General features: G+C 48.5%; 1 long non-coding RNA gene across 3 annotated transcripts; it reads left to right on the top strand.

Moving 5' to 3' along the window:
- The first annotated feature begins 25,941 nt into the window (after window positions 1-25,941).
- Window positions 25,942-42,881, top strand: LOC144246461 (uncharacterized). 3 transcript variants are annotated; one of them, XR_013340124.1, is made up of 5 exons: window positions 25,942-26,764; window positions 30,465-30,560; window positions 41,768-41,862; window positions 42,210-42,322; window positions 42,574-42,881. It is a non-coding gene; the product is annotated as an uncharacterized LOC144246461 (long non-coding RNA). The 3 variants fall into 3 exon arrangements; XR_013340123.1 differs by having other exon boundaries at window positions 42,210-42,881; XR_013340125.1 differs by lacking the exon at window positions 30,465-30,560 and having other exon boundaries at window positions 42,210-42,881.
- Window positions 42,882-71,199: the final 28,318 nt, after the last annotated feature.

Genomic DNA, 71,199 nt, shown 5'->3' with positions numbered 1-71,199 from the left:
AGCATATCTAGCATGGAAGACAGACTTCTTATTTTTTAAGGCATCAGTGACTCTTATTTGAGTGCACAGCCTTGTTTCAGCTGAAAATGCATGCAAGGGAAGCATTAGAAGAAAACAGTAAATGAAAAGGAATCTGCAAAATCATGAATGATCTGAAGAGCTGAGGTTCTCATTGTTGAAAAATAGATTGAGATAATGAGGAATTATTATGAGATTATTATAGGCCATTTTCCCCACTTGGTCTTTTCCATTAAATGCACTTACATGAGCACACCCAGCACCACAGACCCACACGGGTGAGAGACCAGCTGTCAGGCAACACAAAACCTCACAGAGGCGTTCCAGTTCCTCTCTGATGAAGTCAGCAAGAAAAAGAATATGACATCAGTGGGTTTTGAAGTTTCTTTTACATTTCTTTTTTACTAGCACCTGCAAGTGAAGCAAGATAAGAAAAATGGGGACAGAATTTTTCAACGCTGGAAGGAGAAGATTGAAGTAAAACTCTCTGCATGAAGAAATAAAGAGAAGACCAGAAAGTGCTGGATTGGAGGACAAAAATTAAACAAGCAGTAGTTGTACTTGAGAGGTGGCAGAAATGACCACGCACATGGTATGCTGTCTTCACACGGAGGTCAGCATTCCACCAAAAAAAATAAGATCTATTAATGCAGAAACCAAATTTAGGAACATGTTACTTAGAAGCAATTGCACATCCCTACAGAAAAACACTCCCATGCAAACTGGTGAGTAACAGTAGCAGGGACTGGCAGTGATTTTACTTTGCACGTCTCAACCCATTAACTTCCCTGTTTTGTTCTAGATTTTTCAGTATGAAGGTGCTGGTCGTATGATTGCTCTGTAGTGCAATGACTGCTCTATGTGTGAAGTCCAGCTTCACATAATGTGATGGTCAAAGCCACTGTGGTTGTCCAGCAGCAACTACCATAGGCTGCTCCTTTGCAATCATGAGTAAATTACTCCCCACTCAGGTGGACTTCAAACCCTGTTTCCGCCTCAACATTTTCACTCCACCTTGTTCCCCCATTTTTTCCATGTGAAGAAGCCAGTTGTGACCAGTTCCCTGGGGCAGATATGGTCTCAGTCAGAGCTGACAGGCTGATGTCTGAGCAATCTGCTGAGAGGGACAGTGGGAGCTGCCTCCTGTCGGCATGGGTGCCCAGCAGCCCTGCAGCATTTTGCTCATGTACTGAGAACCCAAGGCGTACCAAAAAACAGGAGACATTTATCAAGAAACAACAGAAGTAGGCTAGAAGCAGAGCAAAGAACCTGACTCAGTTCTTCAAGTCAGTGATAACCACACCAAAGATCAGGCAAACTCGACAGGCAGAGCGCACAAACTGGAAAGCCCAAAGTCCTGTAGTGCACCGCATGGCCGGACACTCCTTTGCTGTCAGATCATGTCAGAGCAGAGGCAAACTCCCCCTGACGACTATGAAAATGCTCCTCTTCTTTTCCCAGTCTATTTCTTGAAAGGTGGAACATCAAATCTGCATAGTCTGAGCCTGCTTAATCTTGCAGCACACCATTGTATTGCATGTCTGAGGCACCTGTCTCAGCGAAACCCTGCCAGTGCTCTGCATCCTGGGGAAGCTGGACCTTGCTGAAGACAAGTTACAGGTGGCATCAGGCTATGTTGTGTCACCTCACACTCTCTTCCCCACTTGGACTGCTCTCCTAATGTCTTGTGACTCAGAGTTGCTCAGCCTTATTAAATCACAGAGAACTGAAGATATTTATAAACTGACCTACCTCATTGCAAAGCAAATACTGGCCATATATTATTCTGCACGCCCTCAGCTAAACTGCATGCAAAACCTCACAATGAATTTTACAAAGTTGCAAGTGCTGGAAAATATCCACATCCTTCTTGTGCAGAGGTCCCAAAGCTGGATGAAGGACTCTAGGTGGGACCTCACCTGAACAGAGGAGAGCAGTAGAATCCCTCCCTTACCTGCACACACTGTAGGGATGCAGCCCACGTCACAGTTGGTTTCTAGGCTGCCAACACACGCAGCTGGAACATATCCACCCTCAAACCCACCATCCCCTTCAAGTCTTTCTCCTCCTCTGCAAACTTCTGTGGCAGCAATCTGCGTTACTCAGGACCCGGCTTCCTCCAGCACTACACAAGCTGGCTGAGCACCGAGCCACATCCTGGGAGCAAAGCAGCACACCCTACTGCAGCTGAGCCTCTGCTGCTCCCCGCAGCGCCCAGAGGCTGCTGCAGGGGCTCTCCTGCACACTCCTGGGGTTTGGCTGGATCTGCAGGAAGGACAGCAGGGCTACACAGTGCCAATGAGGCAGTAAGAAACCTGGCTCTGGCCCTGGCTATCTCCTGCTGATCATGTCAGTCCTTGACCCTGAGTTACAGGGAGGGGTTGAAATATCAAGGGCTGGGATTCTGGTGAACTGCTCTGCATTCTTTATTGCTTTCATCTTAATGAATACTGTTTCTCTTTTTCCTGTTTTGTACAGAGGATAAAAAAAGTTAATTACTAGTAATAATATGTACAACATTATATTTATGAATATATGAATTATGAAAAATAATTCATTTTTTCAGCCAGTGTTGATTGAACAAGAATCATAAATACAGATAATATATGTAGCTGAATAATTTAGAAATGCTTGCCATTGTCACTGGTGGCAATCAAGGTGTGTGTGTCTATGAATATTCATACAGTATCAAGATAAAATGACAAATAATGAAAATGCTACACTTTGAATGTTAATGACAAAGTCTAATTCTTAGTTTCTAAGGCCTTTATAACTGTGCTGTTAGCCTGGAAATGTCATCATATCCATAGTGCTAAATCTGATAATGCATATTTTTATTTTTACAATGTATTGTTGGTCATAAGGTAGAACTTTCCAGTGATTTTATTGTCTTTACTAAAGGATTAAAGTACAGAGATTATTGTTTAAATGCTGACTTTTGGAAGGCATAAATTCTTAACAGTATTTCTGTAAGATAAAATTACCATAACATGTTCAAAAATAAATCTTTTGTATTTTATTTTCAATTCTATTTAATCTAGATAAATGTAATATGCCTTTTTTTCATCTCTCTGTCACAAGGGATAATGAAGTATGAACTTTGTACATTTTTTGCTCCTTTTAATGAGCTAAAGTGTTTGCCTTCTCTGGTAAAAAGGAGGCTGGGAGGCAACCTCATGGCTCCCTACAGCTTCCTGAGAGGGACACATGGAGAGAGAGGTGCTGAGCTCTTCCCTCTGCAATTCAGGGACTGGATGCCTGGGAATGGCTCAAAACTGCATGAAAGGAGGCTCAGACCAAACATTATAATGCATTTCTTTACTGGGAGGGTGGGTCAAACACTGGAACAAGCTTCCTAGAGAGGCAGTTGATGTTCCAAGCCTGTCTGTGCTGAAGAAGCATTTGGACAATATCCTTAACAGCATGCTTCATTTTTGGTCTACCTTCAACAGCATGCTTAACTTTTGGTCTGCCCTTTTGGTCAGGCAGTTGGGCCAGATGATCATGGTAGATTCCTTTCAACTATCCTATCCCATCCTATCCTATCCTATCCTATCCTATCCTATCCTATCCTATCCTATCCTATCCTATCCTATCCTGTTCTAACATGGTACACCTTTCTGTCTACACAGGGGAACAGGTGGTTGTTTAACTGGACTTCAGCAAAACATTCAACACCATTTTCCACAGACAGCTCCTGGACAAACGGACAAGACATAGGTTGCACGATTGGTCTCTGAGATGGATGAGAAATTGTCAAATAGTATGCACCCAGAGCACTGACCAATGTGTTTTACTCAGGCTAGCAGCCTGTCAGTGGTGAGCTCCCCCAGGGACTGATTCTGGGTCCCACATAGCTCAACATCTTCATAAATTATTTGGGATGGAAAACACTCTCACCAAGTGTGCTGACACTACACTGTTTGGTGAGGAAGATACATGAGAAGGCAGAGCAGCTCACACAGAGACCTGGACAGGCTGGGACACTGGGCTAGCAAGAACTGTGGGAGGTCTAATGAAGTCAGGTGCAAAATTCTGGACCTGGGATGGAATAACACTAGAATCCAGTATAGATCAAGGCCTGAGAGGAGTCTTGCTGAAAGGGATGGTGAGAAAAATCATTCACTGGAACAACCTCCCCAGGGACAGGTTGAGTCCCCATTGTTGGAGGGTTCAAAATGCAGTTGGACGAGGTATGGGAAAATGTTTCCATGCTCCCTTTCCACAATGGGGTGGAGCAGATTGTCTTTCAACATCCTTTCCAACCCAGGCTGCTCTGTGATTCTACAGTGCTAAAGTCTTGAATCCCTTCCCTGTTTTTCCAGGAAAATGATGGTAAAGCTTAAAGAGCTCTGAGGCTGAAAGATGGGCACAGAGAGCCCAATGGCCATGGTTCTTTACATTGTGGTTCTTTTCCATAATGAAGTGTTTCTTAACCTTTTTAACTGCCCTTGCTAGTAGAAATTAAACTATTAAAGACATCTTTTTTTGGCACCAGGGTTGACTGGTCTGGCATCTCTCAATTGCCAAAAAACACCTTACTTTGAAGTAAGATATGGAAGATAAGCTCAATTTCTGAGTGACAACTATTTACTTTACCGCTATAAAAGCGACAGCACACTTCCACAAAGCTTCCACAAAGCAGAAATCTTCCATACATTTTCCTGGAAACCCGTGGAGTTTCTTCCATGAGTAGGGACAATGGTTTCACAGTTACTCACCAGGGGCTGAGTGATGCAGCCTGGGGCTCGGGGGTCCGTCCGACCCCCAGCTGCCGCTACTGTGGGTGTCCAGATAGTGCCGGGCTGATAGGCAAAGCCTGTCTGGGTCCCTCGGCTCAGCTCCCAGCCACAGGCAACTTAGCCAGCAACTCTGGAGTGATTTCAGCTCTGTGAGTTCAGCTCTTAGTGATGTCAGCTCTGTGCTCACAAGTGCCTCGCAGACATATAGGGGTAGAGACAGGAGAAGGCTGTATGCGGTTCCACAGTGGTGTCCTTTAGTTTCAGCTCCTGTGAAGGTGGCAGTGACAGCTCTTCTGCTGAACTGGGCAGAGATGGGGTTGATATAGGGTACAGGGGTGTTGGAAATTGTCCAGTGGCCAGGGTTGAGGAGAATACGACCTATAGCCTTACAGAGAGATAACAAGGGTCCGAATGCAGAAGGGGCTGCTTTGGTCCAGTCACCGTGACTCGGCATTTATCTTAGGCGAGTGACTGCCAGGGAGGCCTTGCAGGGCCTCTGACTGCTACAGCTGAGTCAAGGATTCAGTGCACATCATGGCTTTTTCGGCAGGAATTTACATTCCACTCCTAATCAATATTACTTTTTTCCTAGCTTTAATACGGGTACCTTGATACAGTGCACTGTTCTAAGTGATGCTATGATCTACTAGTAGTTATTTTAGTTTTATACTGTAATATATAGTAATAGTAATTTTGATAAAGATATTTTGCCTGTTTTGTCTGTTAATTTATCTTAATAAATAATTCATTTTATATCAATATATCTTATTTGGCATTGTTAGAACTTGTGGGACAAAGTGTTTCCTTAAATTTAAACTGTTGCCAAAATCTGAGGCTAAGGAAGGATTTACTTTCATTTAAACCCTTTTCAGTGAAAGAGGTTAAATACACAAAGGAGTTCTCTTTGCCCCTCAGACAGCAAAGTTTCTTTAATAAACTTTGTCTGCAGCTCCCACTCTCCCTTTGACATGCAGTATTTCAAGTTTTCACATTTGCAGTATTCATCAAGATACAGTGTGGAAATAATAAATATTCTCTCCACCCCATCAGTAAACTGTTTTTCATTGAATTTCTGAAAAGCTGCATAATTGCAATTAATATGACACAAAATATTCTAGCATAAACAATGCACCTCTGAGATAGTCACAACTTGTTCTCACAGCACCAGTCAGAGAAAAAAAAAGCCCATGCAAAATGAATTCTTTGACAGAAATGTAATTGGAGTCTGGTCAGGATAAATCAAGGAATTTTAGTTTTGTTTTCCAATGCATTTTGTTAAATGGGGATATATAAACAAAATCAGTGTTTGTGCGTGCTATATAAATAAAGCTGAAAAGGTAGTCTTAGTATACTCCTGTTTAAACTACCTCATTTTATATTACTTTAAATTCTATTACTTTTTAAAGTAATACAGGAGAACTAGCTCTAATATTTAATAACTGCACTAGTATTTGAAACTAGCACTAATATTTAATGACACTTTGAGTATAACATTACCCAGTGGGAAGCATTTTTGTCACCCTGGATTACTCAACAGAACAAGTAACTCAGGTCTTCAATTAATCACTGCTGAGTTGTTACCTAACAGTGAGATATTTATACTCCGCTAGTTACACTGAAATTATTATGCAAATTTCTCCATTTGTAAGAGTAAAATGAACACCAGCAGCACTATCTTCTGCCATCAGAAGGTTTAAACAGAATTTAGCAAGGCCACTCATGTTATATATTTTTCAGATTGATTTCTTTACCAACATCACAGTATGAGCACTTCACACTATTAGGAATTTATTTTACTATACAGATTATTATTACACATAATACCTACAGATTGTACATAATGTACATAATGTCTGTAATATATTATAAAATATAATTAATGTTATAGTAAAGCAATCATATTTTTAATGGATTAAATACATGATAGATACTAATTCTCATTATTTATGATTCAAATACAGTTAAACCATACGCTCTCTGGATCTTTGCTGGGTAAGGGTTTATACTCAGCAGACCAAGACCACAGTGAGCTAACTGATTTCTGGGGATGTCTCCACCCTTTTTTGTTTTTTTCCTCCCTAGAATTCTCTAATATCTTCCTTTCACATGGTCCTGTAAAGCTTATGGGGTTTCTCTTTTGGCTACAACCACAGTATTAATTTCTAAATGAACAAATGACAGGAGTTATCACTGTATATTAAAGTAAGATATATGAAAAGAAATTACATCATATTTTACTTCCTTGTTTTTTTTCCCTTAGTAAGCTATCTCCAACTTATTTCCAATTTCTGGTCTTCTCTTTTTGATGTTACAGATCTGGTTTTAAGTCTAGCAAGGTCTGTAGCGTGATAAGCAATCCAAAATAGAGGCACTTCCCTTGCAAATGACCAGGATCTGTGAGTTATCCAAGGCGAGTCATGCCTGAGCAGTCTGACTGCTCTCTGTGCTGAGGTCCCTGGCTCTATGCTGAGCAGTGGACTTTACTAGTTTTGATCTTAGCAAGTCATCTGACACAGCCTCCCATGAAATCCAAATGGTCAAACGGGAAAGAAATGGAAACATTCTGTTCTCATAAACTAGAGAAACACAAATTTAGAGCCAGAATGCTGAGAATAAAGAACATTTCAGATTCATCAACTGTACTGATCTAGGAAGGATGGCTCTATGTCAGTTTGCAGAGCTGCCATATGACTAGTTACAATTCTGACCTCTTTTGGTAAGAAGCAGGTACTATATAGTACCTGCTTAAAGAAGCAGATGCAGAAAGAGGAATTAAGGTCCAGAATGTCTGTTTTAAAATTATGGGATTCAGTTTCCTACAAAGAGGGCAAGGTACTGATAAAATACTGAACTGAAAGGTCTTTGCATTTCCTCTCCCTGCTTTGTCTCATATTCCTGACTGCTGATGGGGTGTGCTGGCATTAGTGCATGCAGCATTTATTTCTTTTACATTAAATATGATAAAGGGAAAAATGTATAGAATGCTTTATTAAGACTGAAAAGGCTGTCTAAGTTTATGTCCAGACTGACAGAAAGAAATCTAATAAAATGTAGTTTGGCTTTGAAATAATGTCTGTAGATCAGCCTGCACATTTCTGTGCCAGAGTTTCATTATTTATTACTGCTGACTGTTACAAAATCTTGAGAGAGATACAGAATTACATGAATGGAGATTTTTTTTTTTTCTTCAGGTCTCCACTGAAATAAAATTAATTGAACATAGACTTTGAAAGTAGTACTGAAAAGCAAATTATGTATTTAGGGATTAAGATATTTTAAGTAGATGGCAAGTCAACAGCAAGCCACCAAAGCAACATGCATCTGGCAAGAGAGCATAAGCCCCAGATTCCAGATTTGCTGCAAGGCTGTTGTACCACAAGCAGCAGAAATACCTGTAAATGGTTGGTAGCCTTTGACTAAATCTACTTTATGACTGATAGGAATCAGACACAGAAGGCAATCAAACATTAGGATTTCTTCTGTGAGTTACCTGGGTTTTAAAAAGTTTTGACTTTGTGAGAATTTACATTTTCTGCAAACTGTTTTTTAACAGACATGGATTAATGTTCCAGCACTGACTTCATTTCATGTGGATTTGTGAAGTACTTTCATATAAATATTGGAATTCCCACAAGAATTCAAATGGAAGTTGCAGACTTTAAAGTAAGTAAAGTTACACATTTATCAATGACTGTTCATGGTTTTTCCCCTTCTTGGGCTTTTGTTTTCCATCAGTCTACCACCAGTCTCCCAAGTCCTTTTGTTTCTTATGAAGTTCCTCCTGTTTGGACGTTCAGGATTTTGAAGCGCAACATGAAATTAAGCCGCTTTTACCCTAGGTGTCAGCTCTTTCTCCAGATTGTAACAGAATTATGAGACATAGTTTCTCTCTAAAGGAAGCTTTGCTGCCTCCACTGCTTTATAGTCTGTTCATCCTTAGGTGGTTCCGTTATTTATTATAATCCCTCTTTACATGGAAGTTAGACTGTCAGGCTTTGACCCTCCCCCTTCAAAAATCTGAAACATAGCAAAATGTCTGGAGCCCTGTTATCTTTTGGTACTAGGAGAAATCACTGCACTGTCATTTCCAATAAAGCTGAAAGTGCTCTGTTTGCGATCAACAAAGCCCCAGGAGAAAGGAGACTTTTCCTAAAAGTCTCCTAAACTTGTCCTAAACCTGCAGTACCATAGCTGATTGCTTTTTCTCTTTAAAGTATTCTCTTGCAAGAACCTCATCCCTTCCCCAAAATACCTCTACTGCCTTTAATCTATTATCATAATCAGGGTAGCTAAAATCCCAGGACTTTCTGAAAGCACTGTGTATTGGTGACACTACTGCGGAGTCCAGCCTGCTGCACAGCCTCCATGGCAGGACAGCAGGGGAGCCAGGGTTACTGGGGTTAGGGGGTTACTGCCTGGGACCAGCTGCTCTCCCCTGCTGGCCCTCACTCCTGTCTGGCCCATCGGCACCTGCTGCTCGCCAGCTCTTTGGAGCAGAGACAGCCATGCTCCTTTTTCCTTCCTCTCTCCTTTCACAATGTGACTAGGCTGCATTTTAGGAATTAGAGGCAATTAATGTCAAAGTGAAGAGTACAAAACAATGCATCTAGAGAAGGGCAAAACAAATTTCAAATCCTTCAGTGCTTTGCAATCAACTTACCTTCCTGTAGCCTAGCTAGGAGATATTAAACGTTCTAACACAAACTATAAAGTCTGAGGGATTTTGCTACCAGTTTCCCTACAAACTAAACCAAGTTCATGTAAAATATACCAAGTTCTTAAACTTCTCTTCTGTGGTAAGAACAGGCTATCATTTTACAGTGTTGGTTTTTCATTATATTTGTTGTCAAAAGCATTTGTTCATGAAGAAAAAAAATCTGCTTTAGAGAAAAAACTAGATTTTTATATTGTCCTGCCAAGTATTTGTGATGAGTTTTAATGTAATTTAATGTAATTTAATGTAATTAATTAATGTAATTATTACTAATCTTTTAAACTGTCAAAAGGAAGAGCTGGGAGAAGATGGTAAGAGAGGAGGGGAAGGCTGAGGAAGGATAATGCTTTTAGATACAGGGTTTCACTTCTGGGTTGCCCTCTATGGAGTCAGGAGCGGGACCCCACGATCCTCTCAAGTCCTTCCCAGATGGGGATATTCTATGATGTAAAGTAGCAGCTCACCTGGTAGTTCCCAGGACTGGTTCTCCAACAAATAGGGAAAAGGACCCAGGGAAAGCCAAAGGTCACTTAAACCAGAACAGGAGTTGAGCATACGTCTTGACCCAGCCTTTCCTTGGATTTTGTATCAGCTGAGACACTGCTGGAACCCAGGAGTGGCAGCTATATTTGTCCCTTTCTGTATCTTGTCTCTCCTTCTCGCTCTTCTAATTACCACTTCTCAGAGTTATGAGTAACTTAAAATAGGATAGGTTTGGAGTTTGCTAAGTTGAATGGACTAAATTAATGCTCCATTAAGTGTTTTATGTTGATTGAATGCTACTCTAAACCTTTTGTCAAAGTTGTCTGGTTTTCTGAAGTTGCCAGTAAAGTTTTTTGTTGTTTGACTTCTTGAGAATACCTTGTCAGTATTTTTCCTGCGTGTCTAACTCAGAGTATATTTTTTAAAAAGCCATAAGCCCTTTTAAGAGGCTCTTCAAGCCATGTTTGGTTTTGGGGCCTTATACGCTCCAGGTCCCTTTATTGGACATCTTTGAGGCATACATCAAAGCATCAGGGGAGGCTGAAGTGGACAGGGCTTGGACACAAGAAAAAGCTGTGAAAGAGGTGATGAATGAAAGTGAAAAGTGATATTCCTTGTCTAAAAAACAGTCCTTTGGCCAGAGATTCCTCTTTGGAAGGGGCTATATATCACACTCCATGTTTGTCTGCTCTGGGATGACCAGGAGAAGGATCAGGTACCAGACCAAGCAGGACAAACCTGGCCTTCCCAAAGCACCAGTGGTGCTCTCTGCTCCTGCAAGCACAAAGCCGTGAAGAGATTGCATTCAGAACCATCCTGCACAATGTGCCCAACGTGCATGCAAAGCTGCAGGAGAGCTTCAGCTGCATGACAGCAGCAGCTGCACTGTTCATAGCAGGATGCAGAGCAGCCACCCTGGGATGTCAAGGGTGAATTTAGGCAGTGTTTGAGATGTGTGTTTGGGGCAGTTTAAATAAATGGAATCTATTTTCCAGGAAAGACAAGGCAACCATCATATCGTTTAACAGAATGATACTCTCAAAAGCAGCAGAAAATTTCACAAAATTTCACAAAGCTTCAAGAGCCTTATCAAAATGTGACTGGTGGCATGTTGAAGCACCATGAAACTCAATATGAAAACCCTTTTAATCTTTCTCCCTGTTTCCATGGACTAAAGAAAAACTGTCTAATAGTTTCTAAGCTTATACACTTATGGTCTCATCTGCATTAGAGAAAAGTGTTTTTAAAAATAGCATCTCCTTTTGTGAAATGCACCAAAATTGACCAAGGCAATTGGTAAGTTCTCAGCCATTGTTTTGTATTTATTATGTGCATAAAACATTGTAAGCCTTATTTTATATAAGATTTTCTCTGCTTTCTCTCAAAGAAATACCTTGATAATGAAAATAAAATGTTTTTGGAAAATGTTACTTTTTTGAAATAATTGCTTTTTAAGGTCAGCAACCTAATTACCATTCACTCTTTAATATATTTAGAAATCCTCAAGTTCTGATGGTAGATAAGAAGTTATACAAGCTCTCTAAAATGCATTTCAATATTAATTTGAAAAAGCAGTTTACATAACTGAAGTGTACACTTTAGATTTATCTACCACTGAAAGATAAAAAGCAATCCCTTTTATCTCACACAGTCCAACAAAATAATATGTAAACTCTGCTTTCCCCTATTTTTTAAAACCAAAAGTGACCTCTTCAGTGACTTCTTTTGGTGGGACAAAAAAAGAGAGGAAGACAAATCAGTTTAAGCAGCGCAGTAAATGCAGACAAATCAACTGCAAAAAAAGCAAGCAAATTATCCAGATATGCAAATGAAAAAATACAAAATGAAGATAGGTTACTTAAGAAAAATTGTTTGGTCTTGTAATATTATAGTAATCCAATACAGTTTGCACTATTTAGATTCTGACACTGCTTTTGCAATTATGTGCTTTGAGCCACAATGTTTGTATTCATTTTACTCAAGGTAGTCTCGTTTAAACTGTAAAATCCCTCACTGCCTTTACAATAACGTTAGAGCAGGGTGCCCCAAGTTGAATTTGCTGCCATACAGAACCTGGTAGGTTACTGCGCATCCTGGAAAGCTGGTGTCTGCACCTGACTCAGAAGGACCCTGGATCAGTACATATTTCATCTGCAGAAGACTCTTACACATTTGCTGCAATACTTTCTGTCAGGCTGCTTGTACAAAGTGGGATGTGTGGGGGACGAGATGGGAGAAGGTGCCATTTCAACTCACAACCCACAGGGATAAGTTGGATGCTAAAGCCTCTGTGATGACCGGTTCACAGTTATTTCTGGGCACTCAGAGGGAGCTCTGCTGTGTCAGACACCTGCAAGTACTGGGACCCTTTTTTAGTGTACAGAGGGAATCAGGCATCACACCAAAGGACCCCTGAGCAAAAGTCTTGAACCAGGTGGCAGGAATTTTCAGTGTGAGTTTGAGAGGATTCACTAAGCTGGACAGAAGGCATAAGAGGAAAGCAGCTGAGAGCTCTAGTGGATATTACCTTAAATAGTGCCAAGATAGTTTAGAAATTTATCAAACAACCCAGAAGAGAGTTTTGCAGTATGGAATTGTTGCCAAGGCTGGCAATTCTTACAAGGCTGAGACAGGCAGACAAATACAGCATGGGTCAAGGAGGGATAGAGTTGCAAACAAAATCCTTCCCTTTCCAGAACTACCAAATTGTAAACACTTGGTATCTATCCCAGATTTTGTTCAGGGAGGTTATAGATTTTTCACAATGTATATTAACACTTATTTTAAAATGCTGTGGATTTTCAGATAGTAAATAGGACTTAAGACTCAAAAGCCTCGACTATGTCAGCTGGATACGCATTGAAAGATCTGTTGATCAGTCCCTAGGAAATTCATGAAAACTGCATGAAAATTTCATGAAGCAAAATCTAATTTCCACAGTTTAACAATAAGCAGCTGATACAAAAGTTCTTATAGAAATAACCCAGTGCTTACAAATACACATTTACTTTTGATCTATAATGAGTCCCTGACAACATTTAAAAATAAGCAGAAAAGCTAAATTAATGCTGCTTATATTGGCTTAGAATGCACTGTGTAAAAATCACATTAGAATTTTAAAATCTCTGGGGAAAACGTACTCTTGCTAATCTCCCATTTAATTAAACTGATCCTTTAGGTTGCAATTGGATCTAGCAGTCAGAAGCCAATTAGCCATGGTTTAGGCTGCACAGAGTGCTCAGGAGGACATGATGTAGCCCTGTAGCTCCCTCAGACCTATTTTATAATTAGAATTGTGAAAAAAGTGAAGCTGACAACAGTACCCAGAACAGCCTTCTGTTTCTCTTCTCCAGAGAACAAGCATCCACCATGAGGATAAGCAGATTTTGTGGGAGCTATGCCATGAGGGAAAGGCAGTGGCTCAAGGTGGCTCAAACTATGGATATCTCCTTTGATTCTTTGATGGAGTTAAATAACTTGCACTAGAAAAATTTACAAACTCTATCAGGAAAAGTTTAGATATAATTGATTCTCACCTAATAAAGGCTGCTGCAGATGGTGTCTTATCATCTTTTTTAGCTTAAGTGAAAACTAGGCCTACTGTAAAGGTAAAAGGACTATATCTTTTTTCAGAAACAAGCTAAATTGTTTTTAAATCTTTCCTTAAACTGTCAGCTATTAGAAAATTTAACCACAGAACAAGAAATCTCAGATACAAAACAGAATTATGCAATGCTGAAGCACAAGTCCTTTAATTTAATTTAATAATTGTCCTCTTGGGAATGAGAATCTGAACATCTTCTTGATGATTAAGTAATCCTATCAGGGAGCTAAGATTGTCAAAACCTATTTTTGTTTGGCCAGTTGGTCACAGTGGGACCACACTTGCTCTCCCTAAGACCTTGCCTTATCTTCAGTTTCCATTTCCAGTACAATGGTACTTCATACTATGGGAATGAAAGGTTTTGCTAAGTTGTGCATGATGATCCTAGGTTTAGGGTCTACTTTTCTTAGCCTATTAATTAATAACTTCAAATCTATTTTACTACTACACAGAAACCCATCCCTATCACCACCAACATGCATCTGGCTCATCCAGTGCAGCTTCTGCAAGAGCAACAGAGCAACTGCTGTGGGGAGCCCCTTGGGCTGTGCCTGCCTTCCTGCACATTCCACGTGCTCCCAGAGACTGCTGGAGCGCAGGGGGTACAGCCATCTCCAGCTCAGCAACCGGGCAAACCAGCTTCCTTCTGCCTTGCCCGTGTAGATCAGCACGCACAGATCAGCGCACACAAAAGCAGTCAGTAACCAAACAGAGCTATCAGACATCCCGCACTGCTGTATTCTCTCAGACCATATCCCTCCCGTTACCCCAGCACGGTGTTTTACACACTGTCCACTTCGCTAAGGCTCTCACAAAACACCACGCAAACACTCCTGGCTCCTTGGAGAAATAGGACAACCGTGTGATTCAAATCAAGTTGTACTTTATAAGGCACAGTATGGGAATAATACAAATTATGTCCAGGTTTCATTCTTTATCAACTGTAGTTCAGCTGATTAGAGCAAGGTGCTGATAATGTCAAGGTCATGGGTTCAGTCACATGTGGGCAATTCACTTCAGAGCTGGACTTTGATGATCCTTGTTGGTCTGTTCCAACTCAAAATATTCCATGAATACATGAATCAGGTTCTTAAGTTTTCCTGTTAATGGAAAGAATATTCATCACCAAAGTTAAGCAAACTTTTTTTGGCAAATGATACTCACCTACTGAGGCAAGCTTGAAGGAAGTAAAACAAAAGGCATTGAGATAGCCTAGGTTTATTATCAGTAAAATTGATGAGGCTTCGCACATCTTGAAGTAGGATTTTTTTTAAAAATTTTCAACTGACTTTAGCAGGTCGTTTTTCCCTCCTTTCCTTCTTTCACACATTGCTCCATCCTAAAACTTTTCTTAAAGCTTGTGCAAAAGAGCATGAAGACCTTTTAGATACTCATTTTTTATTAGCTAATCAAACAACCTGGAGCAGAATATTTTCACTCACATGTAAGAATTCCAAGCTCTTTTTAGTAAACTGTTGTTTCAAGCAACAATTTTCCTGAGAACTGAAGTTCACTGGTCTGTATTTCCAAAGCTCAGTATTTCAGCAGTTTAGTTAGTTACGGAAATGAGCCACAATAAAAACACATTGAGTTTCATGTCGGACCATTCTTAAACTCACTTTCACAGTTATTATTCCTAAACAAACAAACAAAACAAGAAAAACTAAACTAAAAAACAAAACCAGAGAGAGGAAGACACGCCACATTGAATACTCTCCATGGAAGGAAAAACGGACAAATCAGGGAAAGCATCCTGATTTGCAAAGTAAAATAAGAATCTGTCTGGTTTTCTGAACAGCAGAACATTTAGGGGAAGGGAAAAAAAAGATGCTGGAGAGAGGAAAGAAGAAGTTCTATTAGACCTTTTTGATTTCAACTAAAAAGAAACATGCTGTCCTGAAATGCCATTGTGGATGTTTCTTGCTCAGTTGCCTGGATAACAATAAACAATGGCAAATGGGTACTGATAAACTTGTCATTACTGAACTGTGGTGTGGGAGCCAGCCATGTTTTGAGGACCCACAGCACTCACCAGAAGTACAAAACATTTTATAGTGCTCAAGTAAATGCTTGCTGAAAGCAACACATGCTATTCCATGAGACACTGAGCATGTTCTTAACTTCCCCTTCCCATTCCACATAGGAATTCAGCTGAAATTGTCCCTCAGTTTGGAGCCAGGCACTCCTCTCATCTCTCTGTGTTCATCCCTTTCAACTCCAATTTTGCTAAGACAGTCCCAGAGGCTCCCTGACAAGGACACCTGGCCTATGCCTGTGCTAGACTGGACAGACAGCAGCAGCAGGTGCAGAGCTGTGCAGGGCTGTGTGCATGGTCCCAGACATTTAGGAAAGGAAAAGTACTGGTGTTTCCTTTAAAATGGGTCCTCTCAGGCAACAAGGTCACTATTCCTCCTGTGCTGTGCTGCACACAGGGCATCAAAACAGCCAGGCCCTACAGGGACAGCGATAGTCTTGGTGCTCAGGGCAAGGACCCAGAAGTCAGAAAGCTTTGCTCTGATCCTCAATCCTGTTGCTCAATCTGTATTATATTAACAATGAATTCTTTACACCATCCATGGGAAAAAAAGAAAACAAAATTCAATTTTGTGGAGTGCTTTTTTTCAAAAAGAGCGATGGGAGTTTTGTTCATTTTTTCTTTAAATCAGTCAGCAGTAACTTCTACATGGACTCTGTGTGCACACCAGGCCCTCTTGGGGTGCAGCCAGAGAACCTGTGGCCTGTGCCTGCAGTTGGTGTGTACCCAAGGATAGAAAGCATGGAAGTCACATGTGACAACACACAAAATGTAGATCCAACTGTAGCACAGCAGCTGTGTCCTGGGGTCCAGTACAAAACTGCCACTATGTACTGACAGTGCTGGTGACAGCAGGGATGACTGCAGCCACAGTGACCACACTGGCCTTTATGCCAGAGGCCAGTTCTCTAAGAGAGAACCAAATTGACTGCCGCTGCTGTCACTTAATTGCAAGAGCCACATTAACCTTCTCCAGGTGTTGGTGATGTGAGATCGGGATGCATGTGAGCCATGCCAGTTGCCACTGTCACCTAGGTCATCCTCTCAAAGCAAGGACAAGTACCTGGCACACCAGGAAGGGTGATACCATTGCAGGACCCATGAGTCAACCCCAGAACAAAAACAGTTTTGGCAGGTACCTATTTCCAGTAAGAATAAACTTATCAGACTCTGCCCATGCCCTTTTCTTTGCTGTTCATGACTACTGCTGTGAATAAGACTACTGCACTTTTTGGCCAATATTCCAGAATACTTACCTTCAGCACTCAGTATTCAAACATAAATGTAATCAGTAGCCTTTAAGCAGAGTGCTTTCTATTGTTCTATTTACATGTTCCCTGTGCCATACTCAAGCAAAAAAGAGCCCATTAATGACTGAAATAAACCATCAACAATACTAAATAGTAAGAACCAAAGTTATCACACAGACACTAAAATTTGTTCTTGCAAATTGTTTGTATATCTAAATAGATATATTTGTTTGCTTATTAATAGCCAGAAAACTGACAGAAAAATGTTAAGCAACTCTTTATTCACTGTAAAATATGTACAGTACATTGTTTCCAGGCAAGTCCCTAAATGGGAATGACATAGTTTTAGAAGTAGCATTAATATCTTCTGCAGTTACAACCAGAGAGGAAATTTTATTTAGAAATAACAGCCTGCACTTGTCAGAATGCGTATCTACCATCAACCAAACAAACCAAAACCAAAATACACAGCAGTATAAACTCTGAGATAAATTTTCACATTGATGGATTATTCCATTTCCCATTAATCTACATGGTTTGGCTGGCCTCTAGTAAATGCATCTTTCCATCTTCCAGTAGAGAAGCTGAGTTTACACTTAAGGACTGACTACATGAAAGATGAGCCAACTATTACACATGAAACAACCTCTCCTAGCAGGGGAGGGAAGCAAAGCAGCACCACTCCTGTATTAGATTCCCAACAGTGCTTTCTATTACGTTACAGCTGCATTTGATGGGCATTATTCACTTTACATGACTGAGAGTGCAAACATGACTCAGATGAAGCAAGACGGACTGACATGGATAAAGGCAGATCACATGCTGCACAGGCAAAACCAGCAGCATGGCACTACCTTTCCCAGTATTATCTCTATGTTGGCATGCACTTGAATTTAAACCCTGCCCTGCGGCGGCTGAAACATCGAAATGTTGTACTGGTGATGCTGCCCAGCAGCCACACACGCGAGATCTTAAAAAAAAACCCACAAAACTCTCACACTGCAGCAAACCATAAACAAATGCGAGAGCAGCCCAGTTTTCCGTGCTAAGGCTCGGGAAAACGCAGCGAAGGATTGCTCCGGAGCGGGGCCTTGCGCCCCCCCTTCCCGGCAGCTCCCCGACCTCCGGAGCTCCGGCCTCTCCCGGGCCCCGCCGCGCCCGGGCGGCCTCAGGGCACGGCCGAGCCGCGGGGCTACCAGGGCCGGGCCGCCGCACTCCCGCAGAGCGCAGCGGGACGCGCCGGGCAGCGCCGTCCCATTCCGCCTGCCGCCCGAGCCCGCCCGAGATCCCCGAGCCCCGGGCCGGCCCCGCGGCGCCGCCGGCATCCGCTCCTCCCGGCCCCGCGGCCCTGCGCCGCCCGCCCCGGAGGGGAGGTGCCGGGCGGCGGGCGCTGGGCCGAGGTGGGGCGGAGCTGCGCTTTAAACGAATCGAGCCGGGTGCGGGGCACAGCCGGGCTCCGGTCCCGCTGCGGGGTTATTACGAGGAGAAGAACCCGAAGGACAGGCTCAGGAACAGCCGTGCGGACTGAGCCACCATTGAGCCACCTCGCTGGGCAAAGGGCTGCAATGCTTACAGCCCTCGGGTCCAGGGGAAGCCGTCTGAAGCCGGCGTCTTCCCGGCAGCAGTCACGGAATAGAACCTTGGAATATCCCGAGCTGGAAGGGACCCACAAGGATCATCGGGTCAAACTCCTGTCCCTGCACAGCCCCCCCGCAACAATCCCATCCTGGGCATCCCTGACATCGCTGTCCAAACGCTCCTAGAGCTCTGGCAGCCTCGGAGCCGTGCCCCTTCCCCCGGGAGCCTGGGCAGTGCCAGCACCCTCTGGGGGAAGAACCTTTCCCTGATAATTGGCCTGACCCTTCCTTGACAGACCTCCAGCCGTGCCCTGGGTCCTATCCCTGCTCATAGAGAGCAGAGATCAGAGCTGGCCCTCAGGAGGAAGACGCAGACCCCTAAAGAGGTCTTAGCTCAATCTCTTCTCCAGCTGAGCAAGCCCACTACCCTCAGCCACTCGTATGGCTCAACAGGGTCTTAGCGAACAGTGCGCAGTTTTGGAGGCAGACTGCACAGCTGCCCGAGCCAAGGGGATTTTCCCCGTCCTGGCGCAGCTGCCACTGGCAGGGCAGGAGCAGGGCGGCCGAAGGAGAGCGACCCCCGCGATCTGCGCTGCTGGCCGCGCTCCGGCGGACACGGGGGTGGGCAGGGGCAGAACCGCAGCCCGCGGTCCCGCAGCTGTCCCGGGGCCCCGCCCTGTGGGTACCGCCCGCATCTCCCGCTCCATCGTCCCCGCAGCCCCCGCACTCCCCGCGCCCCGGTGACGTGCCTCGGATTTCCCGGGGACTCCTCGGCAGGAGCCGCGTGGCCGAGGCAGAGCCGGTCCCGCCGCTGCCTGACACCGCCCACGCGCCTCCCCCCCGCCCCCGGTGCCGCTGACCGCACCACCGTGCTCCCCACACCGGGAAACGCCGCGGGCAGTCGCGCTGAAACCGCGGGGTCGGCGTCGGAGTCGGGTTCAGGCAGACGACAGGACTGAGGATCGAGACCCCTCGGCGGGACCCTGCTGGCCTGCGCCACAGTGTCCCTGGTCCTGCCCGTGGGGTTAGTCAGAGGGACACAGGGCTCCTCTTATCCTCTCTGCCGGATTTGTCTCACTACGGCTCACTGAGGCTGGGAATTGCATCCAGAGCATCTTTAGGCTCCTGGTAATCAGGGCTGTGATGTTCGGTGTACAGAAAGCACCCCAGGCTGTCCACCTGGGATTTGGATGTCCTTTTGCACAGGTCCTCTAAGTGGGAAAAGGCCAAGAGGCTGGTGGGAAGGGTTTTCTCCCAGGCCTGGGCATCCTCAAGACACCTCAAGGATGTATTTTACATGTTTGTTATCTTTTGTTTCCCAGCCCAGGGCTAAGCTAGAGAAAAGGTGGAGAGAGTAGCAAGTGGGACTCCTATGTTTAGATCCATCCCGGGATTCCAGGTACACCCAGTGGGTCTGTGATGGCCAAAGGAAAGAGATGTTTGGAGTACCTGTTTCTTCACCTGTTGAGCTTGGAAGAGACACTAAACATGAAATTGCAGGGAAGCTGCACTTGTGTAGTGACTGGAGGAGAAGCATCTTGCCCATCTTCTCCCCACTGACATGTGCCATAGTCGTTTTCCCTCTGGCTCCTTGTTTCCCTCTGTCTCTGTATCCCTCTGTCCTTGCCACGTGTTAGGCACGCTTTTTCTCTGTCCTTCTCCATGTCCCACTCGTATTCCATTTAAATTTTGATGGCTCTATGGTGCTCCCCATGCCATTGTTCCTTGTGATATCCTTGTGTCCAGTTCCCCGTTCTTGGTTTTTTTTTTAATTCCTTTCTGTCTTCCTACCAATCCCAGGTTTTTCTTCCCTTTTCTTCCCTTTCCTTCCCTTTTTGTCTCTTTTAGTCTCTTTTCATATATTTTCATCTCTTTTCGTATTTTTTAGTCTCTTTTAGTCACTTTTATTCTCTTTTCTTTTTTCAATTTCATCCTGCACCCCATTCTTCCTTTTCTTCCTGTATCCTCTCTGCTGCCACTCCCTCTTTCTGCCCCTGGCCCGCGACAGCGAGGCGGGGCAGGAGCTTCGAGCCTTCTGGGGGCTGTCCCCCCTTTCTTGTTGCGGCGGAGTCCCTTTCTGGGGGATGGAGATGTGGGAAGGGCTGGAAGGGAGTGCTGGGCTGCTGTTCGGGGCAGTTGGACTCGTCCTGTGCCTTCTTCGGGGGTCAGGGATAGGGGCTGAAGCCTCGGGGCTCTGATGGCATTTGGGTCACCCCAAGGTCCCCAGGAGAGGGACGCACACTGCGGTGGAGGAGCGGGTGGGTGGCGAATGAGGGGAGGGGGTCACGCTGGGTGCCGTCCCGCAGAGGGACCCAAAGCTGCCCCAAAATTCCCTGGGTGGGGTGTATGTAGAATACTAAAACCGGGCAAGTGTTTCGTTTTCACAGCTATTGGTAAAGAATAGGAAGCTATGGCTAAATTCATTTAGAAAGAAGCCCTCTCTCAATCCACTCATTTGTACCCAGGAATGTAGGAAACTCCGACTGGGGATGAGCAGTAGTTCTGAAAATCATGCCCTAGCGTTTTTCTCTAGGAACGAACCAAGCGAGTGCCCTGAAACCAGCGGAGCAAGGGGCTGAAGGGAACAGAAAGGGCTCCCGGCACCTTTTGCCTCCGTTCTCTGCCATTCCCCAAAAGGCGTCGCAGTACCGGAAGAGGCGTTTGCCATGCAGCCTGCCAAAATAAACACCTGTCAAATCCTAGCTCTGCCTTTTGTTTAATGTTTTCTTACTTCCTATTTATGTCATCACAGAAAGCAAGGAAAGAAGAAATGTGACTGGTTCCCACTATTGCTCCGTGCATGCATTTTTAAAGGCTGCTGTACTTCTGTCCTCTTTTTCCACTCCAAGCTTGACTTTTCCCCTCCTTTTTCGAGGTCTGCTGCTTTGGGTGTCCCAAGGAGGGCTGAGTTCCTCGGCAGGGGTCTTAGGAGTTGGTGCTGATTCTGCTTTTTGCGAAGGTGTATCAAAGTGTGCCAGCAAAAGGACTGTTTTCTCCAGGGGGAAGCTTTCTCTCAATGACCATCAATGCATATATGTGTTTTAATCGTGTAACCAGACGGATTAAGAAAAGCCGACGCCCGTAGCAGATTTCTGTCGGATCTGTGTCTGTGAGAAGTGGGCTGTGTGCTGGAGACGGAGAGACGCTGTTGGAGAGTGGCAAGAGCAGCAGGTGTGAGCTGATGTGAGGATGATGAGGGCTCAGAGCAGCCCCAGGTGTGAGCTGTGAGGATGTGGAGGGCTCACAGCAGCCCCAGGTGTGAGCTGTGAGGATGATGAGGAGGGGGCGGCTCCTTCGGTGGCTGATTTAGGGAGTTTTCCTCACATCTCTTTTGCACGGAGCTGCTGGAGGAGAGGAGTTTTTGGGGGGCTCCCGGGGCTGTCTCCTGGAAGGACGGTGGGCGCTTCGGACAGGGTCTGGGGAATCACCTGGATCCCCACCTGGATCCCCACCTGGATACGTGGAGCATCGATCAAAGGTGGAGCCGAGGGACAAACCTTTGTGCCGAGAAGCAGCAGCCGAGCAGGTGAGCCGGTGCGCTTTTATAACGGGGACTTTTCCCCTTTCCCTTTGAAATTTCGTCATCCTGAGGTTGAATTGGAGGGGGCAGTCCTGTTGTCCCCCCTTTTAAGGGGTTTGGACTGAGGTAAAAAGCCCCCTTTTGCCATGGTTTGAGGAAAGCCGCTTCTTTTCTTCTCTTCTAGGGGACGCGATTGAAGGGAAGCCTACGTTTCTTTTCCCTTGTTGGAGGGAGGTGAGCGCCGGAGCGTGGCGTCAGAGTCGGGGCTGCAGAGGAAGGGAGCTGCAGCCGTGGCAGCGCTGGCAGGGCGGGGATCGGGCTGTGCCGCTGCATTCGGGGCGCTTCTTCTGCCCCGGCCCGGCAGCGAAGGGTCAGGCGCGGAGCCCTGCCGGCAGTGCCGGGGCTGGCCGGGGCGGAAGGGGAGCTGGGCGCGGCTGGGCTGCCGCGGGCCCGCCGGAGCCGCGCCGGTGCGAGCCGTGCGGAGCCGAGCGGAGCTTTGGCCGGGCCGGCGGGCGGGGGAGGCGGCGCGGGCGGGGCCGGTGCCGGCCGGTGCCGCCGCTCCGTCCGCTCCGGGCGCGGGGCTCGGGCGCCGCCGGGGCCCCCCGGGCCCGGTGCCGGCCCCGCCGGGCCGGGGGCAGCGGGCGGGGGTCTGCCGGCGCGGCGCCGCCTCTGCCTGCCGGAGGAGCCGCTTTCCTGCCGGAGCCGCGCTGCGCCCGGGGCCGGGAGCGCGGCTCCGCATCTTCCAGCCTCCCTCGCTGCGCTGCTTTTGAGGCGCTCCTGAGGAGCTCCTGGGATCGGTGGCTTTTGATCGGCGTCGCTGTAGGAGAAGGGCCCCGGGCACTTCTTGGTTGTTACGGTTCTTGCTTCGGGTGCTCGTGGCACGGTTTTTGTTTTTGGGTTGAGTGTTGTTGTTGGATTTATTTTTGATCGGTTCTTAGGTTTTTTAAGGATGCGTTTCTAAAGGTTTACACTGGTTTTTATGGGTCGGAGCATGGAGTAGAGGGTCGTTTTTCAATTCGGTTGTGGAGGCTTTTATTAGCGCGAGGGTGTAGTATTTCTTTTGGTGGGCTTGAGGGAGTGCCCTGGAGTTAATCGGTGAGGTTTTTTTTAATATTGATGAATGCATTCTTGTTTATTACATTATAGGGGTTTCATTCATTTGGCTTATTTGATTGCCGTGTATGTTTCATTGTTGCAGAGAACTTGGGAGATATTGTTTGCGGTTACATTTCTCTTTTGGCGACGTGTTTATTTCTAGGTGGTATTTGTGTTTTGATGGTTCGAGGCAATTTTTGTTTCTTGAGTTAGGAATACCTATTTTGTTGTTGTTAATATATATATATTTTTTTGTTGTTTGGTGTGTTTGGTTGTTGTTTTTATTGGTTTTATTTTTGGGAGCATGGGCATTTCCATGGTGGATCTCTTTAGGTGTTTATTTTATTTGGGGGGTGAATTTTTTTGTTTCTTCGTGGTTCCCATATTTTTATATCTGTAATGATTTGGTGGTTTTTTTTAGTTAATTTTATAGAGCGTTGGGTTCTCTTTATGAGTTAACGTAGTGATAGAGTTTTGGTTATTATTTTTTTTAGAAACGTTGGGGATCTCTTGTATGGTTTGGAGTATGGTAAGTTAGTTGGCTTATTTTTTTTTTTTTTCCTTTATAGTGGTTTTTGTGATTTGCTCTGTGGGTTTCTATAGGGTTTTTTAAAATGTTTGTTTCGTTTTTGTGGCGTGATAAGAGCTGCTGGTGAAAGGAATGTAGTGCGCATTTTTTTGCTGGTAGTTGGTTGGCTGGTGGAGCCTTTCTGAATTTTTTGGACGGTATTGGTGGGAATTTGATGCTGTTTGTTTTGGCATTTTATTTTTAGGAATTAGATTATAACTGCAAAGTTTTAACTAGAACTCTAATGAAATAGAACACATGCATAAACATGACAATGGGAATATAAAACTTCAATTTTAAATGTAAATGGAAAACATATAAATTAAACGTGTAATATAAATAATGCCGTCCATTACTATTAGGTATAACCTTGTTTGGTATGGAGTATTTTATATGTTTATATGCATATAAATATCGATTATAAACATAAATATCCGTATAGAAATGTATAATTAATACATGTGGATATATGAATATTACAAAACAATAGGAATCAATACAGTACCTAATGCGTATTTTACTGTATGTGTCTTATTATAACGCATTTCATGTCATAAATACTATATATCGAAATATAGTACCTCAATATGTTGTGATAGAATAGATAAGTACTTGTAAAAATCAAAAATAGGAATATAGAAATATTTAAATATAATTTAGAATAAAGGGGATTTTTATTTTCTATTTGGTATTAGGTAGGGGTTTTATTATAAAAATTATAAATAGAAATAAAATAAAATTAGAAATCTTTGTATAGAAATATATCCTAAATACGTTAAGATCTATATAAAAATTCAAAGGTAAGTAAACATAAGTATTAGCAGTGTGTATGAAATAGAATTTAAAAAATAGTTTATCTATCTCGCTACCTTATTATATATGTATCAAATATATTTATAAATACATCAATATAAATTAGAAGTTGAAAGGTGGCTATAATGATGAAAAAAATATAAAAATATTCGAAAATCGTTTAAAGAAAGGGCTTTTTTTTTATTTGGTTGGAGGCAGGGTTTTAATGGAAAAGATATGAATATACATTTTAGTTTGATATCATTCTAAATGTGGAAATATATAATCAATGTATACAGGTGTATATATAAAAATATAAAATAGAAATAAAAATTAGTATTAGGAAGAGATAGACTATAAATAGCATCATACATCAATCTACATTTAAAATATAAATTTGAATATAAATGTGAGAAGTAGAGATACATTTAAATGGAGTTTAAATAAAGGGGTTTTTTTTAAAAGATTTTTACTTGGATAGAGGCAGGGTTTTATTTTAAGCAATACAAACCTTTTAGAAATCTAAATCTAACTATAGAAATATGTAAGCAATCTAATAAGATATGTATAAAAAATAAAATGTAATAAAATAGAATAGGAATAAATCTAAGAAATGATAAAAATACAATTTTCCATCAGTATCCATTACAAAATCGAATGTGAGTATAAATCTGAAAAATATAAAACCAAGCCTTGTTGAAATGCAGTTTAAGAGGAAAGCTTTTTTCTTTCGGTTCCTATCGGGTCGCAGGCAGGCTTTTTGTTCCGTTCTTTCCCGCGCGGACGCTTTGGGGCGTTCGCTGCCGAGGCCGTGCCGGCGGGGACGGCGCGGTGCTGCCGCCGTGTGGGCAGAGAGCGGTACTGCAGCCCGCCGCCCGCGGCCGCCATCTTGGGAGTGGCGTGGCGCGGCCTCGCTTGACCTTCTCGAGAGGGCGCGAAAACGAGGACGTTGAAACTCGAGGACCCGTGTCTGTTTTTTACACTGCCTGAATTGCCCGCAACGCCGGCGCCCCCCGACGGGATTTTCCGCGGAGTTTCGGGTGTCGTGCACACGGGCTGTGGGGTCAGCAGCACCGCGAGCGTGCGGGTTTTTGGCGGGAGCCGACAGGCATGGGCGAAAAACGCCTCTCTCCGTCAAGGTCCCCACGGGCCGCCATCGTGTCGCGGACCCTCTGGACAAGTGCTGCCGCCTTGTGGGCACGGGGCGGTACTGCAGCCCCCCAGCCGGAGCCCGGCCGAAGCGGCGGGAGGGGCGAGGGGCGGGAGCGAGCGGCGAGCGGGGCGGTGTCTGTGAGTGAGGGGAGGGCTGGAGGCGGCTCCGCGGGCCGAGGGCGGCCGGGGCCGGTGCCGGCCGGTGCCGCCGCTCCGTCCGCTCCGGGCGCGGGGCTCGGGCGCCGCCGGGGCCCCCCGGGCCCGGTGCCGGCCCCGCCGGGCCGGGGGCAGCGGGCGGGGGTCTGCCGGCGCGGCGCCGCCTCTGCCTGCCGGAGGAGCCGCTTTCCTGCCGGAGCCGCGCTGCGCCCGGGGCCGGGAGCGCGGCTCCGCATCTTCCAGCCTCCCTCGCTGCGCTGTTTTTTAGGGTCTTATCGATGTGTTTTAAGGATTATGGAGCTGTTCTAAGAGCTCTTAGGAATATGTAGGGATTTTTTTTTTTAAAAGCTTCTTTGGGGGCTTTTAGGGGTGTCTTAAAGTAGGGTATTTTTATTGTATTTTAAGGGCGTTCTGAGGCTATTTTTATGTTTTTGTGGGGGTTTTAAGGCATTTTGAAGATGAGGGATTTTTTAGGGCATTTTTATGGGGTTTTAGGGTCTTTTCATGGCATAGAGGCTGAGGGGCAGCTTGAGGGGCACTGTGGGGCCTTGAGGGTGACGGAGGCTGGGAGCTGAGGGGGGAACAGGGGAGGGGACAGTGGGTGACACAGAGAGATGCTGAGGGGGGCAGGGGCAGCTGGAGGGTGACACAGAGAAGCTGGGGGCTGAGGGGCAGAGGAGAGGGATTAAGGGTGGCACACAGGAGCTGAGGGGCAGCTGAGAGGGGGCTCGAGGGTGACAGCCAGAGCCTGAGGGCTGGGGGGCAGAGGGAGGGGTCAGGGGTAAAGGGTGAGGCCTTGAGGGCTGGACAGTCCAGTGGAGATCAGGGCTACAGGGTACAGCTTAGGAGGCAAGTTAGGGTACAGGTACGGCACCCCTCACGCCACCCGTACCTCACCCTAAGCAGCCTTTTCCCTTTTCAGCCCCAACAACAGCAGCACAGCACAGCAAGCCTGACAGCGAGACCACACCGGAAGCCTCCCAGTGGGACAGGGCAGCGACCCTCGCACCAGGACAACGCCAGAACCCTCAGAGGACAACAGGACCCGCTGCTAAAAGGTAGGGATGACATCTGTGGGCTAGAGAGCAACAGGAAGGGGTTTGGAGGCTGAGCAGGCTTCCTTGAGTGTTTTTTTTTTTTTTTGCAGGGCTATTAGGAATATTTAGGGGAATTTTGAAGGCTTTCTCTGGTGACTTTTAGAGAATTGTTATACCTTCCTAATGGCTATTTTTTTAATTCCTTGGTGCATTTTTAGGGTGAGGATGAGGGTCTGACAAGATGCCCACTGAAAATGTGGAGTATTACTGGAGTGCTTTGGGAAGGTGCCAGTGGAGGGCCAGTGGGTAAGGTGCCATGATGCTGGTCTGAAGGTTGTGATTTCTGAGCAAAGCAAGGTTGTTGTGGCTAGGGTTATATGGTGGCAGATTTCTCCAGCACAGAAAAAATCAAGCCCCAAGCTTAGTACTGTCAGTTTGCAACATGTATTTGGAATGAAAAAAAAAAAAAAAAAAACCCTGAGTACTTGGGGGTGGGAGATTTGGACTGGGAGAAATCCTGGGCCGTTTTGACATTAGGGAGGCAAAAGGAAACCTGGGACCAGACAACCCAGGGGGATTGCAGGGCCCTGGGAATAAATGAGGGATATCTACATGGTGAAAGCAAATTCAGCAGCCCAGGTTCCTGGTGTCAGTTTGTAGGGCTCCCTTGGGACTGTCAGGGAAGCACAAGTTTGGGGTGGGGGCAGCTGGGGTCTGAACATATCCTTCCATGTTCGGATTTTTTTCAGTCAGCCTCACCCGAAGTCCCAGGCCATTTTCCCTGGGAAAGAAAACTCACCAGTCCAGGTTCCTGATGTCAGTTTGTAGGGCTCCCTTGGGACTCTCAGGGCAGCACAAGTTTGAGGTGGGGACAACTTCGGTCTCAGGTATGTCCTCGGATGTATGGATTCTTTGCTGTTAGGTCCCAGCTCAGGGCCAGGGGTCCCTGGGGACGTGCTTTGGCCATTTTCCCTGGGAAAGAAAAGTCACCAGTCCAGGTTCCTGATGTCAGTTTGTAGGGCTCACGTGTTCTGGGACTCATGGCAGCTCAGCCTCCTCGAGAGTAGCTGCAAAGTTTCAAGACAGACAGGTGATCTGCTGCTCTCTGGCTCACAGGGATGGATACTGGTGATGAAAATGGTGTTGCTACCTGAAATAGTAAAACTTAAAAAAATTCTAGAAGGTACAGCTGACATGTCTGCTCAGTCTATTCGAGTGTATTTCAGAAAAGGAGAAAATTCTTGGAGTAGATTCAGTTACCCTGGAGGGGTGCAGCATCTTGGAGGATGCTCATTAATGATTTCAAAGGGAAGTGTCACTGAAAGGCAATGTCACAAATCCTCACAAGTGGGTAACAGCAGTCAGGTTAATGTTTGTGGCTCTTCAAAAGCTTTACTTGGATGTCTCTTCAAAACAGTCTGGATGCACTGAAGGAGGGCTGTGCCTTCCTTTTTTCTTTTTGAGTAGCTGCCTGAATATAAATATAAGATGGACTTTCTTAAAACATAAATGAGAAAACACCCAAGGCTGGGTAAAAGTCTTGAATGCTCAGACTTAAAAGTCATCAATTCCCCAGCAATGTTAGATGAGCCTAAAGTGTATAGGTCAGCAACAACTTCAGCAGGCAGCCTAAAAAACACAAGAAGATTTATTCTCTTGGATATTAAACATGGCATCTTATTCTTTGGCAGCTCATAGGTGATCTCTGCATGGGGCTGCACATGCCTTTCTCTGCGTGTGTGTATTTGCCTGCAAGTGTAATGTGACAGTCCTAAAGCATTTGTGGATGCAGATAAACTAAGTCCAGCTCAAATGTATTCCATAAACAGCTCTTGAGGTACACTCATCTTTGTGTTGTTTCATTTGTTCAGTTCATGGAAAGCCACAGGAGCTTATTAGACTGCTCTGGCCTATGCCCAGGGGAGTCACTTAGGTGGGAATTGGACACCTCTAGCCGTAAACCTATAAAAGGAAGAAATGCATACCATTATTTTTGTTGGGTCTTATTGAATGAACTGGCTGCTCAGCTTCTGCAGAATCCTAAGCACTGTATTTGAAGCCTCCGAGTAAGTTCCTTACTTTGAATAATTGTCCCTGCAGGACTGACATGCTGGAGCAAGGCGGGCACTGGAGGTGAGAGAGCCCCGTGCTTCCTCCTCCTCGTGTGCGAGTTCCTGCAGTGCCGTAAGAGCCAGAGCTGTGAGCTTTTCCTTCGAGGGCTGGGCACGGCCACGGCAGATGGAGGCACGGGAGCAGGAGGCTTCAGGACAGGGCTCTGTGGTGCAGGGAGAGCAGCAGCTCCCGAGCAGCTCTGCGCTACAGGAAGGCTCCAGCTCCTGGCAGCACTTGCTGCTCCAAGGACCACTGTGGTCTCGTCCAGAGCATGTGCTGGGTGGGCTTAGACAAGCAAACAGTGCTGTAGAGCAAACAAAAGCTGTAGAGAGCTGGTGACAACTCCTGAGGCCTCTTCTCCACTAAGTAAGCCATAATGTAACTTCGCTGCCATAGGTTTGTCTGTGAGTGGTCTGTGATTTTGTCTCGAAGATGGGTGCAAATTGGATGATTGGCTGTAGAGTGTGTGCATCTGTCTCTTCTAAGGCTGATGGAGGACTGCAGATCTCCATCCAGAATGTGACCCACAGTGTAACCGGGAGCATATGCTATGCCATTGGTGATGCATGTGGCAAGGACTAGTGGCCCATTTGTCTGCAGCTTGTCCCCATATGATTTCTTGCATGCCCCGAGGCAGGGTTGGTCTGTGTTACTCAGGTTCCAGAAGGCTGCGATGCAGTGAGAGTGGCATAACAAGTAGTTCTGACCTGTAAGGGCACTGGTTCCCAAATGCCTCCCAAGCAAGGCTGCTGCTCTCTCTTTGGCTATGCCAAGCAGCACATCTTGCTGCATATGTGGTCACCAGGGTGTGCAGATTGCACTGCACCAAAAGTCTCCGCCACCAGTGCTGGCTGAATAATGTATTTTCACAACAGATGTTATTCTGCATCTGCCTTGTGACTTTTAATTTCAGTTTTCTCTGGGAGCGTTTGGGCAATGATTGTTATCCGGTATGTGCCAAATTCTCACCATTGCCTGAGTGTTTCTTTTTGTCAGATTGAGTTTTCCTTTTCTCCAAGGAATTTGCGGCTTTTAAGCAGAAAATAGTTACATTTCTTAGCTGTTTGCCTGTGTGGTTAAAACAGGGCAATGCATGAGGCCAGGACCTTGCTTTGCTTTCAGAACTGATCCCGTCAATGCTTCCTGGCAGTGTTTCCTTTCGCACAGCACCAGGTCAGGACTGTTTCAGCATTTTGCTGGTAGTCAAGGGTGAGTCCAGCCATCCAGGTTGCCCCTGCTGTCCCCATATGGAGGATGCTCCAGCAGACTGAGGTCAGAGTGTGTTATGTGGCCGTGAGCTGAGCCATACACAGTCACTTCTTGTCTCTGGGCAGAGGACTTTGCTCCTCTGTTCCATTAAGTTACCAAGAGTGATCGTTGCTGAAATTACTCTGTTAAATAATCCAGAAGTTTGCCTTTTCCTCCTTTCTTTCCTGAGTTCAGAAGTTGGTAACCTAAGCACCCAGCCGTGCTGTGCATCCCTTAGTGCTGTGTGTGTTACTGGCAGGGCCTGGGGCTTGGGTCCGGAAGGTCTGGCTTGTTTGTTCCCCTGGGTCTGGAGGAATACCGATTTTATTTATTTTATTTTTTGATTTTTTTAATTTAAAAGCTATCCAGCAGTTTGTCAGTTGAAGCAGAAGACAATCCTTTGCATCGATATGTACTCATGTGCACATGCTGATCAGCTGAAGTGTTAAAGCTCAAGGTGAGTGCTCCAGCCTTTAATCAGTGACCAGTCATTGATTTAGCACATCCATCAGTTTCAGGAAGTAGTTCCTCCATTGCATCCAGCTTTTAGAGTACCTTTAGACACTAGAGATACTTTTCAATGTGTAATTGATTAGGTAAATGGTCTCTTAATAGCATGTGCTAAAGAGAGATGTGAAAAGCAGCTGAGCAATATTGCCACTTCTGGGGGTTACAGGTGCTATCAGTCAGAACTGGAAAACACAGAACTGTGACCTTTTATAAGTACTGAGCGAAACACTGAGTTACTGCTGCTCAATTAAAAGCAGTTTGGGTGCTTAATAGTTGTTTCTGATGATACTCATACACAGATGAGTGAGGAGCTACTTGAGGCAATGTGTGTGCAGCTGTCCAGCCAGAACTGAAGCAGCCTCTGGTGAAGGTGAATGCAGAGAGGCTTATGTGGCAGAGGAGCTCAGCAGATGACAGGGGGCTTGTCCACAGACTGAAAGAGGCGCTCGGGATGGGTGTGGGGTGTTACAAAACAGCAGATGTCACAGGGATGGAGCAAAGGTTTAAAATGGAAGGAATCAGCCATGAGAGAGTGATGGCCAGATGGAAATCCAGCTAAGGCCCTGAAGTGGGATTATGTAAGGCAAACATCAATGAGAATCAGCTGGGGAGCAAGAGCAGCCAGCAGCCAGGCTTGTTTCTGGTCTCTTGCCATAGATGAGACATGTTTTAGGGTGTGCATGATGACTAGAGGCTGTGATAGCTTTAGCTGTAGCTCTTTTGTCTCCAGCCATTGTGAGTGAGTTCTGTGCTTAGTTCTCTGTTCTGGTGCATTGCAGGATTTTTAGGGTAAATATTTTTTCCATCAGTGTAACCCACCAATTGCCAACATCTCGAGGCAGCTGGATGGGGTGGTAAATATGTCATTCTTCTGCTGGTGGCTATCAGAAACGCTTAAGAGGAATATTTCATCTTTGTTCTACATAGTGCTGTGCTAGCAAGTGCTTTCCAATAGGCTGTAATTCCCAGAGCAGTGGGGCAGGAGGTGCTCCATGATCCAGGAGCAGGCTCCCATGTAGTAGGTTGGATGCAAGGCACCCACCAAAGCCTCTCTTATCACTTGCCGCCACAGCTGGACAGAGGAGAGAAAATACAAAAAAGGGTTGAGATAAGGACCAGGAGAGATTGCTCGTCAAATACTGTCACAGGCAAAAGAGAGTCTTATTAGAGATACTAATTGAATTTATGGCTAAATAGTCAGAGCAGGATAATGAGAAACAACATAAAACCTTAAAAACATCATCTTCCCACACCCTCCTTCCCAGCTCTACCTCCTACCCCATCTGTTCAGGGACACAGGCAATGGAGGTGACAATCAGTTCATCAGGGAAAGCAGTCGCTCCCCTGCTGCTCCATGGGGTCTCTCCCATGGGAGACAGTTCTCCATGAACTTTTGCAGCATGAGTCCGTCTCACAGGCAGCAGATCCCTGTGAATTGCTGCAGTGCGAGTCCATCCCACAGGCAACACTCCCCATCACACTGCTGCAGTCTGTGTCCCTCCAGTGGGTGAAAGTCCCTTCAGGCTGCTGCAGCGTGGGCCACCCTACCATGGGTACAGCCTTTCAGGGACAAGCTGCTCCAGCAGGGGCTCCTCCTTCCACAGGCCTCCCACGGGGTCACAGCCTCCTTGCAGGCATCCCCCTGCTCTGGCATGGGTCTCCTCCACAGGCTGCAGGTGGATCTTTGCATCCCCATGGATCTCCATGGGCTGCAGGGGCACAGCTGCCTCACCATGGTCGCAGAGGAATCCCAGCTCCTGTGCCTGGAACACCTTCTCCCCCTCCTTCTTCACTGACCTCGGTGTCTGCAGAGTTGTTCCTTTCACGTACTCTCACTCCACTCTTCTCTGGCTGCAATTACAACTGTGCAGAAACTTATTTTTTTCTTTTTTCTGAAACACATGATCACAGAGGCACCACCACCATTTCTCATGGGCTCAGCCTCGTCCTGAAGCACATCCATCTTTGGAGCTGCCAGGGACTGGCTCTGCCAGACATGGAGGAAGCTGCCAGCAGCTTCTTGCAGAAGCCGCCGCTCTGCCCCCCACCCTGCTACCAAAGCTTTGCCTTGCAAACCCAGTACAGTTGTATTTCATTGTTGGTCTGTCTGCACAGGCTATTAATGGTGGGGATCTGCCACCTCTTTGTTCCCCAGTACAAAGGTAAAAAGGATGTCTGCAGCTCCACGTCCAGTTTTTGGGGGTAAGGAGAGGAGTAAGCAGCAAAGGATGCACAAACCCAACTCCCATTCTGCCACGTGCCAGGTTTCCACAAGACAGGAACATAACGCACCCTACCTCTGCTCAGAAGAGTGTGGGGAGCCTAAAATTCTCTGTGCTAATTCAGTCAGACTGCCCAATGATACGGGCCGAACTGTCAGCAGCCTAAATAGCATTTCATGGCTGTCATTGTGGTTGGGGAATTGCTTCATGTCTGGGTTTCTTGCCAGAGCCTGAGGAAAGGAAGTAGCCAAGACCAGGTGAGAAGCGGTGTAAGGTAGGCGATTAATTTCTGGATTCCTTTGCCACTCACAGAGCAGCTGCTAATGGGCTGGGCTTGGGGAGTCTGGTTTACAGGCACTTGGAAGTGCTGATACCATCTGGTGAAATGTTAGGTGTCTTTTTAAGAGAAAAAAATGAAAGTGTTTCTGTTACAACCGTGAATAAAGAGCCTGGGCGCAGCAGTGACTGCCTAGTAGCAGAGGGACAGAGGCTTCAGGCAGGTTTGTATCCTCCATAGAGCTGGAGCAATGGCAGGATTACTTTGCCTGCACGTTCACTGCTTTGAGGGAGGAACAGGGTAGGAGAAATTAATGTAATAGGAAACAGAAGCACAGACTTGAGACTGTGCCGTCTGTTTTGTTGTCGTGGTGAAATAAAGCAGGGACATTTGATGATTTTTAAAAATGTATTTATTTAAAGAAAAAAATGTGGCAAATCTTATCAGAAGAGTTTTGGTTTCTGGCAGCTTTACAAGTCAGGTACCCTGTGCCTACATACAGTATTAATAATGGCTTTGCAGTATTTTTGGTTAAAATTTACGTTCATTAAAAAATTCTTCAAAACACTCTGTAATTGGTGAGCAGCATATGAAAGGTTAATGAACATTGAACATGTTTTACAGTTTCCTTTGAGAAGGACCCTTTACATCTGTAAATGCCTGCCTGAGGTGGCCTCTGCTTTAGGACTTTAAAGCTTAAAGAAATCCTATATACAGAAGAAATTCTTCCCTGTTACGGTGACGAGGCCCCAGCAGAGGTTGCCCAGAGAAGCTGAGGCAGCCCCACCCGTGGAATTGTCCAAGGCCAGGTTGGATGGGGTTTGGAACAACCTGCTCTAGTGGAAGGTGTCCCTGCAGGGGATGGGATGAGAAAAGCTTTGGGGTCCCTTCCAACCCAAACCATTCTCTGATTCTACGATTGTACATGTTGAAAAAGGAGGCTGTGGCTTTATGTGCTTAGGTACAAACCTCCCACCGATTCTTCTGAACATACCAGTTTAGTCATTTATTCTTTCCTTTGTGCTTTCACAAGAAGCCCTTGTGCCCTTCAAAATCTCCGTAGGAGTTTGTGGTCAGTTTCCAGAATAAACAGGGATGGAAACCCGAGCAGTTTGGTGCATCCTTACTTGCTGCTGGAATGATTGTGCATTTGACTGACGGGGTTTTGTTCCTGAACACAAGAAAAGTTTTATTCCAGTGCCACACTCAAGCGTAGCAGTGGGGCCGTGTGTGTGGCTGACCCAGCAGATGGGGCAATGTCTTCATAAAGTAAATATATAGTAGCAGTCCTTAAGGATGTGGCCCTTCTGGGAGTGCTTGCATGTTTATGTATCAAAACCGTTTACAGAGAGGGAGGGCCCTTTTAATGCCGTTGAACTGCTACGGAAAAATTTTGGTTTCAAGACCATTTAATTAAGGTTAATGAAGTCTGGGACTTGGGCACTGTATCTCGTGCAGAAACGCACGTCTCTGTTCTTGGTAGATGTCTTCCATTTGCAACAGTAGTTACATACTGGGGACTCAAATCCCCATTGTCCCCATGCCTTCAGAGTAGGGCAGGCTCTTGTCTTAATTTTACATTATAATCCTTTCCAAATGGAGACATAATGACATAATTCATTGTTGCATTTTGAAACAGTGTCGTCAGCGTGAGGATTTGATCGAGCAGTTCCACTCTTCCAAAAGTACTAAGGTGCTTGCAGATATTTGATATTGAGCTATTTTGGCTCTCAATTGCAATATGAATAGGTCAGGCAAGACCTTTGAAAGGAACTTAATAGATACATCTCACAGTCACAGAGAAGCAGGAAACTCTTCTGCTAAAATGAGCCTGGGTTTGTGAAAGGTCGCAGTTAACCTTTTAAAGTAAGTTTTTGCAGGTCTGCAGAGCAAATACTGCATTTTTAATGGGTATGGGTAGAATCTCTGTTTTACTGATAATGCTCCAAGTTTTATTTTTTCTCCAAATTGTAACAGAGCTTCTTGTAAGCTAAGCAGCCAGCCTTAAGGCTTTTGCTTTATTGCTTCACAGTGAATTACTGAAATAGCAAGGCATTGAGCAGTAAGTACAAGAAGCAGCATAAGCTGCCAAAATAGCAGCAAAATACTTTATTACTGTTGTTATTATTATTATTATTACTATTGGTGACTTTTAAGTGCTGTCATCATTTTTTCAGAGACTGTTGTGACACAAATAGCCACCCAAGTTGGCTTAACTTAAAAGTTCATTTTGTTTGCCTCTATAAGCACCAATCACTTAGAAATTTGGGGAAGGGTCTAAAAAGGACTTCATATAGATACCGGTGTAGGTGGGTGTACAGATGTCTGTACATATTTAGCTATCTATTTATCTATCTTTACATACAGATACATGGAACATTTATAATAACTATACTTTCCTCCATTCCTAAGCTGCTCCCAGAAGTGCTTTTCTGCTGAATTTGGTGTTGCACATGTGACACGGGGGATGGGTTAGAAACCTCTGGTGGGGAGACAGGAGTTCAAATGCAGTCTTGGGCCTGGCATCTAAACCAAAACAAGCTTCTTCCAGGCTCCTAAAGCTTGCTCTGAGCCAACAGACACTTCTCTAGGCTACGTGGGCTGGGGTTCTCAGTAAATAAGTGACAGTGTCATTACATCATATGGAAAGTTTAGATTGGGAAAGCTGAAATTGTCCTCGCTAAACGTTGGCATGTCCTTGTATTTGGTAACATAGAGGCCCAGAGGATGTTTGTCATTGAGTGTCACAGCAGGAAGGAATGCAGGAAAAACCCCTCTTTGGTGGAGTCAGGACAGGATCTGCACCCTGTTATGCTCCTGCCCTGACAGAAGCTCAGCAAGCTCCTGTTGCTCCGTCAGGCCCCTGCAGGAAAGCTTTGAACAATGGTCAATGCAGGAGAGATGTCACAGGTGATGGAGCGTGTTTGTGCCAAGGCACAGTGCAGAAGTGAGCCCTGGCTCCAGTGAATGCCACGTATTTTTATGAGTTTTCAGTGTGTTTTCAAAAGTATCCCTTGGAATGCAGAACTGAGGATTAAAACTAATAGCTGGCTGTGTCAATACTGAGTGGTTTTACTCTGTAATGGTAGAATTCAGTGGCCTCTTCACTTCAAAGGTGTCAACTGAAAGGTGTTGTGATGAAAAAGAGGTGGAGATGAACAGTGCTTTGAGAGAGCAGAAATGAAGGTTGCGGGCAATACTGAAGAAGAAGCAGATGCAGGTGGTGAGGGAGTTGGATTTTTGCGAGAAGAGAGTGTTTCTCAGGAGCAGAGAGCCAGCGGGCTCTCCGGGGACAGCAGTGCTGGGGATGAGGTGAGTCTGTGCCCTGCACAGCTCCCTGGCCCCGTGATGGAGAGTTGTCCCAGTGGCTGTAGCTTGGGGGCCGAGTCTCCATCCTCTCAGCTTACCATGGGAGCCTATCCCAGCCCAGCAGAGCTCCTGGAAATCTCCCTGTATTCCTGCTTAGACTCTGGTCTTTGGTTTGGTCTGGGCAGTGCCCGGTGCTTTGCTCAGGGACCGTCCAGCCTTGCCCTGTACTTGCACTGCTGACCCCAGCATTTGCCACACTCTTCCCCGGGCTTTGATTGTGTTTCTGGACTCAAAGCTGTGCTTCTGACACTCGGTTTCCTTTGGCCTCGCTATGTGTTAGCTCAGTCTTTTGCTACCAGCCTGCTTCCCTGCTCAAGATTTCAATTGCTGGAGAGATGTGCAGACTCCCTGTAGAGCGTAGATTGGAGAAGCTCAGAAGCCATCTGAGGGCCTCCCTGTTATGGTTTGACACTGGCACAAGGCCAGTGCTCCTATGAAAATGTGATCTTTACTTGGAATGCTGTGAAGTGGAATTTAGAATAGAGTAAAGCAGGTTTAAGTTTGATAACAGGAAAAAAAAACTTTATTAAACTATCACTACAAAAGAAAAGAGAAAATTAAAGAAGGGAAAAAAAAAACACATAAAGATCCAAATGAAAACCTTGCAAAACATTCTTCCCCTTCACCACCCAATTTCAACAAACCACAGTGAGACACAATCTGGACTTTAATCAGGTTTCCACCCTCCAAGCAATCGATATTCAGTCCATCGAGGGAACAGAGTCTCTCCTGTGCCACAGACCCCCTAAGAAACACAGCTCCACATCCTGTGTTTCCATGTCACACATGGCACCGCCCGGAGAAAAAGTTTGTCATGGTGACCCTTCTCTTTTCCATGCACAGTGCTCTCACTACCAATGCATGGATGGTCACTGCCTTTAGGATTTTTCCTTTCAAGGATGCCCTGGCAAGAGGGGAGAAAATAACAGTTCAGTTTTTCATTGTTTGGGACCACAGTCTCCCCTATTTTCTCCTGGGGCCGAGGGCTTAAGAATAGAGATCTTCTTCTCTTCTCATTCCTTTCTAGGGCAGGGGGGCGCTACCACAAACTCCCCAACCTTTTTTCTGTTTACTCCACTTTTGTCTTTTTCTCAGTTGAAGCAGGTCTCTTGACTCACTGGCATCTTTCCAAAACACAGTCTTTCTTGAAGGAGAAGATTTGGTTCAGGTTGTGGCTAACACGGAAAAGTCCAGCCAAAAGCCACTCCTTGTTCCCTTCCTATTCAGAATTTCTCCTTTCAACATCTCATCTTAGGGTCCAAGGTGTCCCTCTTTCTCTTTTTCAAACCGAGGAGGGGAAAGGAAAATTCACAAAGCTTTCATTTTTTAAGGAAGGGTTAAAAGTCCGAACTCCCAGGATGGCTCGATGCCCGGACATTCAGCAACTCTCATACAACTGGGCACCTTGCAGCAGCTCTCCTCGCTCTTTCTTCTTTGCGGCTTTCTCTCTCTTTCTCGGGAGAGGAACTCTGGGGGGGGAAATAGAGACATCCTAGATTTCTTTTACCCTTCTATCTGCAGGGGCTAGCCCAGTTTCAGTCTTTTCACTACTTTTGGGGCTTTCGGCCTACCTTTCTCAAGCTATGGGGGCTTCCCCTCCCCCACCCAGCTTGTGGCTGGGCAGGGGAGGTCTGCACTGCACGCTGACCGGAACTAAAGAGAGCGAGTTCTCCTGGGAATTCTGCTTTCAACCCCTCTGTGTTCTCAGAGGCGTGTCTACTTTCAATTGGTCAATATCTAAATTGACCTCTTCCTTCCGAAAAAAATTATCTTTCCGTGTCAAACCACGACACTCCCCCAGAAATAAGCCAAGGGTTTGGTGCCTGTTTAGCTTCTCCGTGTTTGGCAAGTTCAGCTGTGCAGCCTGCCCTACAAGCAGGCATTTAAGCTAGATCATACTCAGAAGTCTCTCTTAGGCAGAGATAAATAATTGCTTCTACACTCAAGTCTCCCACCTCAGCCTGGGAACACAAGATGTGGGGCAGAATCAGTGAGGAGGGACCCAACACCAACTGCCTGAAACGCACGATATACCCTGAGAATGCAGCTGCAGTGGCTGAGGGGATCTTTGAGGTCCAGGAAATGAAATGTCTTAGGAACAGGCTATCAGACTGTCCCTCTGGAATTGCAGCTAAATTTAGGTTGCAGATTATCAGAGCATCCATTTGCTCTCTCCCTGGCCATGGCAATGCCTGCACAATTCCACAGCACATTCAAGAGGATGTTAGCAACTTGCTCAGTCTGAGGATCATCTGTTTCCTACCGATGGGTCTTTGCCCACCCTCTCCTTGCTGGAGGGCATGAGGAGCCCTCAGTCTCAACGAGCTCTTGCCTTATTTGGCCCTGTGGAAACCACAGGAGAGAGTGGAGCTCTTGCTGAAATTGGATCCAGTATATTACAGGAGTGATGACTTCCAAAAGTGTCCTAAGGTGGTACAAGTCAGCATGCTGGCACCCTCAGTCTCTGCCCTCATTATTTCTGACAAACACTGTTCTGTTTCCTCAATTATTCTTGTATTTGGAGAAAAAGAGTGTTCACAGCCTTGTTCTAAGGACACGGTGCAGGGATAAAGATAAGTTTCAAACCATTACGTAAGAATATATAACATAACCCCAAACGTAACAAACACAGTGGATCATATAGTGCCTCCACACACCTTCTTCCCTCAAGGAACTTTAAATGTTCTAAGAGTCATAAGCATATTTAATTACTGGGGAATGTTTAAGCACAGTTTCTTGCAAAGGAGGAAAGAAGAGGACTGCTGGGATCCTTCCCGCTGGAGGTTTTGCGTGGTTAGTGCCTTCTGCTCTGATGGAAGGCCTTGGTATAGAGGATTCCTCTGGCGGAATCCTCTGGTATGCTGGCAATTAATTAACTTTTCCTACCTTGCACACATGGAGATAGCGAACAAAAATCCTCCTCTATTTGTGTCAGAAGGTTATTGAGAGACTGGGTTCGAGAGAGTGACTGCCTAAGAGAAATTCTCCTAGCAGCCACCTCAGAAAGCCTCAAGAAGGAAGCAGCCTTGGCTTCAGTGTTCCCACTTGTCCAGCACAGGCACCTGGCGTGGGTTGGCTTCACCTTCTCACAGGCACGGTGAGGGGCACTGCCTGTCCTGGGGCGCTGGGGCACTGCAGCCCAGCACATCCAATTGGCTTTTACATTTCCAGCTCTTAGGAGTGAGTTCTTCAAAGTCACAGCTCTAGCAGCAGCAGGAGAAAAATCTCCTAGAGGCTTTCATGAGCAGCACTTAGGCTCTTCAGAAAACAGAGTCCAAGGCCACTTCACTAGGACTACTCTGGAGAAGGACAGAAAAGAGAAATTCAGCCTAGCCTCACCCCCACGACTTTGATTACCAGCTGAGGTAGGGTTAAATGAGTATTTAAAGAGGTTGGGTTCACTGACACCTGCTGGGACGCATTACCTCTTGTTAGGATGAACTAAGAGTTCTGCTGAGCTGAAGTAAAAGGCTTATATTTGTCCTCTTTGGGATGAAGGGGCTCTCAGTTGGCTTCAGTTCTTGTAAGTTGCCCTGATGATGCTGTAATGGAACAGGCTGACCTGTGGTTTAGAGCTTGCTGAATTAAATTAGTCACAGGTGACAAATGCAGTGTCCACAGAAGTCCCTCTCTGCCTGCTGAGCTGCAGCTCTACTTTGGGGGGTAATGAGTAAGTAAGGAATAAACGCATTTTGACTTTCAGGGTTCGAGCTGCACTTCCAGCTTTTTTAATTAAATAAAACATTATAAACTCAGCAGGCTTGCTCTGAAGACCCTGGAAATCACAAAATTATTAAGGTTGAAAGGGACCCACCAGTGGAGTCATCTTGTACAATGTCCCTGCTCAAGCAGGAGGAAAATGTCTGAAATCAGAGTTCAGTTCCCTATTGCAACAGTGGTAGGGTGGAATTTTGTCTCTTTTTCGAGTTTATGTTAAAAGGTGTAGGCAGCTGTGATGGAAAATTGTAAAACTGGACGTCTTGCTGACCAAGCCCAGTGTTCCTTGACTTTAAATGCTGCACAGATATGAGACTACCTAAGTTTGTGATCCTCCTGCTAGTAATCCGAGTGCAAGTGTGTCAGGGATATGGAAGTCCTAGAGACCAAGCACTGAGTCATTACAAAGGAGAAATACATGTCAAAGAGAATCGTGCAGGTTCTTGCCAAAATGTATTTATTAAGAGATGGACCCTGAATTTTTCAAATCCTGCTGTAGGGCAGTGTCACTTGGGCTTTGCCCTAAGGTGGAATTCTGAGTATGCCAGGTATTCCTCTTTATTCCTCCCACTGTTAGGATAAACTGTGGCATTTTGTGTCCTAATCCAAGAATCAAAAGCTGTTCTTTCCCTGGCTGGGACGGGTTCCTCAGTCCTATGAGGGTAATACAGAGCAACAGACAGCACTCAAAGCTCCTGTCATATGGCACTGCAGGGTGCACATTGTGCAAGCAAAAGGAAGAACTGGAGACTATAGGAGATCAACCTAATGAACAGCTCCTGAGCTCTGCGGAGAAGTGATACAGCTCCCTGGAGCACTGCTGGAAGTAGCAGAATAATTGGCTGCAAATAATGCTGTCCAAATGGAGGGCTTTTCTGTCACAGAAATGGAGAAAATGACTTTCATTATTCAGTTAGCTCCTGGCACGCTGGTTTCAGTGGTGCTTTTGACGCAATCTGAGCCTCCAAGGTGTGGTACCAGAAGAGGTGTTGCCAGCTTCTCCTAAGGCCACCATACAGACATGCGAGTATGTGAAAGTAACTGATAGCTCTAGCTCTAGTTCTGGTTAGAGATGTAGGGAATGCCCCTTTACTATGATAATATGCTGTAAGAGCATCTTCAAAAGGAAGGTGTCAGAAATTCTTTAGTGTTATTTTTGTGCTGTGGTCTGCAGAGGTGTAGCTGTCATTCCAGAACTATTTTTGTTTTGATGGTTTGAGGCATTGTGGGTTTGAGTCAGGAATAATTTTTTGTTAAGTTTATTTGTGATATTTAAAAACCCAGCTCCACGTGGGCCTGGATGCTGATCCCTTTTGCTGGTCAGTGAGAGCATCTGGCAGCTCATATTTCCAAGTGCTTTATTTAACAGGAAGCTGGTTTGTTCCTTCTTGTGAGTAGGATCGTTGGCTTTGCATGGGCAAAGCCACTCCGGAATTTCAGGCTAAGAAAAGAGTTAGGGAACTCTTTTCAAACATAGTCCTGGAGAGGTAGCAAGCAGCTTGGCTTGGTGATCCTGTGGGGAAATAGAAGAATATCTGTTCTGATTTTTGTCTTCTCTTTCTTCCACAGCTGATTCTGTATCCCTGACTTCCCTTCACGTCAGGGACACGTGGCTTGGAGCACAGGAGCTGGATTTGTCACTTAGCTGCGGCAGGTTGGTGCAGGTAACGAATTACAGGTGATTTGGAAACTGGGGAACAAAGGGAAGGATCTGTTATGTCTCTTAGCAAAAAAATTGGCTCCATCAGGGCATTAATTCAGGGGACTGACACTTCACCTTTAACATTCTGCCCTGCTCCATCCTCATCGCCGTGAGCCATGAGAGCCTCCTGAGCTGTTCTCCTATAGACCTACCTTGTCTGGTCAAAAAAAAAAAATCAGTATTTTATTACTGGGTGCAAACTCAGGGGGAAGATTTTATTCAACATCTCTCAGTGGGACGTTAAAGCTCCAATTTCCCTTTTCTGGAACACTTTGAGAAACAATATTACTTCTGTAATTTTTATTACAGGCATTTTTATCTTTTTGAAGAACCAAAAAGACTGCATGCGTGTGCCCTTCATATCCATCCTCTGCCTAATACAGGACAGGAGAAGAAGGCTGCAGAGCTTCCTACACTGGGGTGTAAGTAGCCAGTATGAATAGAAGACTGGGCTAGGGAATTAGGACGGTTTGCTTGGGTTTAAAAAGCTTGAATGGCACTTCAGGACATTTATGTCAGACATGGTTTGTTTTTATTACCCTTTTTTTAATTAAAAAAAAAAAAACAAACACACGCACACAAAAAAACCACAAACCAAACCAAAACAAAACCCTAATCCATCCCTGCTGCTGCGATGTGGGACCAAAACCCGCCTTCCCTGCGCTCGGAACAGGTGAGAGGTGGAACTAAAGCCCAAAGGATTTTCTGCTCAGTGACTGTAGCTGAGTTTTACTGGGAGCTCTCTGGGAAATCTGGCACATCGTTCGGGGATGTGGCCGTGAGGGGAGCGGAGCCCAGCTGCAAACAGGCAGTGCCGGAGCGAGAACCTCTGCAATGCAAACCGGGCTTTCTTCCGTGGAATCCCGGCTGTGTGCTGCCCCAGGGCCTTTGTACAAATAGCGTCACCGGAGCTGCACGTTCCTTGTGATGTGGATGGGATTTTGCGGGGGTTCAATAAAAAGGAGACGCAAAATGAGGGAATTGCTTTTACGTGTAACTATTCTTGTCCTAGAGGAGCCATCAGCTCTGTCCCCAGAGCTGAGTTACGAGTGTGTGTGTTGAAAGAGCCGCAAGCCTTTAGGGGCTGCAGTTTGTGTGCCCTGTGCTGAGGTGCCCTGAGGAAATGTGTGAGCCGGAGGGAGCCGGGGCCGGGCGGAGGGAGCCGAGCTGTGGGAATGGGCGAATGGAGGCGGGTGCGGGCGGGACTAGGCGAGCGTGGGCGAAAGCGGCCGAAAGGGGCCGAGGAGGCGAGCGGAGCCGAGCTTTGCCGAGTTCAGCCGAGGCGAGCCGAGCTTTGCCGAAGAGGCGAATGGAGGCGAATGCGGCCGGAAATAGCCGAGCGTGGCCGACAGTAGCCGAAGCTGGCCGAGGAGCCGAGTGCAGCCGAACGGAGCCGAGCTCTGCCGGGCGGGGCGCCGGGGCGGAGCCGGGAGGATCCCCTCCTGTCCCTCTCTCTCCCGCTCCATCCTCCTGCCCGTATTCCCCTGAGTGTACCCTCTCTTTCCCCCGTTTCCGTGTCCCCCCCAAACCCGGCTCCTTCCTGTCCTGTCCTGTCCCTGCCCCGCTGCTCCGTTCCATTCCCCCTCTGTCCCTCCTCTGTGCCCCGTCCCTCTTGCTGCCCTGCCGGCCTTTCCCTTCCCCGCCCGCTTTCCTCCGCAGCCCGACCTCCCTCCCCGCCCTTTCGCATGTCCCGCTCTCCCTCCTCTCTTCCCGTCGCCCCTTCGCTTCTTTCCCCCGCAGCCGCGGGGCTCGGGGCGCCGGAGAATAAAGCCCCGAGGGCCGGAGCCCGGCGCCCCCCGGGCCTTGCGGGAGTCCCCGCACGGGGCCGGGGCTCTCGGCGGATCCCCCGCGCCGCTCGGACCCCGCCCCGGCGCTGCCGGACCTGCGGCTCCGCCGGCATCGCGCTGCGAGCGGCCCCCGCTCCGTGCCGTGCCGGCCGTGCCGCGTCCCCGCCGCCTCTGCCGCTCCCTCTTTCTGCCCCTGGCCCGCGACAGCGAGGCGGGGCAGGAGCTTCGAGCCTTCTGGGGGCTGTCCCCCTTTCTTGTTGCGGCGGAGTCCCTTTCTGGGGGATGGAGGTGTGGGAAGGGCTGGAAGGGAGTGCTGGGCTGCTGTCCGGGGCAGTTTGATTCGCCCTGTGCCTTCTTCGGGGGTCAGGGTTAGGGGCTGAAGACTCGGGGCTCTGATGGCATTTGGGGCACCCCAAGGTCCCCAGGAGAGGGACGCACACTGCGGTGGAGGAGCGGGTGGGTGGCGAATGAGGGGAGGGGGTCACGCTGGGTGCCGTCCCGCAGAGGGACCCAAAGCTGCCCCAAAATTCCCAGGGAGGGGTGTGTGTAGAATACCAAAACCTGGCAAGTGTTTCGTTTTTATAGCTATTGGTAAAGAACAGGAATCTATGGCTAAACTCATTTGGAAAGAAGCCCTCTCTCTATCCACTCATTTGTACCCACGAATGTAGGAAACTCTGACTGGGGACGGGCAGTAGTTTTGAAAATCATGCCCTAGCGTTTTTCTCTAGGAACGAACCAAGCGAGTGCCCTGAAACCAGCGGAGCAAGGGGCTGAAGGGAACAGAAAGGGCTCCCGGCACCTTTTGCCTCCGTTCTCAGCTATTCCCCAAAACGTGTCGCAGTCCTGGAAGAGGCGTTTGCCATGCAGCCTGCCAAAATAAAGACCTGTCAAATCCTAGCTCTGCCTTTTGTTTAACGTGTTCTTACTTCCTATTTATGTCATCACAGAAAGCAAGGAAGGAAGAAATGTGACTGGTTCCCACTATTGCTCCGTGCAGGCATTTTTAAAGGCTGCTGTACTTCTATCCTCTTTTTCCCCTCCAAGCTTGACTTTTCCCCTCCTTTTTCGAGGTCTGCTGCTTTGGGTGTCCCAAGGAGGGCTGAGTTCCTCGGCAGGGGTCTTAGGAGTCGGTGCCGATTCTGCTTTTTGCGAAGGTGTATCAAAGTGTGCCAGCAAAAGGACTGTTTTCTCCAGGGGAAAGCTTTCTCTCAATGACCATCAATGCATGTACGTGCTTTAATCGTGTACCCAGATGGATTAAGAAAAGACAACACCCGTAGCAGATTTCCAATGGATCAGTGTCTGTGAGAAGTGGGCTGTGTGCTGGAGATGGAGAGACGCTGTTGGAGGGTGGCAACAGCGGCAGGTGTGAGCTGATGTGAGGATGATGAGGGCTCAGAGCAGCCCCAGGTGTGAGCTGTGAGGATGAGGAGGAGGGGCGGCTCCTGCCGGGGGGAGGTTATTTTAGGGCGAGGGTTTGTCTTTGCTGGCTTTTGCACGGAGCTGCTGGAGGAGAGGAGTTTTTGGGGGGCTCCCGGGGCTGTCTCCTGGAAGGACGGTGGGCGCTTCGGACAGGGTCCGGGGAATCCCCTGGATACACACTTGGGCACGTGAAGCATTGCTCAAAGGAGGAGCTGAGGGACAAACCTTTGTGCCGAGAAGCAGCAGCCGAGCAGGTGAGCCGGTGCGCTTTTATAACGGGGACTTTTCCCCTTTCCCTTTGAAATTTCGTCATCCTGAGGTTGAATTGGAGGGGGCAGTCCTGTTGTCCCCCCTTTTAAGGGGTTTGGACTGAGGTAAAAAGCCCCCTTTTGCCATGGTTTGAGGAAAGCCGCTTCTTTTCTTCTCTTCTAGGGGACGCGATTGAAGGGAAGCCTACGTTTCTTTTCCCTTGTTGGGGTGAGGTGAGCGCCGGAGCGTGGCGTCAGAGTCGGGGCTGCAGAGGAAGGGAGCTGCAGCCGTGGCAGCGCTGGCAGGGCGGGGGTCGGGCTGTGCCGCTGCATTCGGGGCGCTTCTTCTGCCCCCGGCCCGGCAGCGAAGGGTCCGGCGCGGAGCCCTGCCGGCAGTGCCGGGGCTGGCCGGGGCGGAAGGGGAGCTGGGCGCGGCTGGGCTGCCGCGGGCCCGCCGGAGCCGCGCCGGTGCGAGCCGTGCGGAGCCGAGCGGAGCTTTGGCCGGGCCGGCGGGCGGGGGAGGCGGCGCGGGCGCCGCGCCGGTGCCGGCCGGTGCCGCCGCTCCGTCCGCTCCGGGCGCGGGCCTCGGGCGCCGCCGGGGCCCCCCGGGCCCGGTGCCGGCCCCGCCGGGCCGGGGGCAGCGGGCGGGGGTCTGCCGGCGCGGCGCCGCCTCTGCCTGCCGGAGGAGCCGCTTTCCTGCCGGAGCCGCGCTGCGCCCGGGGCCGGGAGCGCGGCTCCGCATCTTCCAGCCTCCCTCGCTGCGCTGCTTTTGAGGCGCTCCTGAGGAGCTCCTGGGATCGGTGGCTTTTGATCGGCGTCGCTGTAGGAGAAGGGCCCCGGGCACTTCTTGGTTGTTACGGTTCTTGCTTCGGGTGCTCGTGGCACGGTTTTTGTTTTTGGGTTGAGTGTTGTTGTTGGATTTATTTTTGATCGGTTCTTATGTTTTTTAAGGTTGTGTTTCTAAAGGTTTACACTGATTTTTATGGGTCGGAGCATGGAGTAGAGGGTCGTTTTTCAATTCGGTTTGTGAGGCTTTTATTAGCGCGAGTGCGTAGTGTTTGTTTTGGTGGGCTTGAGGGAGTGCCCTGGAGTTAATCGGTGAGGTTTATTTAATATTGATGAATGCATTCTTGTTTATTACATTATAGGGGTTTCATTCATTTGGCTTATTTGATTGCCGTGTATGTTTCATTGTTGCAGAGAACTTGGGAGATATTGTTTGCGGTTACATTTCTCTTTTGGCGACGTGTTTATTTCTAGGTGGTATTTGTGTTTTGATGGTTCGAGGCAATTTTTGTTTCTTGAGTTAGGAATACCTATTTTGTTGTTGTTAATATATATATATTTTTTTGTTGTTTGGTGTGTTTGGTTGTTGTTTTTATTGGTTTTATTTTTGGGAGCATGGGCATTTCCATGGTGGATCTCTTTAGGTGTTTATTTTATTTGGGGGGTGAATTTTTTTGTTTCTTCGTGGTTCCCATATTTTTATATCTGTAATTATTTGGTGGGTTTTTTTAGTTAATTTTATAGAGCATTGGGTTCTCTTTATGAGTTAGTGTAGTGGTAGAGTTTTGGTTATTATTTTTTTTAGAAACGTTGGGGGTCTCTTGTATGGTTTGGAGTATGGTAAGTTAGTTGGCTTTTTTTTTTTTTTCCTTTATAGTGGTTTTTGTGATTTGCTCTGTGGGTTTCTATAGGGTTTTTTAAAATGTTTGTTTCGTTTTTGTGACGTGATAAGAGCTGCTGGTGAAAGGAATGTAGTGCGGGTTTTTTTGCTGGTAGTTGGTTGGCTGGTGGAGCCTTTCTGAATTTTTTGGACGGTATTGGTGGGAATTTGATGCTGTTTGTTTTGGCATTTTATTTTTAGGAATTCGATTATAACTGCAAAGTTTTAACTAGAACTCTAATGAAATAGAACACATGCATAAACATGACAATGGGAATATAAAACTTCAATTTTAAATGTAAATGGAAAACATATAAATTAAACGTGTAATATAAATAATGCCGTCCATTACTATTAGGTATAACCTTGTTTGATATGGAGTATTTTATATGTTTATATGCATATAAATATCGATTATAAACATAAATGTCCATACAGAAATGTATAATTAATACATGTGGATATATGAATATTACAAAACAATAGGAATCAATACAGTACCTAATGCGTATTTTACTGTATGTGTCTTATTATAACGCATTTCATGTCATAAATACTGTATATCGAAATATAGTACCTCAATATGTTGTGATAGAATAGATGAGTACTTGTAAAAATCCAAAAATAGAAGTATAGAAATATTTAAATATAATTTAGAATAAAGGGGATTTTTATTTTCGATTTGGTAGTAGGTAGGGGTTTTATTATTAAAATTATGACTAGAAATAAAATAAAATTAGAAGTCTTTGTATAGAAATATATCCTAAATACGTTAAGATCTATATGAAAATTCAAAGGTAAGTAAATATAAGTATTAGCAGTGTGTACGAAATAGAATTTAAAAAATAATTTATCTATCTCGCTACCTTATTATATATATATAAAATATATTTATAAATACATCTATATAAAGTAGAAGTTCAAATGTGACTATAATGATGAAAAAAATATAAAAATATTCGAAAATCGTTTAAAGAAAGGGCTTTTTTTGTTTTTATTTGGTTGGAGGCAGGGCTTTAATGGAAAAGATATGAATATATATTTTAGTTTGATATCATTCTAAATATGGAAATATATAATCAATGTCTACAGGTGTATATATAGAAATATAAAATAGAAATAAAAATGAGTATTAGGAAGAGAGAGACTATAGATAGCATCATACTTCAATCTACATTTAAAATATACATTTGAATATAAATGCGAAAAATAGAGATACATTTAAATGGAGTTTAAATAAAGGGTTTTGTTTAAAAGATTTTTACTTGGATAGAGGCAGGGTTTTTTTTTAAGCAATACAAACCTTTTAGAAATCTAAATCTAACTATAGAAATATGTAAGCAATCTAATAAGATATGTATAAAAAATAAAATGTAATAAAATAGAATAGGAATAAATCTAAGAAATGATAAAAATACAATTTTCCATCAGTATCCATTACCAATCCGACTGTGAGTATAAATCTGAAAAATATAAAACCAAGCCTTGTTGAAATGCAGTTTAAGAGGAAAGCTTTTTTCTTTCGGTTCCTGTCGGGTCGCAGGCAGGCTTTTTGTTCCGTTCTTTCCCGCGCGGACGCTTTGGGGCGTTCGCTGCCGAGGCCGTGCCGGCGGGGACGGCGCGGTGCTGCCGCCGTGTGGGCAGAGAGCGGTACTGCAGCCCGCCGCCCGCGGCCGCCATCTTGGGAGTGGCGTGGCGCGGCCTCGCTTGACCTTCTCGAGAGGGCGCGAAAACGAGGACGTTGAAATTCGAGGACCCGTGTCTGTTTTTTACACTGCCTGAATTGCGCGCAACGCCGGCGCCCCCCGACGGGATTTTCCGCGGCGGTTCTGGTGCCGTGCACACGGGCTGTGGGGTCAGCAGCACCGCGAGCGTGCGGGTTTTTGGCGGTAGCCGACAGGCATGGGCGAAAAACGCCTCAATCCGTCAAGGTCCCCACGGGCCGCCATCGTGTCGCGGACCCTCTGGACAAGTGCTGCCGCCTTGTGGGCACAGGGCGGTACTGCAGCCCCCCAGCCGGAGCCCGGCGGGAGGGGCGAGGGGCGGGAGCGAGCGGCGAGCGGGGCGGTGTCTGTGAGTGAGGGGAGGGCTGGAGGCGGCTCCGCGGGCCGAGGGCGGCCGGGGCCGGTGCCGGCCGGTGCCGCCGCTCCGTCCGCTCCGGGCGCGGGGCTCGGGCGCCGCCGGGGCCCCCCGGGCCCGGTGCCGGCCCCGCCGGGCCGGGGGCAGCGGGCGGGGGTCTGCCGGCGCGGCGCCGCCTCTGCCTGCCGGAGGAGCCGCTTTCCTGCCGGAGCCGCGCTGCGCCCGGGGCCGGGAGCGCGGCTCCGCATCTTCCAGCCTCCCTCGCTGCGGTGGTTTTGAGGCGCTCCTGAGGAGCTCCTGGGATCGGTGGCTTTTGATCGGCGTCGCTGTAGGAGAAGGGCCCCGGGCGCTTCTTGGTTGTTACGGTTCTTGCTTCGGGTACTCGTGGCACGGTTTTTGTTTTTGGGTGGAGTGTTGTTGGATTTCTTTTTGATCGGTTCATATGTTTTTAAAGGATGTGTTTTTAAAGGCTTCCAATGTTTTTTCTGGGTCGTAGCATGTAGTAGAGGGTAGGTTTTTAATACGGTTGTGGAGGCTTTTATTCGAGCGAGTGCGTAGTATTTGTTTTGGTGGGCTTGAGGGGAGTGTCCTGGAGTTAATCGGTGAGGTTTTTTTAATATTGATGATTGCATTCTTGTTTATTATATTATAGGGATTTCGTTCATTTGGCTTATTTGGTTGCCGTGTATGTTTTATTGTTGGAGAGAATTTGGGAAATATTGTTTGTGGTTACATTGCTCTTTTGGCGACATGTTTTTTTTTTCTAGGTGGTATTTGTGTTTTGATGGTTTGAGGCAATTTTTGTTTCTTGAGCTAGGAATACCTATTTTGTTGTTGTTAATTTAATTTTTTTTTTTTGTAGTTTGATGTATTTGGTTTTTGGTTTTTTTAATTAGTTTTATTTTTGGGAACATGGGCATTTCCGTGGTGGGTCTCTTTAGGTATTTATTTTATTTGGTGGTGATTTTTTTGTTTCTTCGTGGTTCCGATTTTTTAATATCTGTAATGATTTGGTGGGGTTTTTTAGTTAATTTTATAGAGCATTGGGTTCTCTTTAGGAGTTAGCGTAGTGGTAGAGTTTTGGTTATTATTTTTTTTAGAAACGTTGGGGGTCTCTTGTATGGTTTTGGAGTATGGTAAGTTAGTTGGCGTTTTCTTTTCTTTTTAGTGGTTTTTGTGATTTGCTGTGTGGGTTTCTATCTGTCTTTTTTAAAATGTTTGTTTCGTTTTTGTGACGTGATAAGAGCTGCTAGTAAAAGGAGTGTAGTGCGGGTTTTTTTGCTGGTAGTTGGCTGGCTGGTGGAGCCTTTCTGAATTTGTTGGACGGTACTGGTGGGAATTTGATGCTGTTTGTTTTGGCATTTTATTTTTAGGAATTCGATTATAACTGCAGTGTTTTAACTAGAACTCTAATGAAACAAAACAAATGCATAAACATGAAAATGGGAATATAAAACTTCAATTTTAAATATAAACGGCAAACCTATAAATTAAACATGTAACATAAATAATGCTATCCATTACTATTAGGTATTATATTGTTTGCTGTAGAGTATTTTATATGTTTATATAATATAAATATCCATCTAGAAATGTATAATTAATATGTGTGGATATATGAATACTACAAAACAATAGGAATCAATACAGTACGTAATGCGTATTTTACTGTATGTGTCTTATTATAACACATTACGTGTCATAAATACTATATATCGAAATATAGTACCTCAATATGTTGTGATAGATAAGTACTTGTAAAAATCAAAAATAGAAATATAGAAATAATTAAATATAGTTTAGAATAAAGGGGATTTTTATTTTCTATTTGGTAGTAGGTAGGGGTTTTATTATAAAAATTATACTATACAAAGCAGTTAAAAGTAAGTTGTACCATATCGAAATACTTGTGCTGCAAAAAGCTGATCTATGAATGTGAACGTCAATATTATTGTCCCCTCTATAGCATCCGACGACTGTGTCGGGAGAAAGAGGGTGAGCAGCGGGCTCGCAACAGGCGGAGGGCGGGCAGGGGGACGCGGGCACTTCACTGTTTTTGCGCGCCCTCCCCACTCCCCGCCACCGAGCCGCCTCCCCGCCGCGTCGCCGCCGCTCCCCGATCCGAGCTGCTAGCGCGGAGTCCGCCTTTGCCGCCCGGAACCAATGCCGGGCTGCGCCTCTCCCCTGCCCCGAGTGCCGACGGGCGGCTGCAGTTCGGGCTCTGCGGGGCCCTTTTCGCCGGGAGCCGGGCACGAGCACGGGCCGAGAAGGGGACAGGGGGTCTCCGAGCGGGACCCGGGGCGCCCGCGGGCCCTTCGAGCAGCGCGGGCTCCGCCCCATGCTGCCACGGGCCCGGCCGCGCAGCTCCCGAGCCCCGCCAATCCCGGCCCGCCTTTCTCCGCCCTGTCCAATCCCGGCCGCCCTTCCAATCCGGGCGCGGTTCCTGCGATTTCGGCCCGCTCAGTCGCGGCCCGACTCCTCAGCCTGGCCCCGCTCCCCCGTGCGCTTGAGGCGCCGCTCCCGGCGCCGCTTTGGGAGCCGGCGGAGCGCTATCCCTGCTGCCGCAACCTCGGCAGGCGCTGGGGCCGGGAAGGGCGGGCGGGAGCTCCCCGTCAGGCGCCGGCCGGGATTTCTCCCAGGGAAACGGGCTGACGGCGGGGAGCGGGCGGACCCGGCCCCTGCAATGGCGGCGGCGGGAGCGGCGCGTGAGGGGAGCGCGGGGTGGTCGCGAGCCGAGCGCGGCGGGAATGGGCGGGCTCGGATTGGTGGGGCCGGCGCTGCCTCGGGTTGTGATTGGCTGGCTGGCCCGGCTCTGAGGCATAAGTAGCGTGCGTGGGGGAGGCGGGGGCGTCAGTTCGGCGGCGGGGCTGGAGGCGACGGGAGCTGCGGAAGCGCGTTCCGAGGAGGAGCGCCGCTGCGCCGGGACGGGTCCCCCGCGGCTGCCGATCCGAGGAGCGCTGGTGAGCACGCACGCGACTCCCGCGTCTGCCTGCGGCGGCGTCCGGGGGCCGGCGGTGTCCAGTTGTTTGCGCCGCGCCCTGCCCGGCTCGGGCGGCCAGAGGCTGGTGCGGGGCCTGGCGTGGCGCAGGGGGGACCGGCTGCTGTCACTGGGGAGTAGCCCTTTCGCGCTTTCTGGATTTAAAGTAACATTGAGAATACTGGGAATAAAGCCGGTTGTTTGCTTTCTTACTATTTGATTTTGATTTTACTTAATAATTTTATCTATATTGCATTACTTCATTGTTTTGTTCGTTTTATTAAGTTTAATTTGTTTCTGTTTCTTTTCTTTTTCCGATTTTGATTTAGTAAGGGTTGTGCGGCTGGGGCTGAATCACGGGTTGTGAGGTCACCGGAGACATAAAGGCTCAGGGTGTGGAATAAGGACTTTGGCACGAGTCAAGCCCAAAACAATGTGGAGCAGTGGAAATGCTGGGGCTGGAGTTGGATAAATGCCCTGGGAGAGGGGCATGGAGCTGCAGTGCAGGGCCTGCAGGAGATGCCTGGGGGTTCCCAGCTCCTGCCCCGTGGTACCAAGCAGAGGCTGAGGATGTGGGGGCTCGGAGGGTTCCAGGGCCCACGCAGCAGCACAAGGGCACCTATTGGGATGTGGGAGCAGGGGCCCGGTGGCTATTCCCAGCCCCTGGGGCTGCCTGGGGGAGGTGAGGGGGCCTTTGGGGAGGTGCTCGGCTGAAACCCAGGCTGTGGGGGAAGGTAGATGTTTGGCTTCAGGGCTCAAGGGTCCCTAAAGTTGGGATCCCATTAGGGTGGGTGGGATAGCTGCAAGAGGCATTGACATTATGACAGCAACTGATTTCTGCCCTTATCAACAGCTCCAAGCAGCAGTGAGAAGCAGGAGCAGCTTTTAGATGCAGGCAGTAGGAAGCTGAGGAGCTGGAGCTGAGGCAGCAGAGCCGGAGGACACAGAAATGTGGTAGGGTTCGGGGTAAAACCCCTGTGCAGCTGGGATAGGGAATATGGAGCTGGGATGGGAATTGCATGGCTGGAGCTGAAATTGCTTCAAGGGCTCTGATAGAGAGTGCAGAGCAATTACTGGGGGAGGGATGGTTGGGATGGGGCAGGAATATGGGCTCAAGAGCTGAACTGAAACGATACAGAGCTAAAGCAAAAGCAAAGATCCTGCCCTGAGAGCCAGAAGCAGTGTTACGTAGCACTGCTGGGAAGGTGTTGAGGAGGAAGTGAAACGGAAGAGATGGCAGTTAAATAAAGCTTGTGGGTGAAGAGCTGAAATCACTGGGGCTGGGAAAGGGGATTTGTAGGGCGGCTGCTCTAATCACTGCAGGGCTGGGAAAGGGGGCTGCACACTCCATAGGATCCGAAGGGCTGGCACAGGGACTGTGGGGTTCTTGCTGCCACATCCCTTTATGCCTGTGACATGGATGCTGGGGCTGGGCTTGTGACTGAAACTAGAACAGGATGTGTAGTGCGCACGTGGGGGCTCTAAGATTGCGCCTGAAAATCCTGGCAATGCAGTGATATGTTCTCGGTCTGCGACGGCACCTGAGGGGCTGGGGGCAAAGTCACTGTGGGGCTGGGATTGTGTCTGAAAATGGAAAAAGAATTCTATTGCTGAGAGCGGGGTTCTGGGCTTTGAATTGAAATAATACAGGGTAGGCACAGTGGCGGGGCATATTTGGGTAGGAGCTGACATCACTGCAGGACTGGGATATTGATTCTGGGGTGGGCTTAGACACCCTGGGGCACGAGCTGAAGTGTTGCAGAGCTGCAGCCAAGGCAAAGATCCTGCACGCTGAAGATGGAGAAAGGCACAGCTGGAGCTAACGAAGAGAGCTGGCAGTTAAATAAAGCTTGTGGGTGAAGAGCTGAAATCACTGGGGCTGGGAAAGGGGATTTGTAGGGCGGCTGCTGTAATCACTGCAGGGCTGGGAAAGGGGGCTGCACACTCCATAGGATCCGAAGGGCTGGCACAGGGACTGTGGGGTTCTTGCTGCCACATCCCTTTTATGCCTCTGACATGGATGCTGGGGCTGGGCTTGTGACTGAAACTAGAACAGGATGTGTAGTGCGCATGTGGGGGCTCTAAGATTGCGCCTGAAAATCCCGGCAATGCAGGGATATGTTCTCGGTCTGCGACGGCACCTCTGGGGCTAGGGGCACAGTCACTGTGAGGCTGGGATTGTGTCTGAAAATGGAAAAAGAATTCTATTGCTGAGAGCGGGGTTCTGGGCTTTGAATTGAAATAATACAGCATAGGCACAGTGGCTGGGCATTGGTGGGTGGCAGCTGAAATCACTTCAGAACTGGGATATTGATTCTGGGGTGGGCTTAGACACCCTGGGGCACGAGCTGAAGTGTTGCAGAGCTGGAGCCAAGGCCAAGATCCTGCACGCTGAAGATGGAGAAAGGCACAGCTGGAGCTAATGAAGAGAGCTGGCAGTTAAATAAAGCTTGTGGGTGAAGAGCTGAAATCACTGGGGCTGGGAAAGGGGATTTGTAGGGCGGCTGCTGTAATCACTGCAGGGCTGGGAAAGGGGGCTGCACACTCCATAGGATCTGAAGGGCTGGCACAGGGACTGTGGGGTTCTTGCTGCCACATCCCTTTTATGCCTCTGACATGGATGCTGGGGCTGGGCTTGTGACTGAAACTAGAACAGGATGTGTAGTGCACATGTGGGGGCTCTAAGATTGCGCCTGAAAATCCCGGCAATGCAGGGATATGTTCTCGGTCTGCGACGGCACCTCTGGGGCTAGGGGCACAGTCACTGTGAGGCTGGGATTGTGTCTGAAAATGGAAAAAGAATTCTATTGCTGAGAGCGGGGTTCTGGGCTTTGAATTGAAATAATACAGCATAGGCACAGTGGCTGGGCATTGGTGGGTGGCAGCTGAAATCACTTCAGAACTGGGATATTGATTCTGGGGTGGGCTTAGACACCCTGGGGCACGAGCTGAAGTGTTGCAGAGCTGCAGCCAAGGCCAAGATCCTGCACGCTGAAGATGGAGAAAGGCACAGCTGGAGCTAATGAACAGAGCTGGCAGTTAAATAAAGCTTGTGGGTGAAGAGCTGAAATCACTGGGGCTGGGAAAGGGGATTTGTAGGGCGGCTGCTGTAATCACTGCAGGGCTGGGAAAGGGGGCTGCACACTCCATAGGATCCGAAGGGCTGGCACAGGGACTGTGGAGTTCTTGCTGCCACATCCCTTTTATGCCTCTGACATGGATGCTGGGGCTGGGCTTGTGACTGAAACTAGAACAGGATGTGTAGTGCGCACATGGGGGCTCTAAGATTGCGCCTGAAAATCCCGGCAATGCAGTGATATGTTCTCGGTCTGCGACGGCACCTGTGGGGCTGGGGGCAAAGTCACTGTGAGGCTGGGATTGTGTCTGAAAATGGAAAAAGAATTCTATTGCTGAGAGCGGGGTTCTGGGCTTTGAATTGAAATGATACAGGCTAGGCACAGTGGCTGGGCATTGGTGGGTGGCAGCTGAAATCACTTCAGAACTGGGATATTGATTCTGGGGTGGGCTTAGACACCCTGGGGCACGAGCTGAAGTGTTGCAGAGCTGCAGCCAAGGCCAAGATCCTGCACGCTGAAGATGGAGAAAGGCACAGCTGGAGCTAACGAAGAGAGCTGGCAGTTAAATAAAGCTTGTGGGTGAAGAGCTGAAATCACTGGGGCTGGGAAAGGGGATTTGTAGGGCGGCTGCTGTAATCACTGCAGGGCTGGGAAAGGGGGCTGCACACTCCATAGGATCCGAAGGGCTGGCACAGGGACTGTGGAGTTCTTGCTGCCACATCCCTTTTATGCCTCTGACATGGATGCTGGGGCTGGGCTTGTGACTGAAACTAGAACAGGATGTGTAGTGCGCACGTGGGGGCTCTAAGATTGCGCCTGAAAATCCCGGCAAATCAGTGATATGTTCTCGGTCTGCGACGGCACCTGTGGGGCTGGGGGCAAAGTCACTGTGAGGCTGGGATTGTGTCTGAAAATGGAAAAAGAATTCTATTGCTGAGAGCGGGGTTCTGGGCTTTGAATTGAAATAATACAGCATAGGCACAGTGGCTGGACATTGGTGGGTGGCAGCTGAAATCACTTCAGAACTGGGATATTGATTCTGGGGTGGGCTTAGACACCCTGGGGCACGAGCTGAAGTGTTGCAGAGCTGGAGCCAAGGCCAAGATCCTGCACGCTGAAGATGGAGAAAGGCACAGCTGGAGCTAACGAAGAGAGCTGGCAGTTAAATAAAGCTTGTGGGTGAAGAGCTGAAATCACTGGGGCTGGGAAAGGGGATTTGTAGGGTGGCTGCTGTAATCACTGCAGGGCTGGGAAAGGGGGCTGCACACTCCATAGGATCCGAAGGGCTGGCACAGGGACTGTGGGGTTCTTGCTGCCACATCCCTTTTATGCCTCTGACATGGATGCTGGGGCTGGGCTTGTGACTGAAACTAGAACAGGATGTGTAGTGCGCACGTGGGGGCTCTAAGATTGCGCCTGAAAATCCTGGCAATGCAGGGATATGTTCTCGGTCTGCGACGGCACCTGTGGGGCTGGGGGCAAAGTCACTGTGAGGCTGGGATTGTGTCTGAAAATGGAAAAAGAATTCTATTGCTGAGAGCGGGGTTCTGGGCTTTGAATTGAAATAATACAGCATAGGCACAGTGGCTGGGCATTGGTGGGTGGCAGCTGAAATCACTTCAGAACTGGGATATTGATTCTGGGGTGGGCTTAGACACCCTGGGGCACGAGCTGAAGTGTTGCAGAGCTGCAGCCAAGGCCAAGATCCTGCACGCTGAAGATGGAGAAAGGCACAGCTGGAGCTAACGAAGAGAGCTGGCAGTTAAATAAAGCTTGTGGGTGAAGAGCTGAAATCACTGGGGCTGGGAAAGGGGATTTGTAGGGCGGCTGCTGTAATCACTGCAGGGCTGGGAAAGGGGGCTGCACACTCCATAGGATCCGAAGGGCTGGCACAGGGACTGTGGAGTTCTTGCTGCCACATCCCTTTTATGCCTCTGACATGGATGCTGGGGCTGGGCTTGTGACTGAAACTAGAACAGGATGTGTAGTGCGCACGTGGGGGCTCTAAGATTGCGCCTGAAAATCCCGGCAATGCAGTGATATGTTCTCGGTCTGCGACGGCACCTGTGGGGCTGGGGGCAAAGTCACTGTGAGGCTGGGATTGTGTCTGAAAATGGAAAAAGAATTCTATTGCTGAGAGCGGGGTTCTGGGCTTTGAATTGAAATGATACAGGCTAGGCACAGTGGCTGGGCATTGGTGGGTGGCAGCTGAAATCACTTCAGAACTGGGATATTGATTCTGGGGTGGGCTTAGACACCCTGGGGCACGAGCTGAAGTGTTGCAGAGCTGCAGCCAAGGCCAAGATCCTGCACGCTGAAGTTGGAGAAAGGCACAGCTGGAGCTAACGAAGAGAGCTGGCAGTTAAATAAAGCTTGTGGGTGAAGAGCTGAAATCACTGGGGCTGGGAAAGGGGATTTGTAGGGCGGCTGCTGTAATCACTGCAGGGCTGGGAAAGGGGGCTGCACACTCCATAGGATCCGAAGGGCTGGCACAGGGACTGTGGAGTTCTTGCTGCCACATCCCTTTTATGCCTCTGACATGGATGCTGGGGCTGGGCTTGTGACTGAAACTAGAACAGGATGTGTAGTGCGCACGTGGGGGCTCTAAGATTGCGCCTGAAAATCCCGGCAAATCAGTGATATGTTCTCGGTCTGCGACGGCACCTGTGGGGCTGGGGGCAAAGTCACTGTGAGGCTGGGATTGTGTCTGAAAATGGAAAAAGAATTCTATTGCTGAGAGCGGGGTTCTGGGCTTTGAATTGAAATAATACAGCATAGGCACAGTGGCTGGGCATTGGTGGGTGGCAGCTGAAATCACTTCGGAACTGGGATATTGATGGTGGGGTGGGCTTAGACACCCTGGGGCACGAGCTGAAGTGTTGCAGAGCTGGAGCCAAGGCCAAGATCCTGCACGCTGAAGATGGAGAAAGGCACAGCTGGAGCTAACGAAGAGAGCTGGCAGTTAAATAAAGCTTGTGGGTGAAGAGCTGAAATCACTGGGGCTGGGAAAGGGGATTTGTAGGGCGGCTGCTGTAATCACTGCAGGGCTGGGAAAGGGGGCTGCACACTCCATAGGATCCGAAGGGCTGGCACAGGGACTGTGGGGTTCTTGCTGCCACATCCCTTTTATGCCTCTGACATGGATGCTGGGGCTGGGCTTGTGACTGAAACTAGAACAGGATGTGTAGTGCGCACGTGGGGGCTCTAAGATTGCGCCTGAAAATCCTGGCAATGCAGGGATATGTTCTCGGTCTGCGACGGCACCTGTGGGGCTGGGGGCAAAGTCACTGTGAGGCTGGGATTGTGTCTGAAAATGGAAAAAGAATTCTATTGCTGAGAGCGGGGTTCTGGGCTTTGAATTGAAATAATACAGCATAGGCACAGTGGCTGGGCATTGGTGGGTGGCAGCTGAAATCACTTCAGAACTGGGATATTGATTCTGGGGTGGGCTTAGACACCCTGGGGCACGAGCTGAAGTGTTGCAGAGCTGGAGCCAAGGCCAAGATCCTGCACGCTGAAGATGGAGAAAGGCACAGCTGGAGCTAACGAAGAGAGCTGGCAGTTAAATAAAGCTTGTGGGTGAAGAGCTGAAATCACTGGGGCTGGGAAAGGGGATTTGTAGGGCGGCTGCTGTAATCACTGCAGGGCTGGGAAAGGGGGCTGCACACTCCATAGGATCCGAAGGGCTGGCACAGGGACTGTGGAGTTCTTGCTGCCACATCCCTTTTATGCCTCTGACATGGATGCTGGGGCTGGGCTTGTGACTGAAACTAGAACAGGATGTGTAGTGCGCACGTGGGGGCTCTAAGATTGCGCCTGAAAATCCCGGCAATGCAGTGATATGTTCTCGGTCTGCGACGGCACCTGTGGGGCTGGGGGCAAAGTCACTGTGAGGCTGGGATTGTGTCTGAAAATGGAAAAAGAATTCTATTGCTGAGAGCGGGGTTCTGGGCTTTGAATTGAAATGATACAGGCTAGGCACAGTGGCTGGGCATTGGTGGGTGGCAGCTGAAATCACTTCAGAACTGGGATATTGATTCTGGGGTGGGCTTAGACACCCTGGGGCACGAGCTGAAGTGTTGCAGAGCTGGAGCCAAGGCCAAGATCCTGCACGCTGAAGATGGAGAAAGGCACAGCTGGAGCTAACAAAGAGAGCTGGCAGTTAAATAAAGCTTGTGGGTGAAGAGCTGAAATCACTGGGGCTGGGAAAGGGGATTTGTAGGGCGGCTGCTGTAATCACTGCAGGGCTGGGAAAGGGGGCTGCACACTCCATAGGATCCGAAGGGCTGGCACAGGGACTGTGGAGTTCTTGCTGCCACATCCCTTTTATGCCTCTGACATGGATGCTGGGGCTGGGCTTGTGACTGAAACTAGAACAGGATGTGTAGTGCGCACGTGGGGGCTCTAAGATTGCGCCTGAAAATCCCGGCAAATCAGTGATATGTTCTCGGTCTGCGACGGCACCTGTGGGGCTGGGGGCAAAGTCACTGTGAGGCTGGGATTGTGTCTGAAAATGGAAAAAGAATTCTATTGCTGAGAGCGGGGTTCTGGGCTTTGAATTGAAATAATACAGCATAGGCACAGTGGCTGGGCATTGGTGGGTGGCAGCTGAAATCACTTCGGAACTGGGATATTGATGGTGGGGTGGGCTTAGACACCCTGGGGCACGAGCTGAAGTGTTGCAGAGCTGGAGCCAAGGCCAAGATCCTGCACGCTGAAGATGGAGAAAGGCACAGCTGGAGCTAATGAAGAGAGCTGGCAGTTAAATAAAGCTTGTGGGTGAAGAGCTGAAATCACTGGGGCTGGGAAAGGGGATTTGTAGGGCGGCTGCTGTAATCACTGCAGGGCTGCGAAAGGGGGCTGCACACTCCATAGGATCCGAAGGGCTGGCACAGGGACTGTGGGGTTCTTGCTGCCACATCCCTTTTATGCCTCTGACATGGATGCTGGGGCTGGGCTTGTGACTGAAACTAGAACAGGATGTGTAGTGCGCACGTGGGGGCTCTAAGATTGCGCCTGAAAATCCCGGCAATGCAGTGATATGTTCTCGGTCTGCGACGGCACCTGTGGGGCTGGGGGCAAAGTCACTGTGAGGCTGGGATTGTGTCTGAAAATGGAAAAAGAATTCTATTGCTGAGAGCGGGGTTCTGGGCTTTGAATTGAAATAATACAGCATAGGCACAGTGGCTGGACATTGGTGGGTGGCAGCTGAAATCACTTCAGAACTGGGATATTGATTCTGGGGTGGGCTTAGACACCCTGGGGCACGAGCTGAAGTGTTGCAGAGCTGCAGCCAAGGCCAAGATCCTGCACGCTGAAGATGGAGAAAGGCACAGCTGGAGCTAACGAAGAGAGCTGGCAGTTAAATAAAGCTTGTGGGTGAAGAGCTGAAATCACTGGGGCTGGGAAAGGGGATTTGTAGGGCGGCTGCTGTAATCACTGCAGGGCTGGGAAAGGGGGCTGCACACTCCATAGGATCCGAAGGGCTGGCACAGGGACTGTGGAGTTCTTGCTGCCACATCCCTTTTATGCCTCTGACATGGATGCTGGGGCTGGGCTTGTGACTGAAACTAGAACAGGATGTGTAGTGCGCACGTGGGGGCTCTAAGATTGCGCCTGAAAATCCCGGCAATGCAGTGATATGTTCTCGGTCTGCGACGGCACCTGTGGGGCTGGGGGCAAAGTCACTGTGAGGCTGGGATTGTGTCTGAAAATGGAAAAAGAATTCTATTGCTGAGAGCGGGGTTCTGGGCTTTGAATTGAAATGATACAGGCTAGGCACAGTGGCTGGGCATTGGTGGGTGGCAGCTGAAATCACTTCAGAACTGGGATATTGATTCTGGGGTGGGCTTAGACACCCTGGGGCACGAGCTGAAGTGTTGCAGAGCTGCAGCCAAGGCCAAGATCCTGCACGCTGAAGTTGGAGAAAGGCACAGCTGGAGCTAACGAAGAGAGCTGGCAGTTAAATAAAGCTTGTGGGTGAAGAGCTGAAATCACTGGGGCTGGGAAAGGGGATTTGTAGGGCGGCTGCTGTAATCACTGCAGGGCTGGGAAAGGGGGCTGCACACTCCATAGGATCCGAAGGGCTGGCACAGGGACTGTGGAGTTCTTGCTGCCACATCCCTTTTATGCCTCTGACATGGATGCTGGGGCTGGGCTTGTGACTGAAACTAGAACAGGATGTGTAGTGCGCACGTGGGGGCTCTAAGATTGCGCCTGAAAATCCCGGCAAATCAGTGATATGTTCTCGGTCTGCGACGGCACCTGTGGGGCTGGGGGCAAAGTCACTGTGAGGCTGGGATTGTGTCTGAAAATGGAAAAAGAATTCTATTGCTGAGAGCGGGGTTCTGGGCTTTGAATTGAAATAATACAGCATAGGCACAGTGGCTGGACATTGGTGGGTGGCAGCTGAAATCACTTCAGAACTGGGATATTGATTCTGGGGTGGGCTTAGACACCCTGGGGCACGAGCTGAAGTGTTGCAGAGCTGGAGCCAAGGCCAAGATCCTGCACGCTGAAGATGGAGAAAGGCACAGCTGGAGCTAACGAAGAGAGCTGGCAGTTAAATAAAGCTTGTGGGTGAAGAGCTGAAATCACTGGGGCTGGGAAAGGGGATTTGTAGGGTGGCTGCTGTAATCACTGCAGGGCTGGGAAAGGGGGCTGCACACTCCATAGGATCCGAAGGGCTGGCACAGGGACTGTGGGGTTCTTGCTGCCACATCCCTTTTATGCCTCTGACATGGATGCTGGGGCTGGGCTTGTGACTGAAACTAGAACAGGATGTGTAGTGCACATGTGGGGGCTCTAAGATTGCGCCTGAAAATCCCGGCAATGCAGGGATATGTTCTCGGTCTGCGATGGCACCTCTGGGGCTAGGGGCACAGTCACTGTGAGGCTGGGATTGTGTCTGAAAATGGAAAAAGAATTCTATTGCTGAGAGCGGGGTTCTGGGCTTTGAATTGAAATAATACAGCATAGGCACAGTGGCTGGGCATTGGTGGGTGGCAGCTGAAATCACTTCAGAACTGGGATATTGATTCTGGGGTGGGCTTAGACACCCTGGGGCACGAGCTGAAGTGTTGCAGAGCTGCAGCCAAGGCCAAGATCCTGCACGCTGAAGATGGAGAAAGGCACAGCTGGAGCTAACGAAGAGAGCTGGCAGTTAAATAAAGCTTGTGGGTGAAGAGCTGAAATCACTGGGGCTGGGAAAGGGGATTTGTAGGGCGGCTGCTGTAATCACTGCAGGGCTGGGAAAGGGGGCTGCACACTCCATAGGAGCCGAAGGGCTGGCACAGGGACTGTGGAGTTCTTGCTGCCACATCCCTTTTATGCCTCTGACATGGATGCTGGGGCTGGGCTTGTGACTGAAACTAGAACAGGATGTGTAGTGCGCACGTGGGGGCTCTAAGATTGCGCCTGAAAATCCCGGCAATGCAGTGATATGTTCTCGGTCTGCGACGGCACCTGTGGGGCTGGGGGCAAAGTCACTGTGAGGCTGGGATTGTGTCTGAAAATGGAAAAAGAATTCTATTGCTGAGAGCGGGGTTCTGGGCTTTGAATTGAAATAATACAGCATAGGCACAGTGGCTGGACATTGGTGGGTGGCAGCTGAAATCACTTCAGAACTGGGATATTGATTCTGGGGTGGGCTTAGACACCCTGGGGCACGAGCTGAAGTGTTGCAGAGCTGCAGCCAAGGCCAAGATCCTGCACGCTGAAGATGGAGAAAGGCACAGCTGGAGCTAATGAAGAGAGCTGGCAGTTAAATAAAGCTTGTGGGTGAAGAGCTGAAATCACTGGGGCTGGGAAAGGGGATTTGTAGGGCGGCTGCTGTAATCACTGCAGGGCTGGGAAAGGGGGCTGCACACTCCATAGGATCTGAAGGGCTGGCACAGGGACTGTGGGGTTCTTGCTGCCACATCCCTTTTATGCCTCTGACATGGATGCTGGGGCTGGGCTTGTGACTGAAACTAGAACAGGATGTGTAGTGCGCATGTGGGGGCTCTAAGATTGCGCCTGAAAATCCCGGCAATGCAGGGATATGTTCTCGGTCTGCGACGGCACCTGTGGGGCTGGGGGCAAAGTCACTGTGAGGCTGGGATTGTGTCTGAAAATGGAAAAAGAATTCTATTGCTGAGAGCGGGGTTCTGGGCTTTGAATTGAAATGATACAGGCTAGGCACAGTGGCTGGGCATTGGTGGGTGGCAGCTGAAATCACTTCAGAACTGGGATATTGATTCTGGGGTGGGCTTAGACACCCTGGGGCACGAGCTGAAGTGTTGCAGAGCTGCAGCCAAGGCCAAGATCCTGCACGCTGAAGATGGAGAAAGGCACAGCTGGAGCTAACGAAGAGAGCTGGCAGTTAAATAAAGCTTGTGGGTGAAGAGCTGAAATCACTGGGGCTGGGAAAGGGGATTTGTAGGGCGGCTGCTGTAATCACTGCAGGGCTGCGAAAGGGGGCTGCACACTCCATAGGATCCGAAGGGCTGGCACAGGGACTGTGGGGTTCTTGCTGCCACATCCCTTTTATGCCTCTGACATGGATGCTGGGGCTGGGCTTGTGACTGAAACTAGAACAGGATGTGTAGTGCACATGTGGGGGCTCTTAAGATTGCGCCTGAAAATCCCGGCAATGCAGGGATATGTTCTCGGTCTGCGACGGCACCTCTGGGGCTAGGGGCACAGTCACTGTGAGGCTGGGATTGTGTCTGAAAATGGAAAAAGAATTCTATTGCTGAGAGCGGGGTTCTGGGCTTTGAATTGAAATAATACAGCATAGGCACAGTGGCTGGGCATTGGTGGGTGGCAGCTGAAATCACTTCAGAACTGGGATATTGATTCTGGGGTGGGCTTAGACACCCTGGGGCACGAGCTGAAGTGTTGCAGAGCTGCAGCCAAGGCCAAGATCCTGCACGCTGAAGATGGAGAAAGGCACAGCTGGAGCTAATGAACAGAGCTGGCAGTTAAATAAAGCTTGTGGGTGAAGAGCTGAAATCACTGGGGCTGGGAAAGGGGATTTGTAGGGCGGCTGCTGTAATCACTGCAGGGCTGGGAAAGGGGGCTGCACACTCCATAGGATCCGAAGGGCTGGCACAGGGACTGTGGAGTTCTTGCTGCCACATCCCTTTTATGCCTCTGACATGGATGCTGGGGCTGGGCTTGTGACTGAAACTAGAACAGGATGTGTAGTGCGCACATGGGGGCTCTAAGATTGCGCCTGAAAATCCCGGCAATGCAGTGATATGTTCTCGGTCTGCGACGGCACCTGTGGGGCTGGGGGCAAAGTCACTGTGAGGCTGGGATTGTGTCTGAAAATGGAAAAAGAATTCTATTGCTGAGAGCGGGGTTCTGGGCTTTGAATTGAAATGATACAGGCTAGGCACAGTGGCTGGGCATTGGTGGGTGGCAGCTGAAATCACTTCAGAACTGGGATATTGATTCTGGGGTGGGCTTAGACACCCTGGGGCACGAGCTGAAGTGTTGCAGAGCTGCAGCCAAGGCCAAGATCCTGCACGCTGAAGATGGAGAAAGGCACAGCTGGAGCTAACGAAGAGAGCTGGCAGTTAAATAAAGCTTGTGGGTGAAGAGCTGAAATCACTGGGGCTGGGAAAGGGGATTTGTAGGGCGGCTGCTGTAATCACTGCAGGGCTGGGAAAGGGGGCTGCACACTCCATAGGATCCGAAGGGCTGGCACAGGGACTGTGGAGTTCTTGCTGCCACATCCCTTTTATGCCTCTGACATGGATGCTGGGGCTGGGCTTGTGACTGAAACTAGAACAGGATGTGTAGTGCGCACGTGGGGGCTCTAAGATTGCGCCTGAAAATCCCGGCAAATCAGTGATATGTTCTCGGTCTGCGACGGCACCTGTGGGGCTGGGGGCAAAGTCACTGTGAGGCTGGGATTGTGTCTGAAAATGGAAAAAGAATTCTATTGCTGAGAGCGGGGTTCTGGGCTTTGAATTGAAATAATACAGCATAGGCACAGTGGCTGGACATTGGTGGGTGGCAGCTGAAATCACTTCAGAACTGGGATATTGATTCTGGGGTGGGCTTAGACACCCTGGGGCACGAGGTGAAGTGTTGCAGAGCTGGAGCCAAGGCCAAGATCCTGCACGCTGAAGATGGAGAAAGGCACAGCTGGAGCTAACGAAGAGAGCTGGCAGTTAAATAAAGCTTGTGGGTGAAGAGCTGAAATCACTGGGGCTGGGAAAGGGGATTTGTAGGGCGGCTGCTGTAATCACTGCAGGGCTGGGAAAGGGGGCTGCACACTCCATAGGATCCGAAGGGCTGGCACAGGGACTGTGGGGTTCTTGCTGCCACATCCCTTTTATGCCTCTGACATGGATGCTGGGGCTGGGCTTGTGACTGAAACTAGAACAGGATGTGTAGTGCGCATGTGGGGGCTCTAAGATTGCGCCTGAAAATCCTGGCAATGCAGTGATATGTTCTCGGTCTGCGACGGCACCTCTGGGGCTAGGGGCACAGTCACTGTGAGGCTGGGATTGTGTCTGAAAATGGAAAAAGAATTCTATTGCTGAGAGCGGGGTTCTGGGCTTTGAATTGAAATAATACAGCATAGGCACAGTGGCTGGGCATTGGTGGGTGGCAGCTGAAATCACTTCAGAACTGGGATATTGATTCTGGGGTGGGCTTAGACACCCTGGGGCACGAGCTGAAGTGTTGCAGAGCTGCAGCCAAGGCCAAGATCCTGCACGCTGAAGATGGAGAAAGGCACAGCTGGAGCTAATGAACAGAGCTGGCAGTTAAATAAAGCTTGTGGGTGAAGAGCTGAAATCACTGGGGCTGGGAAAGGGGATTTGTAGGGCGGCTGCTGTAATCACTGCAGGGCTGGGAAAGGGGGCTGCACACTCCATAGGATCCGAAGGGCTGGCACAGGGACTGTGGAGTTCTTGCTGCCACATCCCTTTTATGCCTCTGACATGGATGCTGGGGCTGGGCTTGTGACTGAAACTAGAACAGGATGTGTAGTGCGCACATGGGGGCTCTAAGATTGCGCCTGAAAATCCCGGCAATGCAGTGATATGTTCTCGGTCTGCGACGGCACCTGTGGGGCTGGGGGCAAAGTCACTGTGAGGCTGGGATTGTGTCTGAAAATGGAAAAAGAATTCTATTGCTGAGAGCGGGGTTCTGGGCTTTGAATTGAAATGATACAGGCTAGGCACAGTGGCTGGGCATTGGTGGGTGGCAGCTGAAATCACTTCAGAACTGGGATATTGATTCTGGGGTGGGCTTAGACACCCTGGGGCACGAGCTGAAGTGTTGCAGAGCTGCAGCCAAGGCCAAGATCCTGCACGCTGAAGATGGAGAAAGGCACAGCTGGAGCTAACGAAGAGAGCTGGCAGTTAAATAAAGCTTGTGGGTGAAGAGCTGAAATCACTGGGGCTGGGAAAGGGGATTTGTAGGGCGGCTGCTGTAATCACTGCAGGGCTGGGAAAGGGGGCTGCACACTCCATAGGATCCGAAGGGCTGGCACAGGGACTGTGGAGTTCTTGCTGCCACATCCCTTTTATGCCTCTGACATGGATGCTGGGGCTGGGCTTGTGACTGAAACTAGAACAGGATGTGTAGTGCGCACATGGGGGCTCTAAGATTGCGCCTGAAAATCCCGGCAATGCAGTGATATGTTCTCGGTCTGCGACGGCACCTGTGGGGCTGGGGGCAAAGTCACTGTGAGGCTGGGATTGTGTCTGAAAATGGAAAAAGAATTCTATTGCTGAGAGCGGGGTTCTGGGCTTTGAATTGAAATGATACAGGCTAGGCACAGTGGCTGGGCATTGGTGGGTGGCAGCTGAAATCACTTCAGAACTGGGATATTGATTCTGGGGTGGGCTTAGACACCCTGGGGCACGAGCTGAAGTGTTGCAGAGCTGCAGCCAAGGCCAAGATCCTGCACGCTGAAGATGGAGAAAGGCACAGCTGGAGCTAACGAAGAGAGCTGGCAGTTAAATAAAGCTTGTGGGTGAAGAGCTGAAATCACTGGGGCTGGGAAAGGGGATTTGTAGGGCGGCTGCTGTAATCACTGCAGGGCTGGGAAAGGGGGCTGCACACTCCATAGGATCCGAAGGGCTGGCACAGGGACTGTGGAGTTCTTGCTGCCACATCCCTTTTATGCCTCTGACATGGATGCTGGGGCTGGGCTTGTGACTGAAACTAGAACAGGATGTGTAGTGCGCACGTGGGGGCTCTAAGATTGCGCCTGAAAATCCCGGCAAATCAGTGATATGTTCTCGGTCTGCGACGGCACCTGTGGGGCTGGGGGCAAAGTCACTGTGAGGCTGGGATTGTGTCTGAAAATGGAAAAAGAATTCTATTGCTGAGAGCGGGGTTCTGGGCTTTGAATTGAAATAATACAGCATAGGCACAGTGGCTGGACATTGGTGGGTGGCAGCTGAAATCACTTCAGAACTGGGATATTGATTCTGGGGTGGGCTTAGACACCCTGGGGCACGAGCTGAAGTGTTGCAGAGCTGGAGCCAAGGCCAAGATCCTGCACGCTGAAGATGGAGAAAGGCACAGCTGGAGCTAACGAAGAGAGCTGGCAGTTAAATAAAGCTTGTGGGTGAAGAGCTGAAATCACTGGGGCTGGGAAAGGGGATTTGTAGGGTGGCTGCTGTAATCACTGCAGGGCTGGGAAAGGGGGCTGCACACTCCATAGGATCCGAAGGGCTGGCACAGGGACTGTGGGGTTCTTGCTGCCACATCCCTTTTATGCCTCTGACATGGATGCTGGGGCTGGGCTTGTGACTGAAACTAGAACAGGATGTGTAGTGCGCACGTGGGGGCTCTAAGATTGCGCCTGAAAATCCTGGCAATGCAGGGATATGTTCTCGGTCTGCGACGGCACCTGTGGGGCTGGGGGCAAAGTCACTGTGAGGCTGGGATTGTGTCTGAAAATGGAAAAAGAATTCTATTGCTGAGAGCGGGGTTCTGGGCTTTGAATTGAAATAATACAGCATAGGCACAGTGGCTGGGCATTGGTGGGTGGCAGCTGAAATCACTTCAGAACTGGGATATTGATTCTGGGGTGGGCTTAGACACCCTGGGGCACGAGCTGAAGTGTTGCAGAGCTGCAGCCAAGGCCAAGATCCTGCACGCTGAAGATGGAGAAAGGCACAGCTGGAGCTAACGAAGAGAGCTGGCAGTTAAATAAAGCTTGTGGGTGAAGAGCTGAAATCACTGGGGCTGGGAAAGGGGATTTGTAGGGCGGCTGCTGTAATCACTGCAGGGCTGGGAAAGGGGGCTGCACACTCCATAGGATCCGAAGGGCTGGCACAGGGACTGTGGAGTTCTTGCTGCCACATCCCTTTTATGCCTCTGACATGGATGCTGGGGCTGGGCTTGTGACTGAAACTAGAACAGGATGTGTAGTGCGCACGTGGGGGCTCTAAGATTGCGCCTGAAAATCCCGGCAATGCAGTGATATGTTCTCGGTCTGCGACGGCACCTGTGGGGCTGGGGGCAAAGTCACTGTGAGGCTGGGATTGTGTCTGAAAATGGAAAAAGAATTCTATTGCTGAGAGCGGGGTTCTGGGCTTTGAATTGAAATGATACAGGCTAGGCACAGTGGCTGGGCATTGGTGGGTGGCAGCTGAAATCACTTCAGAACTGGGATATTGATTCTGGGGTGGGCTTAGACACCCTGGGGCACGAGCTGAAGTGTTGCAGAGCTGGAGCCAAGGCCAAGATCCTGCACGCTGAAGATGGAGAAAGGCACAGCTGGAGCTAACGAAGAGAGCTGGCAGTTAAATAAAGCTTGTGGGTGAAGAGCTGAAATCACTGGGGCTGGGAAAGGGGATTTGTAGGGCGGCTGCTGTAATCACTGCAGGGCTGGGAAAGGGGGCTGCACACTCCATAGGATCCGAAGGGCTGGCACAGGGACTGTGGAGTTCTTGCTGCCACATCCCTTTTATGCCTCTGACATGGATGCTGGGGCTGGGCTTGTGACTGAAACTAGAACAGGATGTGTAGTGCGCACGTGGGGGCTCTAAGATTGCGCCTGAAAATCCCGGCAAATCAGTGATATGTTCTCGGTCTGCGACGGCACCTGTGGGGCTGGGGGCAAAGTCACTGTGAGGCTGGGATTGTGTCTGAAAATGGAAAAAGAATTCTATTGCTGAGAGCGGGGTTCTGGGCTTTGAATTGAAATAATACAGCATAGGCACAGTGGCTGGGCATTGGTGGGTGGCAGCTGAAATCACTTCGGAACTGGGATATTGATGGTGGGGTGGGCTTAGACACCCTGGGGCACGAGCTGAAGTGTTGCAGAGCTGGAGCCAAGGCCAAGATCCTGCACGCTGAAGATGGAGAAAGGCACAGCTGGAGCTAACGAAGAGAGCTGGCAGTTAAATAAAGCTTGTGGGTGAAGAGCTGAAATCACTGGGGCTGGGAAAGGGGATTTGTAGGGCGGCTGCTGTAATCACTGCAGGGCTGGGAAAGGGGGCTGCACACTCCATAGGATCCGAAGGGCTGGCACAGGGACTGTGGGGTTCTTGCTGCCACATCCCTTTTATGCCTCTGACATGGATGCTGGGGCTGGGCTTGTGACTGAAACTAGAACAGGATGTGTAGTGCGCACGTGGGGGCTCTAAGATTGCGCCTGAAAATCCTGGCAATGCAGGGATATGTTCTCGGTCTGCGACGGCACCTGTGGGGCTGGGGGCAAAGTCACTGTGAGGCTGGGATTGTGTCTGAAAATGGAAAAAGAATTCTATTGCTGAGAGCGGGGTTCTGGGCTTTGAATTGAAATAATACAGCATAGGCACAGTGGCTGGGCATTGGTGGGTGGCAGCTGAAATCACTTCAGAACTGGGATATTGATTCTGGGGTGGGCTTAGACACCCTGGGGCACGAGCTGAAGTGTTGCAGAGCTGGAGCCAAGGCCAAGATCCTGCACGCTGAAGATGGAGAAAGGCACAGCTGGAGCTAACGAAGAGAGCTGGCAGTTAAATAAAGCTTGTGGGTGAAGAGCTGAAATCACTGGGGCTGGGAAAGGGGATTTGTAGGGCGGCTGCTGTAATCACTGCAGGGCTGGGAAAGGGGGCTGCACACTCCATAGGATCCGAAGGGCTGGCACAGGGACTGTGGAGTTCTTGCTGCCACATCCCTTTTATGCCTCTGACATGGATGCTGGGGCTGGGCTTGTGACTGAAACTAGAACAGGATGTGTAGTGCGCACGTGGGGGCTCTAAGATTGCGCCTGAAAATCCCGGCAATGCAGTGATATGTTCTCGGTCTGCGACGGCACCTGTGGGGCTGGGGGCAAAGTCACTGTGAGGCTGGGATTGTGTCTGAAAATGGAAAAAGAATTCTATTGCTGAGAGCGGGGTTCTGGGCTTTGAATTGAAATGATACAGGCTAGGCACAGTGGCTGGGCATTGGTGGGTGGCAGCTGAAATCACTTCAGAACTGGGATATTGATTCTGGGGTGGGCTTAGACACCCTGGGGCACGAGCTGAAGTGTTGCAGAGCTGGAGCCAAGGCCAAGATCCTGCACGCTGAAGATGGAGAAAGGCACAGCTGGAGCTAACAAAGAGAGCTGGCAGTTAAATAAAGCTTGTGGGTGAAGAGCTGAAATCACTGGGGCTGGGAAAGGGGATTTGTAGGGCGGCTGCTGTAATCACTGCAGGGCTGGGAAAGGGGGCTGCACACTCCATAGGATCCGAAGGGCTGGCACAGGGACTGTGGAGTTCTTGCTGCCACATCCCTTTTATGCCTCTGACATGGATGCTGGGGCTGGGCTTGTGACTGAAACTAGAACAGGATGTGTAGTGCGCACGTGGGGGCTCTAAGATTGCGCCTGAAAATCCCGGCAAATCAGTGATATGTTCTCGGTCTGCGACGGCACCTGTGGGGCTGGGGGCAAAGTCACTGTGAGGCTGGGATTGTGTCTGAAAATGGAAAAAGAATTCTATTGCTGAGAGCGGGGTTCTGGGCTTTGAATTGAAATAATACAGCATAGGCACAGTGGCTGGGCATTGGTGGGTGGCAGCTGAAATCACTTCGGAACTGGGATATTGATG

This window comes from Lonchura striata, chromosome 6 (assembly GCF_046129695.1).
Source record: "Lonchura striata isolate bLonStr1 chromosome 6, bLonStr1.mat, whole genome shotgun sequence".
Classification (NCBI taxonomy): Eukaryota; Metazoa; Chordata; class Aves; order Passeriformes; family Estrildidae; genus Lonchura; species Lonchura striata.
Note: the sequence above shows the minus strand (reverse complement) of the source record. Positions and strands in the feature narration are given on the sequence as shown.